General features: G+C 39.6%; 2 protein-coding genes and 1 pseudogene across 2 annotated transcripts in view; all 3 read right to left on the reverse strand.

The window, feature by feature from the left end:
- LOC132828100 (acidic mammalian chitinase-like) overlaps positions 1-13178 on the reverse strand; it is a 17307-nt gene extending 4129 nt beyond the window's left edge. Inside the window, exons 1-6 of the mRNA XM_060845011.1 lie at positions 13154-13178; positions 10673-10702; positions 10388-10589; positions 7886-7942; positions 7293-7443; positions 6651-6775 (exon numbers count right to left, since the gene is read on the reverse strand). Of these exons, the coding sequence (XP_060700994.1) occupies positions 6651-6775; positions 7293-7443; positions 7886-7942; positions 10388-10589; positions 10673-10702; positions 13154-13178 (590 nt within the window). The remainder of the gene's footprint in view (positions 1-6650; positions 6776-7292; positions 7444-7885; positions 7943-10387; positions 10590-10672; positions 10703-13153) is intronic.
- A 12528-nt stretch (positions 13179-25706) lies between these two features.
- Positions 25707-43495, reverse strand: LOC132828101 (acidic mammalian chitinase-like; annotated as a pseudogene).
- A 5833-nt stretch (positions 43496-49328) lies between these two features.
- On the reverse strand, positions 49329-59702 carry LOC132828164 (acidic mammalian chitinase-like). The gene is made up of 12 exons (XM_060845092.1): positions 59678-59702; positions 57821-57850; positions 57533-57734; positions 55818-55874; positions 55222-55387; positions 54439-54563; positions 53160-53286; positions 52862-53044; positions 51723-51839; positions 51280-51418; positions 50311-50574; positions 49329-49505 (listed from the first exon to the last, which is right to left on the reverse strand). The coding sequence occupies exons 1-11, from the start codon at positions 59700-59702 to the stop codon at positions 50318-50320; spliced, it is 1428 nt and encodes a 475-aa protein (XP_060701075.1). The 3' UTR covers positions 49329-49505; positions 50311-50317.
- Positions 59703-67967: the final 8265 nt, after the last annotated feature.

The following is a 67967-nucleotide window of genomic DNA, read 5'->3' on the forward strand; positions in this document are numbered from 1 at the left end:
ACTAATCTAAGCCCATCATCCTACACTATCCCATCATCATCCATATGCTTATCCAATGACTGTTTAAATGCTCCTAATGTGGCTGAGTTAACTACATTGGCAGGCAGGGCATTCCATGCCCGTACCACACTTTGAGTGAAGAACCTGCCTCTAACATCTGTCTTAAATCTATCATCCCTCTATTTGCAGCTATGCCCCCCTCATACAAGCAGATGTCATCATCCTAGGAAAAAGACTCTCGCTATCCACCCTTTCTGATCCTCTGATCATCTTGTATGTGTCTATTAAATTGCCTCTTAGCCTTCTTCTCCCCAATGAGAACAGACCAAGTCCTTCAGCCTTTCCTCATAAGCTTCAGACCAGGCAACATCCTGGTAAATCTCCTCTGCACCTTTTCCAATGCTTCCACATCCTTCCTGTAAGGGGGCAACCAGAACTGTACACAATATTCCAAGTGCGCCACACTAGCATTTTGTACAGTAGCAGCATAACATTACAGCTCTGGAATTCAATCCCTCTACCAAGAAAACCTAATACACTGTATGCCTTCTTAACAGCATTATCAACCTGGGTAGCAACTTTCAGGGATCTATGTACATGGACACCAAGATCCCTCTGCACATCCGCACTACCAAGAATCTTTTCATTGACCCAGTATTCTGCCTTCCTGTTATTCTTCCCAAAGTGAATCATCTCACATTTATCTGCATTGAAATCCATTTGCCATCTTTCAGCCCAGTTCTGCAGTTTATCCAAGTCTCCCTGCTGCAATATTCTTCCAAACTGTCCACCACTCCACCGACTTTAGTATCATCAGCACACTTACCAACCCATCCACCTATGCCGTCGTCCAAGTCATTTATAAAAATGACAAACAGCAATGGTCCCAAAACAGATCCTTGTGGCACACCACTAGTAACCATACTCCAAGCTGAATATTTTCCATCATTGCCATCTTACAGAAAACCAGTTTCTAATCCAAACTGCTAAATCACCTTCAATCCTATGCCTCCACATTTTCTCCAACAGCCTACCATGTTGAACCTTAACAAAGGCTTTGCTGAAGTCCTTGTACACCACGTCAACTGCCCTACCCTCATCCACAATGAGGTTTGTGAGACACGACCTGCCCTCGACGAATCTATGTTGACTATTTCCTATCAAATTGTTGCTTGCTTGATGATGACAAATCCCATCTCTTATAATCCTTTCCAAAACATTTCCCACAACAGACATAAGGTTCACTGGTCTATAATTACTTGGGTTATCTCTATTGCCCTTCTTGAACACGGGCACAACATTTGCAATCCTCCAGTCCTCTGGTACTAAACCTGCAAACAATGATGACTCAAAGATCAAGGCCATCTCTTTCCTAGCTTCCCAGAGAATTCTTGGAAAAATCCCATCCAGCTCAGGGAACTTACTACTTTCACACCTTCTAAAATTGATAACACCTCCTCCTTACTAACCTCAATCCTTTCAGGTCTAATAGCCCATATCTCAGTCTTCTCCTCTACAATATTCTCCTTTTCCTGAGTGAAAACTAATGAGAAATATTCATTTAGCACCTCTCCAATCTCCACACACAATTTCCCACTTCTGTCTTTGACAGGCCCAATTCCTACCCTCACCATCCTTTATTCCTCACATTTTTATAGAAAGCTTCAGAGTTCTCCTTTATTCTACCTGGTAAAGACTGCTCATGCCCCCTCATTGCTCTTCTTAACTTTCTCTTTGAATCCTTCCTCACTACTCCGAACCTCTCCACCGCCTCAACTGAACCATCTCATCTCCACGTCACATAAGCCTCCCTCTTCCATGTAATAAGAGACACAATTTTTTTCGTAAACCCGGCTCCCTTACCTTATCACGTCCTCTTTGACTGACACGAATGTACCCATCAAAGACATGCAATATCTGTTCCAGATTAATTCTCAGACTATGCCCCCTAGCTTTAGAATCCCTAACCAGTGTGAATAGTTTACATACCTGTATTTTTCTTGCTAATATCTTAAAGCTTTCAATCAGAACATCCTTAACCTTCTAAATTCTAGAGAAAACAGGCCTTCTTTTTATATTCTTCTCTCATACCTTAACTCGAGAAGTGCACCTATCGTTCTACTAGACTTATGTACTCCCCCCAAGGCCAATACATCCTACCTAAGATGTGGCACCCTGATCTGCTCACAACTATTAATTATTACTGATGACTTTATCTGTCAAGAATGGTAGACAAAACCAGAAATTGTTGGAGAGACTCAGCAAGTCTGGCAGCATGTGTGCAGAGAAATCAATACTGACTCTGCTTTCTCTCCACCGATGACGCAGCATCCAAGGAGCAGGAGAATCAATGTTTCGGGCATGAGCCCTTCATCAGGCTTAAGCCCGAAATGTCTATTCTCCTGCTCCTCAGATGCTGCCTGATCTCCTGTGCTTTTCCAGCACCACACTCTCAACTCAGATCTCCAGCATTTGCAGTCCTCACTTTCTACTACACTACAGTAGGCGGCACAGTGGTACAGTGGTTAGCACTGCTGCCTCACAGCGCCAGAGACCCAGGTTCAATTCAGGCGACTGACTGGAGTTTGCACGTTCTCCCCGTGTCTGCGTGGGTTTCCTCCGGGTGCACCGGTTTCCTCCCACAATCCAAAGATGTGCGGGTCAGGTGAATTGGCCATGCTAAATTGTCCGTAGTGTTAGGTAAGGGGTAAATGTAGGGGTATGGGTGGATTGAGCTTTGGCGGGTCGGTGTGGACTTGTTGGGCCGAAGGGCCTGTTTCCACATTGTAAGTAATCTAATTGCATTAAAAAAGATGATGCCAAACCAGCAGAGATTCTTCAGCAATTTCTGTTTTTGTTTCAGATTTTCAGCACCCGCAGGTCATTGCTTTTTGAACACTGATAGACAGTTAACTGTGTAGAGATTCAAAGCAGACCCCAAATATTTTTTCACATGCACATTCAGTTAGAGCTTTAGGACAGTCAACAGAAACAAAACCCGCAATGTCAGGGACAATCGCAGCACCTTGAACAATGACGTTTCTGTGGCCGGCAGAGAAAAAGCAGAATGGTGTGTTGTTTCCCTGGTGCCAGGATCAAGGATGTCTCGGAGAGGGTGCAGAATGTTTTCACGGGGAGAGGGGCTAGCAAGAGGTCATTGTCCACATTGGAACCAATGACATTAGAAGGGAAAACGTTGAGACTCTGAAGGGAGATTACAGAGAGTTAGGCAGAAATTTAAAAAGGAGGTCCTCAAGGGTAGTAATAAGTGGATTACTCCCAGTGCTACGAGCTAGTGAGGGCAGGAATAGGAGGATAGAGCAGATGAATGCATGGCTGAGGAGTGGTGTATGGGAGAAGGATTCACATTTTTGGATCATTGGAATCTCTTTTGGGGTAGAAGGTACAAGAAGGACGGATTGCACCTAAATTGGAAGGGGACTAATACACTGGCAGGGAAATTTGCTAGAACTGATTGGGAGGATTTAAACTAGTAAGATAGGGGGATGGGACCCAGGGAGATAGTGAGGAAAGAAATCGATCTGAGATGGGTACAGCTGAGAACAGAAGTGAGTCAAACAGTCAGGGTGGGCAGGGACATGGTCTGACTAATAAATTAAACTGCATTTATTTCAATGCAAGGGGCCTAACAGGGAAGGCAGATGAACTCAGGGCATGGTTAGGAACATGGGACTGGGATATCATAGCAATTACGGAAACAGGGCTCAGGGATGGGCAGGACTGGCAGCTGAATGTTCCAGGATACAAGTGCTACAGGAAGGATAGAAAGGGAGGCAAGAGAGGAGGGGGAGTGGAATTTCTGATGAGGGATAGCATTACAGCTGTGCTGAGGGAGGATATTCCCAGAAATACATCCAGGGAACTTATTTGGGTGGAATTGAGAAATAAGAAAGGGATGATAGCCTTATTGGGATTGTATTATAGACCTCCATTGTCAGAGGGAAATTGAGAAATAAACTTGTAAGGAGATCTCCGCTATCCGTAAGAATAATAGGGTAGTTATGGTAGGGGATTTTAACTTTCCAAACATCGACTGGGACTGCCATAGTGTTAAAGGTTTAGATGGAGAGGAATTTCTTAAGTGTGTACAAGACAATTTTCTGATTCAGTATGTGGATGTACCTATTAGAGAAGGTGCAAAACCTGACCTACTCTTGGGAAATAAGGCAGGGCAGGTGACTGAGGTGTCAGTGGAGGAGCACTTTGGGGCCAGCAACCATAATTCTATTTGTTTTAAAATAGTAATGGAAAAGCATAGACCAGATCTAAAAGTTGAAATTCTAAACTGGAGAGAGGCCAATTTTGACAGTATTAGGCAAGCTGATTGGGGACAGATGCTCGCAGGTAAAGGGACGGCTGGAAAATGGGAAGCCTTCAGAAATGAGATGACAAGAATCCAGAGAAAGTATATTCCTATCAAGGTGAAAGGGAAGGCTGGTAGATATAGGGAATGCTGGATGACTAAAGAAATTGAGGGTTTGGTTAAGAAAAAGAAGAAAGCATATGTCAGGTATAGACAGGATAGACCGAGTGAATCCTTAGAAGAGTATAAAGAAAGTAGGAGTATACTTAAGAGGGAAATCAGGAGGGCAAAACTTGGACATGAGATAGCTTTGGCAAATAGAATTAGGGAGAATCCAAAGGGATTTTACAAATATATTAACGACAAAAGGCTAACTAGGGAGAGAATAAGGCCCCATAAAGATCAGCAAGGCGGCCTTTGTGTGGAGCCACAGAAAATGGGGGAGATACTAAATGAATATTTTGCATCAATATTTACTGTGGAAAAGGATATGGAAGATATAGTCTGTAAGGAAATAGATGATAACATCTTGCAAAATATCCAGATTACAGAGGAGGAAGTGCTGGATGTCTTGAAATGGTTAAAAGTGGATAAATCCCCAGGATCTGATCAGGTGTACCCGAGAACTCTGTGGGAAACTAGAGAAGTGATTGCTGGACCTCTTGCTGAGATATTTGTATCATCGATAGTCACAGGAGAGGTGCTGGAAGACTGGAGGTTGGAAAACGTGGTGCCACAGTTTAAGAAGGGTGGTAAAGACAAGCCAGGGAACTATAAACTGGTGAGCCTGACCTCGGTGGTGGGCAAGTTGTTGGAGGGAATCCTGAGGGACAGGATGTACATATATTTGGAAAGGCAAGGGCTGATTCGGGATAGCCAACATGGCGTTGTGTGCGGGAAATCATGTCTCACAAACTTGATTGAGTTTTTTGAAGAAGTAACAAAGATGATTGATGAGGGCAGAGCAGTAGATGTGATCTATATGGACTTCAGTAAGGCGTTCGACAAAGTTCCCCATGGGAGACACATTTTACAAGGTTAGATCTCATGGAATACAGGGAGAACCAACCATTTGGATACAGAACTGGCTCAAAGATAGAAGACAGAGGGTGGTGGTGGAGGGTTGTTTTTCAGACTGGAGGCCTGTGACCAGTGGAGTGCCACAAGGATTGGTGCTGGACCCTCTACTTTTTGTCATTTACATGAATGATTTTGATGCGAGCATAAAAGGTACAGTTAGTAAGTTTGCAGATGACACCAAAATTGGAGGTGCAGTGCACAGCAAAGAGGATTACCTCAGACACAACGGGATCTGGACCAGATGGGCCAATGGGCTGAGAAGAGGCAGATGGAGTATAATTCAAATAAATGTGAGGTGCTGCATTTTGGGAAAGCAAATCTTAGCAGGACTTATACACTTAATGGTAAGTTCCTAGGGAGTGCTGCTGAACAAAGAGACCTTGGAGTGCAGGTTTATAGCTCCTTGAACGTGGAGTCACAGGTAGGTAGGATAGTGAAGAAAATGTTTGGTATGCTTTCCTTTATTGTTCAGAGTATTGAGTACAGTAGTTGGGAGGTCATGTTGCAGCTGTACAGGACATTGGTTAGGCCACTGTTGGAATATTGCGTGCAATTCTGGTCTCCTTCCTATCAGAAAGATGTTGTGAAACTTGAAAGGGTTCAGAAAAGATTTACAAGGACATTGCCAGGGTTGGAGGATCTGAGCTACAGGGAGAGGCTGAACAGGCTGGGGCTGTTTTCCCTGGATCGTCGGAGGCTGAGGGGTGACCTTATAGAGGTTTACAAAATTATGAGGGGCATGAATAAGATAAATAAGCAAAGTCTTTTCCCTGGGGTCGGGGAGTCCAGAACTAGAGGATATAGGTTTAGGGTGAGAGGGGAAAGATATAAAAGAGATCTAAGGGACAACTTTTTCACGCAGAGGATGGTACGTGTATGGACTGAGCTGCCAGAGGAAATGGTGGAGGTTTGTACAATTGCAACATTTAAGAGGCATTTGGATGGGTTTATGAATAGGAAGGGTTTGGAGGGATATGGGCTGGGTGCTGGCAGGTGGGGCTAGATTGGGTTGGGATATCTGGTTGGCATGGACGGGTTGGACCAAAGGGTCTGTTTCCATGCTGTACATCTCTATGACTCTATAACTGGATTCAGTCAGCTCCATGCTGATTGGAGAGTGAACCAAGTACTTTCCAAGTCTGGATTGTTCAGCTGTTAGATCATTAAATTTTCAGAAATGGAAGGAAGCACAAGAGAATAGATTTATTTCCACTATTAGCCCTATAAGAATATGATGAGCACGTACTTTCCAAGCTCGGGAACCTCATAGCTAGAATCAATGATAGCCAACCCAGCTGGAACTGCAGCAGAGAGCAGCAGTCTTGGTCTTCCTGTACTTTTTCCCTCAGCTTCAAAGGCAGCCACCATTTCCTGAAATTAAAAATGCAAAAAAGGTTCACTTAGTTACAGAACCACACAAACAGGAAGGTTTCATATTGAAATCAAAGAAACCTCTGGCTTCATAAACACGTATTTGTGGCCAAGCATTATGTAAGTATCCAGTTCAAGGGTATCATCAGAGGTAGGAACCGTCTCAAAGAAAGCTGTTACTGCACAGGGCCAGAACAAAAGTTGCTATTAAATGTTATTGATACGATAATTCAAATATTCTAATTTTGAACATTTCTGTTTCATAATTTGCAAAGGTTGCAAACTAATATTTTAAAACTTTCTGTGTAAAATGCGCATATAGTTGGTTAGGGTGCAGATCCTCCAAGATCTCAGTGAATGGCACAGCATGCCAGATTACCACAATGACCTACTCCTACTCCTACTTTCTTATACCTTTGGCAAGTACTTGCGAGAAATTGTAAATTTGCAACAATGTTTGGAAGCTCTTACATTTTAGTTAGTAAACTAGCATTCAGTTAAATGCATTTGGTCCTACCTGAGCCAACAGAGTGAACAGATGTTTGACTTGTGAGCCAGGATATTCCCAGTCAATATCCAAACCATCAAACCCATAACCACGCAGGAAGTTAATTACAGACTTTATGAAAATTTGTCGAGTTTCTGCTGAGGAAACCATAGCGGTGAATCTAGAGTAGAGGAGAATGTTAAACATAATCAAAATAAGTGTATTTTGCATTCTGCAATTTCCTCTCAACATTTAAGAGCTTCATCTCTTTTACAATTTTAAATATATCACAATTTACAATGTAGAACAATACAGTTCTAACATGGAATTGCACTTTGTCCTTTCAACAAGCATTCAATCAATCTTCACTACTGTGTTAATTTAAAACAAGTCTTTGTCAAAATTGCTTTATATTTCCTTTCTGACTGAGATTGTCTCGTAAATATTGTTTGAATTATAATTTAGTGAGAGCTGAATAAAGTGACAGCATTCTCATTAATGGCAACTTGAGTCCATGTCTAAAACTACACAGTTGACATTTCAAAAAGAATTGATTTGACCCCAGCTTGATTTACATTGCTACAACTTGCTGCAAATATTAAAACAGAATAGGTTAATCTTACTTCTGAGTTCCAAAGTTCCAGCCTCCAATGGATAGAAGTGTCTTCAGGTTTGCATTTCTGTTGTAAAAATTAACAAATTGCCGTTTTAGAATAAGGAATATAAGCAGATGTAATTATTAATACTTCAACAACTGCTGCAAGTCAATATTGTCAAGATCTTTGTATCGCTTACTCCTTTTGGTAATAAATGTTAATGGAGCAGAAATACCTTAGGAGTGTACAAATATGTAATATGATGTCCCACAGGTTTGAGGATGTTCAATTCATGTAGATTTATGGGCATCCCTGACAAGGTCAGTAATTTATTGTGCATTTATAATTGTGCTTGAGATGGTAACTTCTTAACTTGCTGCAATCTATCTGGTATGCTGCTAGGAACGGAATTCCAGGATTTTGATCCAGCAGTAGTGAAGGGGCGGTGATATGGTTCAAAGGCAGGACTAACTATGCCATGGAGAGCAATGTGCATATGGTGATGTTGCCATGCAACTGCTACCCTTGTCTTTCCTGTCAGCAGAAATCATGGGTTTAGAAGATACTTTCGAAGGAGCTTTTGTAACCTGCTACAATGCATATATGTGAAAGTATGGACGAAGTGATGGTTTAAGCCAATAGATGCAACAATAATCAAATGGACTGCTTTGTATTGGATGCTGTTGAGCATTGAAGCAGCATTCATCAAGGCAAATGGACAGTATTTCCATCATACCAGTAATATGCACCTTGTAGAAGGTGGACAGTCTTCAGGGAGTCAGGAGCTAAGTTACTTACCTCAAAATTCACAAGCTCTTGTATCTATGGTGTTTATATCTGGTATCTATTGATCTAGTTCAGTTTCAGGTCAAAGTTAATATCAGAAGATTGATAGTGGAGATTCAGCAATGCTAATGCCATTAAATATCAAGGGCAGATGGTTAGATTCCCTCTTGTTAGACATGATCATTGCCTGACACTTGCTTGGCACAAATACTTGCGCCATTTATCAGCCAAAAACCTGAATATTATCCAAGTCTAATAGCATGTGGATCCAGACTGCATCAGTATCTGTGGAGCTGAAGATCGCATTGGACATTATGATATTAAAAGAGAACATCCCGACTGCTGACCTTAGGATAGAAAGGTGGCCATTGAAGAAACACCTGAAGGTGGTGAGGCTTACAACACCACCCTGAGCTACTCCTGCAGCAATGTCCCAGGATTGAGATGAGTGGTCTCCAACAATCACAGGCATCTTGATTTGTGCTAGCAATGATTACAACTAATGAAGAGATATCCCACATACTACCATTGACTCCAATTTTGCTAGAATCCTTGATGCTAAATTCAATTAAATGTTGCCTTAATGTCAAAGACAGCCACTCTCACACCACACCTAGAATTCAGTTTTTTTTTGTCCATGTCAGGACCAAGGTTGCAATGAGGTCAGGAGCTGAGTAACGCTGGCAGAAACAAACAGAGCATCAGTGAGCAGGCAATTGACGCTCAGTGCCAGTTGATAATGAAGCTCATGTCCCTTCAATTTGCTGATACTTATGTGAAGGATGATGGGATGTTTATTGGTCGGATTGGATGCATCTAGATTATCAGATGCAAAGGGGAAATTTTGCATACTGTTGAGTAGGTCCCAGTGTTGCACCTGCACTGGAACAGCTTGGCTAGGGTGCTTGAGTCATTATTTTAAAAAATAAAACAGTTTTCTCAGAACTTTTGCTGGACAATATGCTGATTGCAGCTACTGCAAACATTGTTAAAATCACACAACACCAGGTTATAGTCCAACTGGTTTAATTGGAAGTACCTGATGTTGTGTGATTTTTAACTTTGCACACCGCAGTCCAACACTCGCATCTCCAAATCATGACTGCAAACATTGGCAGTGGAGCAGAAAACTGTAAATAATGCGAGAGAAAGCAAAATCAAGGGAATAAAATCACTTATGATCAGGTTATGAATATGGTCAGGTATTATTATGAAAATACTTCACATGTATCGATTGGCGATTCACTGGTTGGAACAGCCACAATGCAAAGGCCATAACACTCACCTGGTGTTGATGAACAGAGAGGAAACTCCAGTTCTTTCCAAAGGCCAGTGTTTCTGTGCATATGCATAAGTGTACACACTGCACTTTGCATGTGCAGCAATATATTCTGAGTACAAGTGCAATCTAGTTGCACACTAGATAAAATAGTTCATCAGCTTGAAGTACAAGCTCAAGGTTTATGAACTGCATGTAACTTTTTTTGTTTACATATTGGAACATAATAATGATTGTGTCTGGCATTGCCTCACCCATTGCCTTTCCCAACCTCAGCATTGGGATAGAAATCAATAAAGCCCAATTCCACCCACATATGACCAATCTGGTTGGATCTGTCAAATTATAATTAGATAGAATTTCACAGTTTTTTTTAGAATAGGACAACCTGTAAAACTATAAAAATAACTCAAACTATACTAAGAATTACCAATACACTCTTAATATTGATAGTACAGTTATACTTGTTTTTAAGGGAGTTGAAAGTGTGGTAGAGAGTCCTGTCATTCCATTCAAAGGTGGTGATTTGATTGTCCTTCATTCCAGCGAAAGCGTAGATCAGATGTGTGCACAAGCAAGGGTCCACATTGTCTACTGTGTACTTCCCCGCTCCTGGTCTGTACTGAGCCCAGTTTGTAAAGTAACAAACCAGTCTGTAGGCAGAGCCTGCCAGAGATATAAGACAATCAGCACAGAGTCTCTACTCATTGCATAAAGTTTACAAAAGCTTTAAAAACACAAAGACTTACCCAGTTCCAGGCATGCCAACAAGACCAATGCTATAATAAAGAAACATAGAATAAGTATCAATATTATGATTGCAATATGCTTAAAGGTTCAAGGGTTCACAGAACTGGTGTTATATGACTGACTGACATTCTCTAACAATTTATTTTTGATCAGACTCGTTTCCTCAAGTATATGCTTAAGTGAAATCTTCAACATATATGGAGTTAGGATCTCCACGTGCTTGGATTTACCTCAGTATCATCTTCCTGTCCACTGCTTCCATTCTGTTAGATTTGTTGCACAATAGCCTGTCTTGGGTGAAATGCATCTTTTAACAGTTAATCAATGGGAAGACTGCATTCACCACCTACAGCCCCAACCACAATCATCCCACTGACAGCTTGCAGCTGCAGAATTAACCAGATTTTTCACTATACGTAGTCTATTCAATTCTCTATAAACTTTCCAAGCCTATATTCTCTACACCTCAAAGACAGACTAATTCTGCCTGTCTAGTATTGAACAGCTTCTCTTCTATTTCAAACCATCATCCATCACCATCACCTTCACCATCTTTAGTCTCACTGGAGTAGAAAGCAGACCTGGGCCACCTAGGAACCGAACCTTAACTACATATTTGGTGTGAGCTGTCAAGACTAGTCCTGCCTTTTCAGCTAGTTTGCCTTACAAGAGAAATACAGTTTAGTCAAAAGGGCTGAAGGTTGGAAAGTCTGAGGTGTCAGGAACATATTGCCTGCCCCTCCCAGCTCCACAAAATTGGAGTGATTTTCTGTAACAAAGGTACGATATTAATACAATTTATTCTTTGTTTTAGATTATATTTTGAGTGATGGGATGTATTAGTTTAATAACAGGAGACAGTTAATCTCTGACTTGACCTGGACCTTTACTTTGAGATACAAATTAAAATACAAGACCTTCCATTGATTGTATGTGGCCATAATTTAGCTAAATGTTAATTATAAGATCTTTTCCAGTTGATTTAGAAGTTCACAATTTAGGTTAAGGAAATAGCTGTATCAAACTACAGATAGATAACCTCAGGTAGATAGAATAGTGAAGAAAGTGTTTAGCATGCTTTCCTTTATTGGTCAGACTAATGAGTACGGGAGTTGGAAGGTCATGTTGTGGCTGTACAGGACATTGGTTAGGCCACTTTTAGAATATTGTGTACAATTCTGGTCTCCATCCTACAGAAAGGATGTTGTGAAACTTGAAAAGGTTTAGAAAAGATTTACAAGGATGTCGCTATTGTTGGAGAGTTTGAGCTATAGGGAGAGGCTGAATAGGCTGGGGCTGTTTTACCTGGAACTTCAGAGGTTAAGGAGTGACATTATAGAAGTTTATGAAATCATTAGGCGCATGGATAGGGTAAATAGACAATGTCTTTTCTCAGGTTTTGGAGAGTCCAGAACTAGAGGGCATAGTTTAGAGTGAGAGGGAAAAGATTTAAGAGGGACACAATGGGCAACGTTTTCACACAGAGGGTGATGCATGTATGGAATAGGCTTCCAGGGGAAGTGGTGGAGGCTGGTACAATTACAACACTTAAAAGACTCCTGGATGAGTATATGAATAGAAAGGGTTTAGAGGGATATGCGCCAAGTGCTGGCAAATGGAACTAGATTAATTTAGGATATCTAGTCAACATGGGCGAGTTGGACTGATGGGTCTGTTTCCGTACTGTACATCTCTATGACTCTATGACTTTAATTGCACCTGAATATATTAGAAAGATAGTGCAAATTCCATGAACTTGAATAGTCAAGAAGTATAATTGGCTTTGACTGATAATACTCCAAAAAGGGAAAAAAACCACAAGCAATCTGAGCAACAAAGCAAACAACTATTATCCATAGCCCAAAAAATTATTTTATCTAGTTGGTCATGGACAAATTTCAAGTAAATGAACATAAATTGAAGTACGAAACTTTCTGACTCCACCCTTACAAATAAGTTTTTGTTTGGGAAATCATACTGCATTTGTGGTTGTATGGTATTCCTTTGCTAATTTAACCAGTTAGTTCTCACTAGGTTAATGCTTTTGCTAAAATAACAAGCATAATGATTTCCTGCAGGTATGCAGCTGTTGCCCGATATAACTTAACTGTATTTGCATTAACTTCACCAGTACTTAATAATGGAAGAAGGTTGACCTAAAAACTAACGTGGATCAATGGTTGCTGTCCAGCATGACTGTAGTTTAATATTACTTCGCAACTCAATTCAAACATTCAGATTCACTGTACAGTCACAAAGCACAAAGTGAAGGGACAGGAGGTGGATAATCTAGTGGGGTAAATGCAGTGTCCTGGGAGCAAATTACCATAATTAAGTGTCTTTAGTTAATTCAGCAAAGAATCAATTCCTTTATAGTTGGGGTTGGATTTGGGAAAAGTTCTATGCGCTCTTCAAAACGAACAAATTTACAAAGAGAAGTCTCAGAGCATTAGAGATAACAAATGGTGATATTAGCTTACCTGTTCCAAGTAGAAGCTTTGCCATCTTGTAGAAGGTGTGTTGTCAGCATCAACTCTCACTTTTATACACTGAACTTATCTTCCATGTTAAATAATTACAGACATTATTAGTCTTATCACTGGAAAGCCTTAATGGAAATATAATAGTTCTTGTCTCATGTTCATATTGTTATCTTCACTTGAATAACAACTTGTCCCCTGTGCAATGTCATCTAGATTGTCGACTTTCACTGTCATCACAGTTTTGGGTTTGTACTATAAACAGAGGCCAGACATCTGGAGGGGAGGGACAATGCTGTTTTAACCTGGAATCAAGGAGAATGCCAAAGCTCCTCAGATAGGTTTAGATCTTCCTGTTAGGTAGTGTCTTGTTGGGATTTGAAACCCAGCAAATGGCGAATGAAACTACAAGGCAATCTTAAAGTCAAACGTTGCTCATGTAAGATGAGAAGGGGCTTAACTTAAATGAATTGTTTCCTACATTCAAAATTATTAATGTGCACTTCTGACAATAGTGCAGCTTATGTAGCAAATAATGTACATTTATCCAGATTGCCCTACATTGACGGGAGACAGTGGCAAAGCGGTAATATCACGGAACTAATAATCTACAAACACCCTGCCCCCAAGGAAATGTTCTGGAGAGATGGCAGCTATTAATAAAAATATTGATAATTCTATTAATAAGTATGGAAAATACAGTAATAGCAACCACGATGAATATCATTGATTTTTGTAGAAATCCATCTGGTTCACTAGTGCACTTTAGGGAGAGAAATAAAGAATGGGCAACAAATGGACAAGAAATGTCCAAATCCCATTAAAAAGTAGAAAAGAACATATCCTGCCTCAGATGTTCGGGGCAATTAGGCTCTTGTCTATCAAATTGTTGCTGAGCACTTAATACTGAACCCGAGTGTCCTGGAAACTTTAAAAAATCCCTCATTATCCATACGAATTACCACCATTCCAATCAGGATGCACAAAAAATTATACAAAGCTAACGATACATGCCAAGAGCATAATGGATGAATTAAATGAATGATGCTGAACAAATGCAAGGGGATGCATTTCCTGATTCTGTTCATTTGTTTTCTACTCCTCACGTTAAGGAAATATCCAAAATGCTCAAGTGGTAATGGTCAAAAGGATTTTAGCAGATATTTTCCTAATCATCTTGTTCAAAGACATTATTACGTACCTCTCAAGCAGGTGGGACTTGAACCTAGGCCAGAGGTTCCACTGTGACCACTGTGTCACAAGACCCAAAGATTACCAGGCTTTCTTATCATAGACCACACCTGTGCCCAGCTGTTTAAAAGAGCTATCTAACTAACCCCACTCCACTGCTTCTCCCTCAAAGCCATGTAAATATTTTCCTTTGAAAATTCCATCCATTCTCTTTTGAATGTTCCCATTGCAGCTGCACTTGTACCCTTTCAGGCAATGCACCCAAGTGTACATAAACATGTTTCTTCATTTTACCTTTATTTCTTTAAGTGATAGTTGCCCTTTACTTAGTGACCTTCTGCGTTTAAATTGTTCCACTATCACAGCGCATCGCCGTTCCTTTAAATACTTGTCTAACCAAAGCGACTTAATTGGCTTTGCAATGTACCTTTGTGTTCACGGGTATTTTACTCTGGTCGGAGGATTCCAATCAAGGAGGATCTTGGAATTTGAATTGCTCAGTTGTTCCGTGAAGCCTGGACCAGAAGACCATAAGAAGTCAGAGCAGAAGTAGACCATTCAACACCCCCAATCTGCTCTGCCATTCAATGAGATCATGGTTGATCTGATAATCCTCAACTTCATTTTCCTATCTTTTCCACCTAATCCTTGATTCCCTTATGGATTAAAAATCTATCCATGGTGGAGCCAATAAAATTGAGTTGTTCAAGGCGACAGAATTGTAGGAACGCAAGTTGCTCAGAGGATCGTGGAGGAGATGACAGGGACAGCGATGGATTTGAAAATCAAGATAAGACTTTTGAAATGAAGACACTGTTTGACTGGGCATCAGTAATCATCGGTGAACACAGTGGTGAAAGGGGATTAGGAGTTAACTGAGTTAATACAATAGAACTTTGGATGATCTCAAGTTAGAGTCATAAAGTCAGACAGCACGGAAACAGGCCCTTCAGCCCAACTCGCCATGCTGACCATTCCCTAAACTGAATTAATCCCACTGGCTGGCATTTGGCCCATATCCCTCTAAATGTTTCTTGACAATGTATCTGTCCAATAGTCTTTTAAATGTTATAACTGCACCCACCTCTACAACTTTCTTTGGCAGCTCATTCCTGACATACATTGCCCGTTGTGTGAAAAAGTCATCCCTAAGGTACCTTTTAAATCTTTCCCCTTTCACCTTAAACCTGTCCTCTCTAGGTTTTGACTCCCCTACCTTGGGGAGAAGACCTTAACTATTCACTTTAGTTATGCCCCTCATGATTTTATAAATCTTGATAACCACTCAGCCTCCTATGCTCCAGGGAGAATGATCACAGCCTCTCCTTATAATTCTTACCTTCTGGTCATGGTAACATCCTGGTAAATCATGTTTTGCACCCTTTCCATTTTAATAACATCCTTTCTAAAGCAGTGTGGCCAGGATTATATGCATGACTCCAAATACGTCTTGACCTACATCTTGCAACAGCTGGAACAACAGTTACAGGTTTACGGAGAGTAGGATATGGAGAGAGGAACGTTGTTCCTAACACCAGGTAAATACCACCAGCAGATGGGTACGGTACAGGAGCCGCCCACGATTGGTTCGGGTTGCATTGGAATTCCTGTCTGGAGCTAGATCATTTTGTGGAATGAGGGTGGACACCCCACTTCATGCCTCTGGCCATGTGGTTTCAGCCAAGAGTTCTGACTGCACTGCTGGTTGTCCTCCAAAATTTCAAAATATTAAGAAAGCTTTGCATTTAAATCAATGACAAGCTAATACCTTAATTCATTAACTAAGCAAAATTCTATCAGTTGAAAGTGCTTTTGCTTTGTTAGCTTTGGTTACTTTGTTCCTAAGTTTATTTTAGTATCCCAGAGCCATTAACCTTCCCTAACCAAGATAATAAATACTGATTATTCATCAATTAGATTAGAACTTCAGGGATCACTGAGTCTAATTTAATAGTACTTTGAATTCCAGAAATTCTAGATAAATCGCATGGCTCCACTTCATAAGTTTCGAGTTAACAGTTTATGCATGCAGTCACTGAAACAAGTTCTGAAATTGCTGTCCTTCAGCGGGCCAGCTTTCAGAAACAGCTAGCTTACTCTATTGCTAACACTGAACAATTGAATGAAAGCTATTTTCGTCAGCATAAATGACAGCATAGACCTAATAACTTGTTAATGTTATGTTAATTCTATGTTGCTCTCTTATGTATGTTATGGACCAGACCAGACCCCCTCAAAATATTTTAAGAAGATAGCCTAGACCTTAAATTTTTCTTACTTTCAAGCCTGTGTTCCAGATGCAACTCGATTGGTCAAACTACTCAACATTAAGCAAAACACAACTGATTTAAACTCTATACCTAAAATACAACAAAATGAAAGAAGAACTTTACTCTCCTGGAAAGCCTAACTGAATAATAGATACAGTAACTATTACTAATTTGCTGCTACAACATAGTAACAGCCAAAAAACATACCCCTTGGCAAAAAGGCAAATTCAGAAAAATCGATTTGTCTCACAGGTAACCCAACAGCAGAGAAAAACCCCTGTATCTGTAACTGAGAGAGGGAAATGATAAGTTCTAATTTTTCAAAACTCCAGCAGTTTCTGCTTTGTTAACACTCCAACAGCAACTGCTTAAAGTTAAACCTAAAAATTAAAACAAAACTAGGAATCCTGGTCTGTGACAGCTGGCCACACCCATCCAGGCTACTTCTATTGTTTTTTTTTTGATAAAATCCCTAAGATCTCCTAAGCTGCTTACTTTAAAAATCTTCATTGGTCAGCTTAGTATCTCTGCCTTAAAACCTCTCTTCAAAAAAAAGGAAAATATAATCTCTTAAAGCTACATCTTCATCACATGTATGAAATAGTTAGGAGAAACAGGGGTCACCACAAGGTGGAGACCCCATCTTTCAAACCTTTCAAAATTGAAAATAATAAACAGACTGAGCAGCCACACTTCCATTGCAGAGGATAAGGGATAGAGTAGCGTCTATTACAAGGGAAGTAAGGAATTTCATAAAACTATGTAGACCTACAGCTGGCAATCGGTAACTTTGTAATGTGCTTTTCTAAACATCTAATTTCATCTTTGCTTTTCAATTTTAAGTAAACCTGAATTGAATTATTACTCTGTGAACCTTGATTTAATTATTAATACTGTGTTTTAATTAAGCCAAAATTAATCAATTATGGAACCAATAGAAAACCAACCCTACAACAATTCTGAAAAAGAGTCAAATCTGCTCTGAAACATTAACTTTAATTCTCTCTTCACAGATGCTGACCAACCTGCTGAATTTCTCCAGCATTTTGGTTTTGGGTTTCAGATTTCCAGCATCTGCAATTCTGTGCTTTCACTGTCTTGGGCTTTTTTTCTCCCAAAGCTTTTCATTTTGGGTGCATCACAGTTGATGCTGTGACTGAATTATTGCTTTTTCTTTCCTTAATTAGTACATCACAGAAAAATTAAGGGCTGAATCTCATTTTTCTATTTGGCAAGGCATCAATTTTGTCAAGTTTGATGGACGGGCTCTCTCCTCAAGACCTATCAAATTCTCTTGCTGCATTTTACCAAAGTCTGTGGTAAAGTCTGTGGCACTGATGGTCTCACACAGGGCAGCTCACACCTAAATGCATTCCCTGGGCCGACATGACACCAATTGTTAAAGTTCACTTGAGAATGTAACTTTTAAAAAAGTTTTCAATTTACGTATAAAAGAACTGAAACCAACATGGTCATGTTCAAAGATGAGAGACTTAACAAGCAATCCAGATCTTTTTCAATAAATCATTTCAGTTGCACCACACTGTAAACTTTTACTATAAATTTTGTGTCTTACAATCTTATAATCCACAACCACCTGATGAAGGAGCAGCGCTTCGAAAGCTAGTGCTTCGAAATAAACCTGTTGGATTATAACCTGGTGTTGTGTGATTTTTAACTATAACCACACAGACCGTCGCCAAAGGGTGGAATCAAACCCAGGTACCTGGTGCTGTGAGGCTGCAGTGTGAAATACTGAACCACTGTGCTGCCCAATGATGCACTGAAGATTCATGCAAGTCTGCCTTTACCTTTACTGAACAACAATACAATGGAATATGTCTCTCACAGAATTTTCACAAAAGACCAGCACCCTGTGAAAGCAGGGTTCATGGATCAAACCGCTACTAGATGTTGTCTCGTCTTTAATGTTTCACTCCAGTAATAACCGTGTTGGAGTAGTAATGGGGTTGGTGGGGGATGGAGGGAATGGATGACAGTCTGAATAATCTGCAAGATGGCTGTACAATCTTGAAGGTGATCTCATGTCGAGAAGGGATTGCATCAATACTGCATCAAGATGCCACGACTGAGCACTACCTTTTTCCTGACCGATCATTCCCACTGAGGTAGCAAGACTGACATATGAAGAAAGATTGGATCAGTGAAGATTATAATCAATCAAGGTATGGGAAATGAACTGAGGCTTTCAGTCAACCAGAGTGCAAGACTTGATTCGTTGCTATTCATAGAAAGTGAGAGGAAGAAATGTCCATTAGGCAGAAGTTTTACAACCACTACAGCAGAGTGGGACTCAAAGTGAACTCTAAATGCAAGTTTCTGAATCAAACGCAGAATCTGCTGGTGAAACTCAGCAGGTCTGGCAGCGTCCGTGAAGAGAAATCAGAGTTAAGCTTTTGAGTCCAGTGACCGATACTTTCTCCTCACAGATACTGCCAGACCCGCTGGGTTGCACCAGTAAGTTCCGTTATTGTTTCGGATCTCCAGCGTCAGCAGTTCTTTGTTTTATTTTAATGTAAGTTCCTGAGGTTGTGTCTTAGACTAGGAGAAGAGTATTAAGCAATGGAAAATAGAGACAGTAGTTAAACTAAATGGCCCAACATCAGTACGTATGTGACGATCTTTCCTTGGACCGATGAGTCACTGGAGAGAGCAATCTGGAGGAATGGGAGCAGACGTCTTCACCCCATAAGCCTGGTGAAGCGATGGGATTGGTCACCCCAGAGCGAGGAACTGAAAAAGGATGTTCATGATTCGCTAGTATTGGGAGTGATCAGTCAGGAAAAAAGTAGTGGTCAACCATGGCATATTGGTGCAGTACCTTCTCGACATGAGAACACCACTCAATGGTCACCTTCAAGATTGTACAGCATCTTGCAGATTACTCAGACTGTCATCAGTTCCCTCCATCCCCCACCAACCCCATTACTACCCCAACACGGCTGTTACTGGAGTAAAACATTGAAGACAAGACAGCATCCATGGCTTTCACAGGGCACAATCCTAAAAGTGTCAGAGTTGCAAGATTCCAAGCTGCAAATCTGCTATACAAAAGACAAGTACAGGAACGTACAGTTGAATATATTTGGGAACTGGAAAGTTTTAAAGCAGGAATGCACATGGACAAGGCATTAATGTAGATGGCACAAGTTTGGTAGTAACAGGAGAATGCCAAATGTTTGTGGGATTTATGATCCAGGTGTGGTTAAATCTGCAATTTCCAAACCACTGAAGTGTTTAGCAAATGAAATTACTAACAGCAGAACTATGGGGTAAAAATCCAGAAAAGTTTCCACAAATTTATACCACTTATGTGGATTTAATTTTGACATGGAATGCCTTGACTGAGTTTACAGGACTGAGGTGGCAAGACTGACATATGAATAAAGATTGGATCAGTTAAGATTATATTCACCAGCATTTAGGAGAATGAGTGGATTCTCATAAAAACCTATAAAATTCTAACACGACTAAAGGTAAATACGGGAAGGATGTTCCGTTTATGTGGAAGCCAGGGAAGATTTTGTAGGCTAACTGGGTTTACATCTCATTTCTTTTTGGTATACTTGGTGCTGCTCCTGGCATGCCCTCCTGCACTATTCATGATACCAAGATTGATTCCCCGGCTTGATGGTAATGAGTGGTGGGGTATGCTGTGTATGAGGTTACAGATTGTTTTAGAATGCAATTCTGCAGTTGCTGAAAACACAGTGCTTCATGGATGCACAGTCTTGAGTTGCTAGATCTGTTTGAAGTTTATCTCATTTAGCACCATATATTGAGAGTAAGATGAGGTTAGAATCAGGTAAGAGGGGCATCATAATGGTGGATAGAGTAGTTAATGAGGTGAATTTAGTAAGATGCAGTGACAACTCCAAGGCTATGATATTGAAACATGTAAATGATTAGTATAGTGAATAAACTCAAGATAACTCACTCAACAAGAACCCAGTCATAATGTTATTATTACATGCTGATGTATAAAAGTCCACAATGTGCATGCACTTTCTGTGTACAATATCCCATTTCCTCTTGTTTCTTTGTGCCAATATTTTTCAATCAGAATTCTAGTATCAACATTTAGAATGGAAACTGCCTTTATAACCTTCTCATGCTATATTCACACACTCCTGTCACTCATGGTGTTGTCATGCCTCAGTACCACAACTCTCAATGCATTAAACTGTATTCCAGGAAAATTCTTAAGCATCAACCATCTATGTCCCAAATTGTCACTAGTTTTATTATTTTCTTATCAATAACATGGAGGATGTGAACATTCTAAATTGGGGAAAGGACAATTTTACTAAGCTGTGATGTCTTTTAACAAAAGTGCATTGAACCTGCTGCTTGAACTTTGAATCAGTGTCCAAAAAGTGGGAGGCATTCAAAGAAAACTAGTGAATGGTCAGAACAAATACATTCCCATAAAGGAAAAGGGTTGGACTCCCACATGTGGAGCCCCTTGGATTTCAAGAAATGCCTCATGTAGGATGAAACATAAAAGGGAAACTTATATCAGGTGCAAACATTTGATACTGCAAAAAGACTAGAGAAGGATAGAAAGTACATAAAGAAGTGACATAAAGAAGAAAATTAGGAATGCAAAGAGAGGACATAGAAATGTTTGACATGTAAAGTTAAGGAAAATACATAAATGTTTGCCACTACATAATAAACAAAAGGAAATCTAAGCCTTTTAAAAATCAGAAATGTAACTTGTGTGTGGAAGATGTGTGCTCTGAACCTGAATGAATTCTTGGCTTCTATTCACTCAAAGAGAGGAATGCTGAGACATTGTTGTTAAGGAGGAGGTATGAAAAAATAATGGATGGAGTTAATCTACTGGGAAAGGATATCAAGATGTTTAACAATACTTAAAGTGAGTAAACCACCAAGTCCAGGTGAGGTCTATCCCACTTTATTAAGAGAAGCAAGTGATAAAATTAGCCTATTTTAATTTGAATGTTTAATTTCCTTAGTCCCATGTTTTTCTGTACTCACAGAAAAACATTCAGGTGCAGAGATGGATAAATAATTCAAGAACAATGATCTGTAGATTAGACCTACATCCTACACAGTGTTATGGACCAGGCCAGACCCCCTCAAATATTTCAAAAATGTAGCCCAGACCCTATATTTGCTTGTTGGTTTAAGCGGGTGTAGAGTGGATAATCCAGGAGTGATACAGCTGGCCCAACCACATAGTTTTATACTAAACAGAATTTATTTGCAAGATCACCAAATGAAACACAAACAAAAGAGACCAGAACGCAAAATAACTTAACCAATCCAAAAACCAAACTGATTATCCCAATTTAGTCATGCTATTCCAAATACTTGCAACTATCCCCAGAAACACCCCTTTGCGAAAAAAGGAAAAATCCAACACAGGGTCTTACAGAAGAGATGTCAGAGAGGGAGAGGATCAGCATGGACCTGCTTCTTTGAGGGCAGCAGCTTCACAACTGACTGCTTACTAAAACCAGAGAAAAGCTGAGCTGAGAGAACTGGCCACCCTCCTTTCATTGTACAATGTTCTTTTTTAAAACTTGAAAGCCTTTTGCTTGAAACAGTATTTTATAGCTATAATCAAATTGGTTCTAAAACCCTTCAAATCTAGCCACCATGGAACCTGGGTAAAAACGTGTCTTTATGACCATTCTAAAAAAAACCAAGGACAATATAATCTTGTTAAAGGAGCAGCATCATCTCAACAGACAAGAGGAAAGAGCAACAAAAACTGTTGCAGCTCAATAACACTTAAAACGCCTGACATAATCCATGTAAAAGGAACACGTTTGATCAGCACTCTGTTTACCATCTTAGATATTCACTCCCTCCATCACTAGTGCACAGTGGATCTGACGTTGTTATTGATGAAGAAACTATTAATGAAGAGACTCAGCACTACCTCCAGCATGCTAGTGCAGCCTTCAGTTGCCTGAGGGCAACAACATCAGGTCCAGCATCAAGATCATGGTTTACAGAGCTGTGGTGGTTCTCACCCTCCTAAAAGGCTCTGAGTTGTGGACTGAGACAGCAGACACCTCAGCTGCACAAGATCCTGTGATTCACTGGGAAGATAGATGCACTAACACCAGTGTCCTTGACTAGGCCAACATCCCCAGCATCAAGGCACTGAAAACCCTTGACCGACTACTATGGGCTGGGCACATTGTCTGCATGACCAACACAAGACTCCCCAAGCAGGTGCTCTAGTCCCAGCTCCAAAACAGCAGGTGAACCCAAGGTGGAGAGGTGAAGAGCAGCATTCCCACAGACACCTGGGAATCATTGGCCTCGGACCATCGAAAATAGAGGAGGAGCATCGGGGAAGACATCAAGCTCCTTGAGACTTCTGTCAGGAAAGCCAGGTGGAAATGGCATAAGGAGTGTGACCGTCCCATGACTACCAACTGCCTTAGTATAACAGAGCCTGTGGCAGCTACATCGGTCTGTACAACCACCTACAGACTCACCTTGAGAGTGGATGAGAGTTATCATCATCTGTGAGGGACCCGTGAACGAATAAGTGCACAGTGGCAGCTACATGTAACATTAACAAGATACACCACAGCAATTCTCCAAACCTTTATTGACAGTGTTTTCCAAACTCACATGCCCTAACAACCAAAGGAACAAGGTGAGCAGTCATGGGGTTAGCATCCCCTCTATGATCCTCTCCAAATCAAGCAATACTCTGACTTAGAACTGTATCTCCATTCCTTCACAATCACTTTGAATATAGGAGTTGGGAAGTTATGTTGAGATTGTACAGGACATTGGTGAGACCTCATCTGGAGTACTGTGTCCAGTTCTGGTCATCCTGTTCCAGGAAATATATTATTAAGCTGAAGAGGGTTCAGACAACAAATTACCAGGTTTTTGCCAGGAATGGAGGCTTTGAGGTATTAGGAGAGGCTGGATAAGCTGAGACATTTTTCACTGGAGTGTAGATAGTTGAAAGCTGACCTTATAGAGTTTTATAAAGTAATGAGGGGTATAGATAAGGTGAATGGCAGATGCCTTTTCCCTAGGTATGGGATTTCAAGACTAGCGGGCATATTTTAAGATGAGAGGAGAAAGGCAATTATCTTAGACACAGAAATCATTCATGTGTGGAATGAGCTTTTAGAGGAAGTGGTTGATGTGGCTACAGTTACCGAGTTTAAAAGACATTTAGCTAAGTACATGGGTAAGATATGTTTGGCGGGACATGGACTGAGTTCAGGCAGTTGGGAATAATTTAATTTGGGACATGGTTGGTATGGACTGGTTGAACCCAAATTGTCTGTTTCCGTGCTCTATGACTATACCACTCTATGACTAAGTTAAAATCCTGGAATTCCTGTAGCAGTACTATGGATGTACACACTCTAGAGGGACTGCTGAAGTTAAACGAAACAGCTCACTGCCACCTTTAAGGACAACTGGGGAAGAACAATAAAAGCTGGCCTTGAAGGATCTACTCAAATGTCAAGAATGAGTAAAAATGAATCCTGACACTCAGGTGGGAATCTAACAGAAAGCAATGTTTCCCACCAAAAAAGGTCTGTCAATAAATAAAAAGTTCTACCCTGCCCCATTCCCGTCTCACAAACCATTACTACTTTTCTACATAAAATTATTTTTCTTGTGAAAACAAATGCTTGCACAATGTGTAATATCAAAAGTGAAAAAAAGTCATATTTGACTCGAAACATTAACACGGTCTTTCTCCACAGGTGCTGCCAGACTTGTTAAGGTTCTCTTGCATTCCCTGTCCTGGGATCAGGAATGAGTTTGTTCTAGATTCTCTCTTGTGCTGAACCAAAAGTGTTTTCTCTGAGAAGATTAGAATGCTTGAAGACATAGAAATGCAGTGCTTTGAACTTGTGTCAAACTTTCAAACATCAGTTTCTGCTTTGAACTGTGTCAGATGGAATCCATGAAACTGAATTCTTTTCAACTGATATTGTACATCATTCATTCAAAAAAAAGTACCAAGCAAACTGTTTTCTGTATAAATCAATTATTTTATTTACTGTTTAAACTGCCATTCAAATCTTCATCTGAGACAAATTCATAATGGTCTTTATCCAAAAATTAATGTCACTTTGGTAATTACATCGAAGAGTAGTTGAAGCTGCATTTGTGCCCAATGAAGTTTGATTGCAGACCTGAAAAATAAGGATTATTTTAGTATTTTCCCTCAAAAGATAATACTCAAAGTCACATCACTAACCCATGGGGTGGCATGGAGCCTCAGTGTTTAGCACTGCTGCCTCACGGCTTCAGGGATCCAGATTTGATTCCACACTCGGGTGAATGTCTGTGAGAGTTTGCACATTCTCCCTGTATCTGTGTGGGTTTCCTCCAGATGCTCTGGCTTCCTCCCACAGACCAACGATGTGCAGGTTAGGTGGATTGACCATGCTAAAATGCCCACAGTGTCCAGAGATGTGCAGGCTAAATGGGTTATCCATGGAAAATGCAGGGTTACAGGTAGGGAGGCGGGGGGGGGGGGGTCTGAATGAGATGCTTTTGGAGAGTTGATATGGACTCAGTGGACTGAATGGCCTGTTTCCTCACTGTAGGGATTCTATGACATCAGTGGTATAACCAGCATATATATTCAATCTACTTTTTCATTATAATTATTTTCTTGCTCCTTCAAATAACTATGATATCAGAATACTGCAATGAGTGGTGCAACAGTTTAAGAAGGTGGCTAATTGTCAAAGGTAATTAATGGGTGGAAAGTTAAGGTTAGCCTTGCAAACAATACAGCATCTGATAACAAAAGGAAAATAACACCATCCGTGGGAGTATACCATTCAATTCAGCCAAAAGAAGATGAAAATATGTTCATTTGGTATACACCTTGTCAGGATTTGCTGAGATTGTACAACCAGCAAGCCATGTTTGGATTAAAATTTATCAGTCTGTCCATGTTGAGGTTCTGACAGGTTCCATTGTACTCCCACTAAAGACTTCATTGATATTTTACACCAAATGAATATTACTGATTTACACAGAATGTCTGCTTTCAGTTGTTACTTAGATGAGCAAGAATCCTTACCTTCTACTTATGTCCAGCTGCAACAGTCACAGCAAGGGTCAAAGACTAGACTAGTAGCACAGTGCTTGAGGTAGGTCACTCCATTTACACACTGGTAAAATTTGTTCTTGGCTTTTGAATCAGCATAGACACCATGAGCTTTGCCAACACAGAATCCACTTCCACCGCTGCCACTACCATTGGGAGCCTGCACAGGAGAAACAGCTGGTCGCAGTGCTGTTTTAGATGGGACGCAAACTAGAAAGAAACAAAATTCATAGATTCATCACTTGTTTCAAAATTGATCACAAACAAAGATAAGCATGGCCAGTCAAGGACAGATGGTACATTGAAACGTTTCAGGAAGAACTGTGGTATTACAAATAAGAGCAACTGAGAAAATCTTGTGACCTCGTTGCAGTGTGTTTGCTGCAGTGCAAAATTTGAGGTGTGTTTTAATTATAGATTTATTTTGAATTAATTTACACAATATGTGTGGTAGCTCCCATGGAACGCGCTCTGAAAAACCTGATAAAATTGCATCATGACATGTTATCCCTTTAAATTTCAACGCAATAGTGCAATGACCATCTTTGACTTTTTAGAGTGCCCATACACACTGGATGCAACACCCAGTACAAATTCTTGCCTTACCCTGTTAACAGTGTGATGAAGATTTATGACATTGAATTATTACCATTACTTGAAAATTTGAATTCTAGCATAGTTAGAACCGTGTTTTGCTTGGAGTTTGATTTGTATTCCTGTATTGCATGTGTTAAGAAAGGAGATAATATAGTTTTAGCTTTATTTTCATTTTTTGAGTTCTTTGAATGGTGAGTGGTTGTTTAGAATGTTGTTCACACAGATTTAATTGGGGTTTTTAAAAAAGTCTCTTGAGGAGAATAGATAGTGCTTCAGAAAACTAAGAGTAGAAGAGAAAAAAAGGATCATTGCCATTTTTCTCTGACACAGTGAGATAGAAACTAAGAAAAAAATATTTTCGAAAGGCAGAACAATCCAGAAGGTCAATAGGGAGATGGATTTCTGTCAATGGGAACAGGTCTATGGCAGCAATAATGTTATTAGTTTAACTGTCTCTAAAACAGTCAATGCAGAAGACCAGAAATTCTAAGTGGCTTAAAAAACTAATAAGAGAAAAACTCCAAAAACAGATGGCTTAAGATGTCAGCGGCAGGGCTGATAAATACGTGAACTTAGGAACACATTGAGAAATAAGTGATCTGCATTAGCGGGTTTGCATAAGAGTATCAAGAAAAGACATTATCTGAAGAAAATAGCGTAAAGTGAATACAGACATTTATCAGGAATAGACCAAGTTTAGCCATGTCAGATGAAAGACCAACTTTAAACTAGAAACAGGGTGACTCTTTACTGAGGTTTCACTATCTGTAAGGTTGCTGCTGAGAGTGAAAGAGCTGAATCTTTTTTTTTATTTAATTGTGACAGTTTCAACTATTTGTTACATGGTGTAAAATAGTTTGTGCTTTTTTTTCTTTTGTGTGTAACAAACTTTAAATACTTCTGTTAAAGGTATATTGGCAGATTCTAACAACTATGATCCATACTGGCCACCTTGGTAAACAAATAGAGAAAAAAATAAAAGTTATGGTCTGTGAAGCCACATTTTCACTTTGGGATCTGACTTGCCCAATATTACCATAAACAATGGATAAGAATGTTTCAGTATTTTACTGCCTGATTCATCCCTTGTACGGATTTTATGATCATAAACACTCAGCAATCTTGTATTATTCAGATTGTTGTATTTCCAACAACTTTGAAATTGAATTTTATTTAGTTAATCCAAATAATTGCTAAGTTATTTTACTCATTAATGATTGCTGACTTTGTGACAGCAACAATTAACAAGATCCAAGAGTAAAGAACCGTAACAATTATCCGCAGAGATTCCAAGCCCTGTGTGGAGGGTGTTGATGAGAGGGTAAGGTCCCTGTTTGCAGAAAGCACCAGAAACGTCATCCAGAGTAAGATCCCAGACCATAACTCCTCCATAATTATTGTTTCTCAGCCATTCAACCTGGAAGACATTGTTCACAAATTCACTTCATAAATTCTTGTTTGCAAGCAATTTTTGCCCCAAATACAAAGTAATGTTTACAATACACTGCAACTAAATACAAAAAAAACTCTTCTCAAATTGTGGAAATGCCCAAAGGTACCACTGCTATCTTCTTATAAGTACAGATACATTCTACTTTTATCATATACTGGAAGAAAATGAAACTTTTACTTTTATGATTTTCTCTCTCTTCCCTCCATTACAGACATTTACACCACACGCTGCATCCGAAAGGCTAAGAGCAATGTGGAAGACCCCATACACTCCTCATTCAAACTCTTCTCTCTCCTGCCATATAGCAGAAGATACTGGGGCTTTTAGTCTCTCAGGGCCAGACTGTGCAACAGTTTGTTCCTCCAGGCCATCAGGCTCCTTAACACATTATAATCGGGCTCTTTCCCATCTGAAATTACTTCATATTACTGCTAGAAAAATGTTTATTATTCATCATTCTTCAATTACACTGTAACGTGCGTGTTTTTCACTTCTTATGCACTTTATGCCATGTACGATTGTGTAGTTTGTGCTGTCCATGTAGCACCCTCAGTCCTGGAGGAACACTGTCTCGTTTTTACTGTATCTGTTGTATATGGTAGAAATTACAAATAAAAACTACTCTACTCTACTCTATTAAAACAGATATTCCATTTTCTTTATTCATTGACAGAATGTGGGCACACTGCATGTCCAGCATTTGCTGTTGATGCTGAATTAACCAGATGGCAATTAGGTCCTGGACCATATGTAGTCCAGAAGAAAGAACAAAGAAAATTGCAGCACAGGAACAGGCCCTTCAGCCCTCCAAGCCTGAGCTGATCCAGACCCTCTATATAAACCTACCACCTAATTTCTAAGGATCTGTATCCTCTGCTCCCTGCCTATTCATGTATCTGTCGAGATTCATCTTAAATGACGCTAGCGTGCCCGCCTCTACCACCTCCGCTGGCAATGCATTCCAGGCCCCCATCATGCTCTGTGTAAAGAACTTTTCATGTATATCTCCCCTAAACTTTTCTCCTCTCACTTTGGACTCATGAACCATAGTAAATTGAGTCACCTTCTCTGGGAAAAAAGCTTCTTGCTATCCACCCTGTCTATACCTCATGATTTTGTAGACCTCAGACAGGTCACTCCTCAACCTCGGTCTTTCTAATGAAAATAATCCTAATCTACTCAACCTCTCTTCAGAGTTAGTACCTTCCATACCAGGCAACATCCTGGTGATTCTCCTCTGCACCCTCTCCAAAGCATCCACATCCTTTTGGTAATGTCGCAACCAGAACTTGTACACAGTATTCCAAATATGGCAGAACCAAAGTCTTATAGAATTGTAACATGACCTGCCAACTCCTGTACTCAATACCCTGTCCAATGAAAGAAAGCATGCCATATGCCTTCTTGATGACTCTATTGACTTGCATTGTTGCTTTCAGAGAACAATGATCCTGAACACCTAGATCTCTCTGTATGCCAATTTTTCCCAGGACTTTTCCATTTCCAAACAGGTAAAGAGACAGATTTCCTTCCCTCAAGGACATTAGGGAATCTTTGTGCAGCAATCAACAGTGATTGCACAGTTGTGATTAAATGGATTTAGTTTTTTTTTGCTAAATTCACATTTCACCGTCTGCCATAGAATCCAGTGAATTTATCAGTGTACCACCACCTCCCCAATCATTGAAGTTGCTGTATTAGGGTATCTGTGAAATGAGATAGTTCAGAAACTGTCTCTGTTTCTTCCATACATTCATTTGTATCTTTGATACAAAGAGCTGAAATGACAGAAATATGAACTTCTCCCAATACTCTCCTGTCAGCGACTAAATCAGAAATAAAACCAGTGGTTAAAATGCATTTTAAAAATCCATCTTAAATTCAGAGTCACCCAACGAGCAAACTCAGCAGGAAAGGACAAACCATTTTCATGCTGTCACCCTGTTGGCAGTTTTCTGTTTTTCTCTTTCATTAAGGCTTAGAGTCAGGATTCAAGGCCAGCAATAAACACACTTTGTTTCACTAGGTGCCCGCTCCAAGTACCCAAGTCTAATGGTGTAATGAGACACGTCAAACATATTGCAACAAAGCAACAAGTAAAAAAAAACAGTTAATTAAAGATACCTTCTTTCCAAAACACTTTACATTGTCATATCCAAGCCATTCATTTTCTTTATATGCATATGGAACCATCTGTGGGGCATTCCATTTCATAGTGGCACTTTTCAAAAATGTACAGATCTGTCAAAAAGAGAGACCTTAATATTCAAGTCATCAATAGTTTCAAATGCTCGGTGGGTTGCAATGTTTTAAATGTACACTATTGGAAATTTTTACTTCACTTTTCCTTGTTAGTTTCATTCAGCTATTGACTTTGCTCCATTAAAGATCTCAAACATGGAAGAACTGTTGCTTGATAAGTTGGAAACTTATTTTTATTGGTAAATATGAAATGCTGAACCAATCCCATTGTGGAAAGTTGATATGATTTCTCACACTGATCTGGGGCATTGAATGCGTCAAAGATGCCTCTGGACTTTATACGTATATACAAGAAAGCAATTGATTTAAGAATTGACATCAAGACCAGCTTCCTTACCTTCCCAAAGATGTGGAACTGGTGAATGAAGTTGGCATGCAAACTATTAAGAATTAACTGCAATTGTTGTGTGAAACATCCAGGAATCAAGGTTGAGATTACAAAGGGATAAATCCTCCCCTTTATCTCTTTGTGCATTGACCAAGACTAACAACAATTGCTAGAGCAAAGCAATCAGACATATTTTTAATGGTGGAGAGTGTGCCATTATGTCTTTGTTGTCAGATGACATGTGTCTGAGCTCCTGTTCCTCTGACATTGAAGTTGGGTCATGATGTACATTGACAGATGATGGGATTGCGTGTCTTTGCTAAGAGCAGACTGCCTATCTTTTTAAAAGGGCCATCCCAGACACTTGCAGTAATCAAACTGCATAAGGGTAACATGATACATTATCAGATATTATGTAATCTATGTTGGAGGTTTGTATGATGGAGTAAATCTCACAGTAATCTTTGATCCTTATGGAGAGTAGAATTCAGTCCTTGCTTAGAGAACTTAGTTAGCAGTTGTAAATATAAATCGTATGGAATAAGGAAGGTCAATCAGTATCAATACTTCATAATATTCCAAGAATCCAGCTTGTCTGGTGTACTGCCCAGCTGGTCCAGCACCTGATGCTGGGGCTCCAAATCCGGTGTCAGATGAGGTCAGTCTGAAGATGTGGCCATATGTAGGGAATCCAACATTCAGTTTCTCTGCAGGTGCTCCATTGTCTTTCCAATAATTCATTGCATAGTTCTGCAGGGGAAAAAAACATGAAATGAGTACTGGAAGCACTTTGCAAGCAATCTGATTAAGGGTAGTTACCTAATTTTCAACAGTAATGATAAAACAATTGGATTTGATTTTCATGAATACGTACCACATTTTACTCCAAGTTGAGAGCACTTTGGGAATTTGGGAGAGGATAAAGAGGGCTATTTTCTACAGTGAAATGACTCCAGGGCCCAAAGAAATCATACGCCATCACATTTAAAAAGTCAGAACTCTGTATGGGAAGAAATGTAAGTTATACTGGATGTTTGTTTCCTAAAATAAATGTTTATAATCTGCATCATTAAATAAATGAGCTCTGACATTAAAACTACAGAAAATAAACAAAGTGTAGTATTTATATTGGACTTTTCACATTCTCACCATGTGACAAAGCAATTCATGGCTGATGTGACGCAATTCACGGCTGATGTGACACTTTCAACATACATTCACTGCTGCATTGGCATAAGTGTCCAATAGGACACCCTTCAACTCCTGGTAACTCCAATGACACTCAAGATATTGTCCAGGATAAAGCACTTTCCTTGATTGGCTCTGCACTCTCTGTTTACACCACAACATACACACAGCTAAATATGTACTATATATCAGGTGCATGTAGCAACTCTTTCAACAGCAAGCTCCAAGTGTTTGTGACCTCTGGCACCTTGAAGGATAAAGGTATTAGATGCATCTGAAGAGCACCGCATGCAGATACCCTGCCAAACCACACCCAAGCCTTCAATAGAACTATATTGCCAATCCTTCACTGGTACTGGGCCAAAATCCTTGAATTCCTTTCCTCTCATCACTCTGGGTCTACCAGCAACAAACGGACCACGGCAGTTCAAAATAGGGACTCACCCCTACATTTTCAAAGGCAGTCGGGGATTGGCAATAAATGCTGACCCAGCCAATGACACCCATACCTCTTGAAAGAAGGAAAAAAAAGAGTGAGCTGATGAATGAATGTTTGCCAGAGTACTAGAAGAGTACTTCCTTCAATATTGCTTTGAAAGATTTTCCACAATTTAACTGGGCAGGCCATATTTCATTATATCATCACAACTGGAAGGTGAATATGCAGCATTCCCTGAGCACTGCATTGGAGTTTCAGCTGGGAACAGATGTTTTTGTCCTGGATTTTGAACCTTGGACTGTCATACATAGAATGTTGCATTGTTGAGCCACCACTGAAACCCTTGCGCATTGCGGCTGTAAAGAACATTTGAGAATTTTTTAAATATTTAGCATCTGGACTATTCTGGAAATCGGAGTGGCAAATAAAAGAAACATTCTGCATAATGGCTGCCAGAGGATTGCTCCACTCAATTTCCTCACAAGCTTTGAAGCAAGTGGCTTAGATTTGTCTGAAACTTCCTGAGAAAGTGGTCGATGTGGCAACAAATGCAGTGTTTAAAAGACATTTGGACAAGTACATGAACAGGAAAAGTTTGGAGGGATATGGGCCAGGAGCAAGTAAGTGGGACTAGTTCAGTTTGGCATGGACTGGTCAGACTGAAGGGTCTATTTCTGGGCTGTATGAATCTACGACTCTATGAGACCTATTTAAATTCTTAAATGAACTCACACACCTTAATATAATGGATGGATCAAGGGGGGTAGCAATGATACCTGAGTTCAACCACATTTCTATGTACCAATATTCAAAATAGCCTGCAAAATGTGCCTCAAAAGTGGCCAGATACCCTACAATGATTCACTCAACAGGGAAACAATCAGAGAAAAGTCACTCCTATTAGTTGAATGGAAGGAAATGGGGAGGAACTGACCACAGGATGGAGGATCAGACATGGACCATGAGCCTATCAGTGGCAAACATGGGAGGGATTCTGAAATAACTCCACAGACCCCGATTTCCTGACACCAAGTCACCTTTTATTGACATGTGGAGAATCATTGAGATTGATCCAGCTGCCTCAGAGCCAGAGTAAATAGAATTTCTAACACTCCGGCTGATATCAGACAGACAGGGCTCCCTGATTGGACCAGATTAACAGCCCTAATCATGGAACTCATATTCTATGAAATCCATCTGACTGACCTTGTTACCATCACTACAGATTCAATCTGTGAATGAAGGAACAGCCAGAAGTTAGGAAGTAAGTGGTAGTTGTGATTAGGTCACTGCAGAAGCAAGTAGCAAAGGAGACCATCAGAGATGGCGGTCTTTTGAGGAAGCTGCAATCTGGGGTCACAATTGGCCAAGTCTGAGATAAAGAACCACATTTTGTCGTGGTTGTGATCTCAGACTGCCAGGTGAGGAGTGTAGGGGATCAGAAGCAAGTGCAATAGGGTTATCTGAGGTGATGGCAGAGCAAGGTGAAGAGGAGAAGAAGGAGCCAACTGGAGTGTGAGAGAAATAGAGACCAGAAAGAAAAGGGATGGGAGATGGAGGTTGCAACAGAAGGATAGAGGGTTATGCATGGTGGTCTAGGTAAAAAGATGCAAGGGGATTCTGGGGGAGAAGGGGAGCTACAAGGGTAGGAGAATTAGTCTCTAAATGGTGGGTGTAAAAGAAAGAGGCTGCAAGGTGATTGCAAGGAGTCTGCAATACTCAGCTAATTCAGATCCAAGAATTAATTAATTCCAAGGCAATATCTGTGCTACAAAGACCCAAACATTCAAGGAGCTCAGGCTTCATGAAGCTTTAATATGTAGACAAATACATCTGGTCGGAGAAAGTGAGGACTGCAGATGCTGGAGGTCAAAGTCGGACTGTGGTGCTGGAAAAGCACAGCAGGTCAGTCAGCATCCGAGAAACAGGAGAATTGACATTTCAGGCAAAACCCTTCATCAGGAATAGGCTCCATCCCTCGTCTCCATCCCTGTTCTCAAGACCTCTTTCCTTTACCTTATCATCACTGTTCCTCTCTCTCTCTCTCTCTACTTTTCCTGCTTCCTACCCCCCTCTATATCGCCTTGCTTCAAAATCTGACAGAATTAGATGATTTGTTTTTTGGATGACTTTCTATTTTCTTGCCAGACCATAGTTCTGCTGGCATCGCCTGACCAATGCATTCATGTCTCAGCATAGACAGCAGAGACTCAAAGCAATGCCCGGTACTATCTTCACCTGATGACCAGGAACAGTAAGAGGTGTCAGGATAGTGCAGAACAAGAATGGCAATACTAGAAACAATCTGAGCATCTTGAATAATGCTTCAATTAGAATCATTCAACTCAGCAACATCTGGGGTTTGAACAAAGTACTTATGAGTTCTTCATTTTCAGCTGAAAACTTATCAAATTTGCTGGAATGGAAAGAAAATAGAGAAAAACAATTTCTCTGCATAAAACGCCTGCAGGAATAATGTGGATACTTACTGTCCGACCTGAGCAATCTCATAGCCAGGATCAATGTTACTCTTCCCACCAGCAACTGCAGCAGAGAGCAGCAGTCTTGGTCTGCCAGGGCTTTTCCCCTCAGCTTCAAAGGCTGCCATCATTTCCTAGAAGTTAACAGTGAAAGAAGTCTCTCTTAGCAAAAAGTCACAAAAAATGGAGAAATATGAACTTCAGCCGAAAGAGTTTTCTAGTTTTGTAAAATGAATCCAAGTGTTTGACAATAATCTACTTAATCTAAGTCTGTAGTCAGAGTTAGGTTTCAGCAGAACCTAAATTAAAAGGTGTCAGAGCAGACATGCTTTTATTACAGTGGTTCATGAGGCTACAACCGAACTACTTTGCTCTCCAAATTCATATATTTTCACATATTAACATTCCACTTTTATGTTTCACCAAATCACCAAAACTGTATTTTACACCTGCTGCTATAAGCATAAGGCTAAAGGTCACGAATGACCTTCTTGATTGGCACAGAACAGGCTGTAGAAGCTCAAAGGCCTATCCTTGTACCTCTGTCCTCAGTGAGGACCTTGAAAGGAAATCTACATTCCAAACAAAGACTGAAAGATACTTTGGTTTAGCTAGTGAAATAAGCATCACGTTAAATACATGTGGCACTACCTGCAGTAACAGAGTGTAGGGGTGTTTGTCTAGTGTGGGGGGCTGCCTCTTGATCCAGGATATTCCCAATCAATATCCAAACCATCAAACCCATAACTGTGCAGGAAGCTAATCACAGACTTAATGAAAACTTGGCGAGTTCCTGATGAAGAAACCATTGCAGTGAATCTAGAGGAGGGTAGAATGAAACAATGTTGAATAAGTGCATTTTGTTTTCAGCAATTGTCCCAAGAATATTGAAGAGCTTCATATCTACTAAACTTGCAAACTGTATCGAAACACTAATTATATTACAGAAAAATATAATCGTAGATTATTGCATTGTTGCTAATAAATAGTTTAATCAATCTTTTGTAGGTGTTTTAACTTAAGTCTGTAAAAAGCAATCTTTCCTTTCAGACAAAGAGTATCCCACAAATCTCATTTGATTAACAATTGAGAAAAATTTAAAGATAGTCACAGCACACTCATTCACAGACAATCTGTGTAAACCTACATGGTCATTATTTCCAAACATATCTTTAAGACCAGCCTATTTAATATTATGCACAATTGGAAAAGGATTGACTTGTCACCCAGTACTAAAAAATTCATTCATCTTACTTCTGGGTTCCAAAGTTCTATCCTCCAATGGACAGGAGTGTCTTAAAGTTTCCCTTTCTGTAATAAAAATGAACAATTGCTCTTTTAGAATAAAGAACATGTACAAATGCATTAATGAACAATTTTGCTATGACTTAAAATCATTAGTGTCGGAAACTTTTACTGTTTTGTCCTTTCATTGTTAAATTGCAATTCAGCAGAAACACCTCTTGGTGGTAAAGGTCACCTGTTGGGAAGGTGACATTGAAGAAGAAAGGTGCTACAATTGTATCTCAGTGATGGAAGACAGAGGTTCCTCTGAGTAAAAAGCAGAAATCGGCGATTTGGCTCCGCAAGCCGTTTAATTAGACTATACCTGATCTGTTTGTGTTCTGAACTCCACATTCCCATCTACTGCAGATAACCTTTGATTCCATTGTCTCATAAGAATTTATGTAGCTCAGACTTAAAAATATTCAATGTTCTAGACTCCACAGCCTTCTAAGGCAGTGAGCTCCAAAGCTGTACAAACCTCTTAGAGAAATAGATCCCGTCATCTCTACCCTAAAAGGGCCACCCCCTTATTTTGCCCTGGCTCTGGATTCACCTACAAGAGAAAACATCATTTCCTCATCCAAGACCATAGAAGATCTTCAAAGTTTCAAGGAGTATATGTTTAAGTTGGTGGATGGCTGTCCTGCAAACCAGGAGAGATATAGTGGGCCATTGAGAAACATTTTGCTTTGTAACAATTCTGTGATTCTGTATATAAAGCACATTGCATTATCCTACATGGTCCCTTTTTTAAAATTCAATCACTGGTGTTGACATCAGAGGCCAGGCCAGTATTAATTTTCTAACCCTAATTGTCCTTGAGATGTTTGCGATCAGCAATCCTCTTGAAGCACTATAAGCTCATCACCAAAAATACATCGTTGTCCTCTAGAATTGGATAAATGGTGAGAGAGCAGCTTTAAAGCAAGAAAACAAAATTACTTACTATCAAATTAAAATACTGGGTGCAATGTTGATATTGTTAACAGGTATTGGCCATTGGTATGCTGATAGAAACAGTCAAAATGCAAAGGCCATCTCACTCACCCTTTTTTGGTAAACATCAGAAATTCCAGCTCCTGCCAAAGCCCAGCATTTCTATACATATACTCCACTTTATATAACTTATGTCAGCAGCAAGCACCTGCACACGATAAATTTCAATTTCAAGTGCAACATTTGGTGCATGTGGTAAGTATATTCTAGTTGCACACTAATTAAAATAACTCATTAGCTTGATTTATAGACTCGAGAGCAATGAATCGCATTGTTGAATGAATATTGCATGTTTTGATTTTGTGCATTTGGCACATGTTAATGCTGTCATGATTGTTCAGGCCATTGCCAGACCTATTATGTATTGACTAATGTCTGCCCAGAGAAAACAAATCAACGAAACTCAACTCCAACTATAAATGACCAATTTGGCTGGTCAGTCATATTGTGATTGTACATAACTGGGCAAAAGTTTTGAATATACAGCAAAATATAATAAGAATATCAAACTACACTAAATATTGCTAATACAATCACAATTTTTAGAGTCCAATTATACTTGTTTTTAAGGCCATTGAAAGTGTGGTAGAGAATCACATCATTCCATTCATAAGTGGTGATTTGATTATCCTTCATTCCAGTGAAAGCGTAGATCAGATGTGTGCACAAGCAAGGATCTATGTTCTCTGGCATATACTTCCCTGCTCCTGGTCTGTACTGAGCCCAGTTTGTAAAGTAACAAACCAGTCTGTAGGCAGAGCCTGCCAGAGATAACAAATGTCAATCAGCGCAGAGTCTCTACTCATTACATGGAGTTTACAAAAGCTTGAAAAGCACAAAGACTTACCCAGTTCCAGGCATGCCAACAAGACAATGCTGTAATGAAGAACATAGAATAAGTATCAACATTATGGTAGAAATGTGCTTAAAGTTTCAAGGGCTCATAATATTCAGAGTACTAAACAAGTAAATGGAATCCACTGATGCTCTATATTTGATCAAACTTTTTCTCAATTATTTGCTGCCCTTTATACACAGATATGAGGTCAGATCTATATGTGCATTGACTTGGATCGATCTCAAGAGCAATATCTCCTGCTCTACTTCTATCAGATTATGTATCAACAGCCAATTTTGGATGAACCTCAGCTATCTTCAATTGGAAAGACTGAATATGTCATCCAGAGTCCTCAATCCTAATTTACTCCTATCTCCTGACTACTGCCTCAGCCCAAACCAGCTTGCTGGCTTACTTGTGTCTTAGTCAATTCCCAGTTTCTCTTCATCTCAAAAACAGTTCTATTTACTCTGTCTCTGAGGGAGCTGGATCAATCTCAAGGACTCTCCACCTCTTCACCATTGCTCAATTTTTCTCCTATCTTACCCTATCTTCTGCTAATACCCTCATCAGCACTAATATATGCTTGCCACCTTCAAGCTCAATGGGGTGAAAATTAGGATCAGATTACTGCAGATGCTGGATTCTGTATTGAAAACAAAATGTGTTGGAAATCACAGAAGGTCAGCAGCATCTATGGAGAGAGAGCAAGCTAATGCTTCGAGCCTAGCTGACTCATCATCAGAGCTGAAACATTGCCCTGTTCTCTCTCTCCATCGATGTTGCCGTGATTTCTAGCATTTTTTGTTTTCAGGGGTGGAAATTAGATTAGTCCATCCCAAAACTGGATTTTGGGCCTTTGGTGCAGGTTGTCAGTGTCTGGTCTGTTCTGTTCCTATAAGCTCATCTTATAGGAGAAATACATTTTGATCAATGAGGGAGAGAAGAGTACACATTGCCATATCTGTGTTTCCAAGGGTAGCGTTCCTGCTCCTCCTGGCTCGGCAAAAATCGAGTGTTTTCTATATTTAAGGTGTTACAGAAATGTGAACTATTCTTTATTTGCATTATGCATTGAGATTAATACGATGCATTAATTCCCTAACACGGAGTCTTAATTTTCTGAACTGAATTGGACCTAATAGAAAGGGACTGAAAATGCAAGACCTTGTATTGATTGCATGTGGCTATAGAACGTACTAATTCTAATAACTTTTCTGTTTGATCTACCAGCCCAAAGTTTTGAATTGCATATTTACATTATAAAACAGCAGAAAACCATTGCAACATATGACATTCGGATTAGGAGCAGAATTGGGTAACTTAGCTCCTCATGTCTGTTCTGCCATTCAATGATCTGAATCTTCCAAATTCCTACTTACTCAAAGCCTTTCACCTCTTTGCTTATCAAGTAGTCATGGAAGGAGCAGGTGGTGGGGTCCATTTGGAGGTGGCAGAAATGTTGGCGGATGATGCGGTTTGTGTGAAGGTGAGGACTAAGGGGCTCTGCCCTTGTTGTGGTTGGAGGGTTTGAGGATGGAGGCGCAGGGTATGGATGAGATGCATTGGAGGGTGTCATCAACCACATGGGAGGGGAAGTTGCAGTCTTTGAAGAAGGAGGCCATATGGTGTGTTCTGCAGTGGAACTGGTCCTCCTGGAAGTAAATTAGGTGGAGGTGGAGGAATTGGGAATACGGGATAGCATTTTTGCAGGAGGTAGGATGGGAGGAGGTGTAGTCCAGATAGCTGTGGGAGTTGCTGGGTTTTTAGAAGATGTCAGTGTTGAGTCAGTGTGAAGACCAGTTCAGCCAAACAAATGAAAGTGTCAGTGGAAGGGTACTGGTGGGGTCGCTGGGAGAGGAAGAACGGAGGGATTGGAGGCCCTAGTAATGGTGGATGGAGGTGTATAGGAACTGGTTGTCCAAGGTAAAGATGAGGGGGGCAACGGAAATTAAAGTTTTGGAGGAGATGGAGGGTGAGGGTGGTGTCCTGAACGCATGTAAGGAGTTCCTGGATCAGGGGGATAGAACAGTATCAAGGTATGTGGAGATGAGTTCGATGCCGACTTGGCACCACCCTCATGACCTTCCTCCCTGTCCATCTTCCTTCACATCATTCTGCTCCACCCTCCTCTCCAACCTATCACTATGACCCCCCCCCACCTCCATCTACCTATCACACCCTCAGCTACCTTTCCCCTAGCCCCCTCTCCCCCCTTTATCTCACCACTTCCTTGATTCACAGCCTCATTCCTGATGAAGGGCTTTTGCCTGAAATGTTGATTCTCCTGCTCCTCGGATGTTGCCTGACTTGCTGTGCTTTTCCAGCACCACACTCTTGACACAAATACTCCATAAGTCAATTCAAATACAGAAGGGATGCTTACTGTGTTACAGCATTGCCTTATTAATGAGTTAGTAGGAATGAAGAATAGAGTCAGAAAACTGAAACGTGTCTCATGAAAATCAAGAAGTAGCGCTTGAGAAAATCTCAAGAGAAGTTGATGATTTAAAACAAAAATGGCTCTTTGTGGTATTGTCACAGAGCATTTAGTGGAGGAAGAGCAGGTGTATAATTCACCTGGACTGTTTGGAGTGCCTTTGACAACCTTGTACTGAGAGACGCTCGCTTCAGGCAGCCCAGCAAAGAATCAATTCCTTTATCGTTAAACTTGAATCTTAAGAAAAGCATCTTCACATTGTTTATTTCCCTCTTTAAATCCTATAAGTAAACTTACAAAATAAAATCTTAATAAATAATAATATTGGCTTAATGTTCCAAGAGGAAGCTTTGCCATCTTGCACCTCATGTGTTAAGGATATCAACTGTCACTTTTATACATAGTGTTTATCATTCATAGGAAATAAATCCACATATAGTTATCTATATCAGTGGAAAAAGATCAGTCATGGTAGGAAACAATAGTTATCTTAATTTCGTAATATTTACTACATCATCTCATGAATAACAACATATCTGCAAAGTCACCCAGGGTTTTGACCTTCATTACAATTCCGAGCTTGCTTTTATACCATAAATGGGGAAGCTCAAGCTTCCCACGTTATTGTAACACAAGAACAGCAGGAATACTCTGTGCTTTGTCTTCAGGTAAGTGTGGGCCATCCTATTGGTTAGTGTCATGGTGTGCTGGAAGGGTTTAGCAGACTGTGAGTGAACTGCTAGGCAATTCAAAAATCATTTTACAATATGAGCAGGACCCCAATTTAAATAAATTACTTTAGACTTCGAATGCTCCCAATGCGTATGTCTGAAAATAGCACAATTATTTTAACCTGCAGAACAAAGTTACATAATTAGCCTGAAAATGGGAGGTAATGGTGTAGTGACAATGTCACTGGACTAATATTGCAGAGATATGGGCTAATGCTCTTGGCGGGAGCGGGGGGGATGGGGTCACTCGAGGTGAGGTGGAGGGGGGGAACAGGGAAGTATCTGGTGAAATTCAAGTTTAATTCATAAATCTGGATTTTCCCAGATTCATTTATCTCTAAATAAAATTGCTTTAGTTGGCTTTTTCAACATTAACAAATATGGAATAACAAATCTACATGCACGGCATGGTGGGTCACTGGTTAGCATTGTTGCATCGTAATGTCAGGGACCCAGGTTCAATTGCAGCCTTGAGTGGCTGTGTGGAGTTTGCACATTCTCCTGTGTCTGAGTTGGTTTCATCTGGATGCTTCAGTTTCCTGGAGGTGAATTGACCATGCTAAATTGCCCATGGTGTCCAGGGATGTGCAGACTGGATGGATTAGCCATGGGAAATGTAGGGCTACAGGTGGACCTAAGTGGGACATTATTCGGAAGGGTGGTTTGGACTCATGAGCTGAACAGTCTACTTCCACACTGTAGGCATTGTATGATTCTAAAAGTGTTATTTTTATTTTAAAATGTTTTTCTTTTTTAAAAATATGTTAAAAGCTAATACTGAGAAAAGCTCTCCCTTCTCTGCTTGACACCGGGTAAAGGTAAATTAATGAAAGGCATGTATTGCACTTTATAATTCTACTTGCAAATATTAAAGATTTGTGTTCAAAGACATTGTATAGTGTTTATTTCTTTCATCATTAAAACACATTAAAAATGAAGAGAACAGATATCAGATCAAAAAAGCAGTAACTGAAAGGGCTGTTAAAACAAATATAAAATGTGGCAGATAATGTTATTGCTATAAAGAAGGCAATTAATAGTCAATAGTGTCAGCCAGCGCCAAAGTAACCACAAGCATCCACCTCTTCCACTAGGATTAATGAGACAGATGTGACTGTGGCTACCATACCTGGAAATGTTACAGAGCCTGAAATCCTAGATGAAGAAAATAGATCAGTCAATCCAGTAATTTCAGTCTCTGGGGAATCTTGACTAACAATGATACATAATTTGGATGCAGGAAGGAACTCTGGAATGTCAACAATGAAATAACATTTTTTAGAAATCAATGCAGTAATTCAAAAAACAATCAAATTACTATTCATAAAGTCTATTTCCTTCCTGGTGGTGGGGTGCAGGTGGTCTGGGGGGTAGGGGAGGGTGGTGGTGGGGTGTGGGGGATGTGGGGGTGGGGGAAGAGCGTGGTGGGGTGTGGGGGTGCAGGGGGTGTGGGGGAGGATAGTGGTGGGATGCAGGGGTGCGACAGAGGGGAAGGGGTGGTGGTGGTGTGTGGTGTGTACAGGTTGGGTGAGTGGGGTCATGTTGGTGGTGGGGTGCAGGGGTGTCAGGGTGATGGTGGTTGGGCTCGGGAAAGGTGGTGAGTTGTTCTTTGATGGTTTAACTTTCCATTTTATTGCATTGTGAAGAAAGATGTAGAAAGGCTGATTTGGTTTAGCTGTTTATTGCTGTGTCATAACACTAGTAGTGGGTTTAGCGATTGGTGAAATCTTGTACGAAATCAAAATCATGAAAATTCTGAGGATCCCAGAAAAGCTTTTCTTACATATTTGAAGAGGCAATGTGCGTTAATGTTGGATTGACAGCTGGAAGAACACATGAGTTGGGCCAAATGTACTTGTGGCATGGTCTTGAACAGGTTATAGCAGTTCTGTGCGCATAAACAGAACAGACGTTAGATGAGCTTTTAGGGGAGGATATGAAACTGTGGATTGTCATATAACAGGAACATTTTTGATGTGACAGAACCCATTGCTGTTTGGTCTGCCAGCCATATGAAACAGCCTGGAAGCTGTGGATCTGGGAAACCATCATACCTGCCGATACTAAAAGGTGATGAACTCATCTAGCTCATTGCTATAAAGAAGGATCTACTTCTTTATGACTTGAGAAAGCGATATATTTCAGTTTATCTCTCAACTCTGCAGCAGGTCCTCCAGATTTTGGTCAGTTAAGTGTTGTTGCTTATTATTGATATGGGTCACTTGATGGTGATTATCTCAGTGAAAAGGTTGCAACTTCTTTTGAATTCAAAGAGCATGGTGATGAAAGTACAGCCCACAAGGTGCTACAATATCCAGGCTATGACTAAAATGTTGACTTCAGTGACTGCAGTTATACAATAATGCAACAGGCACGGAAGGATAGCATGCAGCTGAAAGCTCAAGAGAAAAATAAGTATTTTATATATATTTCATCTGGTGAACATTCATTGAATCTTGTTGGCTGTGCTACAGTTGATTATTTCCAAATGCAGTGAATTATTTGTTGCTGTGCAACAGGTATACATACTCATCTCTGTTGTTACAAACCTTTACAGGTCTTGATTCCACCATACCAGAACATCTCTGTGACAATAGGTGGGACTCTTACTGCGTAAGAGAGTTCTGGTTCAATCCGTTGATGCTCTTGCCCATTTCTATGCTGATGGTAATACAAGGAAAGAAGCAGGCATTCTACAGAAGAACCTGGAAGTTGGGAATTTGTGTTCATGTTAGAACATTGTCATCGTTTGTTAGGTCAGTAACCTAACATTCTATAGGATGCAAAGAAAGCTCTTAGCAGATGTGCAAAGCTTGACACAACATTCTCTAACTCCTTAAAAGAAACCCAAGAAAGTTTTGATGAAGTTGAACTCAGGCCTGATGTTGACAACAGAGATAAGACCACAGGAAAAATAAGAAAAGAAAATGTCAATAATGGGGATACATGTAATGGTTTTGAAACACTTTCTCCACCAGAGAGAGGTTTCAAGTGACATTTTCCATTCCTATGATGGGTGCACTTGAAGCCAACTTGAAGGAAAAGCAATAAATTGTTGCAAATAATTTTTCAGTTTTGGTTAATTTAGATGACTCAAAAAAGGAGTTGTCCGTAGGTGTAAAGCTGACAATGCTGGTATTAACCTCATTGGGGAAAAAAAACATTTCAAAGTTTATATCATGGAAAATTATTCAGATAAAGGATATTTTATGCCACTAGGTCTTGTATTAACTTATCATCCAAGATAAGGTACAATTGGCTTTCCCATATATAGAAGTAATATTTCAGTTTTTTGAGTCAAGTAATAACAAACAGCTCAGAAGGAAGGTCATTTTCACTGCTGGAAAACATTGAGGTTCGATTGTGGATAACAACACTGCAAGAAAAGCAGTGCAGCACCAACCATATGCATTGAAACTTTATAGGTTATCATTTGAGAACATTACCATTGCCTTTGCTGTCAAAAATCATGAAAGAAAATTGTTCACTTTCATGTAGATTGTATTGCTGCTTCCCTTTAGTAAGTTGTGATGTGCATAATCGTTCTTGTTTGCTGTACATTAAAAACTTTCATTAGAGGGCATCCTGAATGGGGAGGATGAGCAGCCAAAGACTGGTGCTCATTGGTACCAATGACATAGAGAAAAATAGGGATGAGGTCCTAAAAGCAGAATATAGAGAGTTAGGAAGTAAGCTGAAAAATAGGACCTCAAAGATGGAGATTTTGAAATTATTACCAGTACCACATGCTAATTAGGATATCTTGAATGAACATGTGACTAAAGAGATCACATGAAGGGAGAGTTTCAGATTCCTGGGGCATTGGGACCAGTTCTGGGGGAGGTGGGACCCATACAAACGCGATGGGTTACATCTGGGCAAGACTGGGACTGATGCTGTAGGGGGAGTATTTGCTCGAGTGGTAGGGGAGGATTTGAACTAAATTGACAAGGAATGGGAAGCTATGCAATGGGGTAAGGGGAATCAAGGACAAGAACAAAAGACAGAAGGGGAAAAAAGAGAAGTGATAGGCAGAGGGATCAAAGGCCTGATTCAAACAGGGCCACAATAAAAATAGCAGGAATGGAGGAAGGGACAGTATAATGATGAGCCTCAAGACTTTTTGACTGAATGAAATTGGATCAACAAATCATACAAATAGATGTGAATGACTGTGATATACTGGGATTATAGTGACATGGCTATAGGGTGAGAAGGGATGGGAACTGAACATCCAGTTTTTCAGAAAAGACAGACAAGAAGGAAAAAGAGATGGGGTTGCATTACTAGTTAAAGAGAATATAAACATAATATTGAGGAATTATATTAACTCAATCAATGGAGAATCTATCTTGGCATAACTGAGAAATATCAAGGGACAAAAAACATTTGTGGAGGAGAGGTGTTAGTATACACCACCTGGTGATGTTGGGATTGACATTAAACAGGAAATCAGAGATGCATGCGGTAAAGAAATACCTGTGATTATGGATGACATTAATCTGCAGGATGATTAGGTAAATCAAATCGGTCACAATACCACAGAGCAGGAAATTCTATAATGCATACAGGCTGGTTTTCTGGGTAAATGTGTTGAGGAACTAACTGGAGAACATGCCATCTTAGATTGGGTATTATGCAATGAGAGAGGATTAATTGGTAATCTAGCTATGAGAGACACCTTGATGATGAGTGACCACAAGATGATAGAATTCTTCGTCAAGGTGGAGAGTAAAGTAGTTGATCCTGAGACAAAATTCTTGAAACTTAATGGAGGGAACTGCGATAGTGTGAGGCATGAGTTGGCTCTGACGGGTTGAGAAATGTTACTGAAAAGAATGACAATGGATATGTGGTGGCAAATGTTTAAAAAGCAAATGGGTGAACTACAAAATTGTTTGTTCCAGTCTGGCATAAGAGTGCAAAGAGAACAGTGGCCAGGCTTTGGCATACGAGGGAGGTTTCAGATAGAATAAGATGGAAAAAACAGGCAAGCAAATTGGCATTTAAAAAGTGACCTGAGGATTGGGAACAATTAAGAAATTTGGAATATTTCATTATACAAGGTATATGTTTAACTTGGATTGTGAGATTTTTCTGTGCATTCTCCTATGTGAAAATAATTATAGAAAGATTTAATATTTTTATTTTCGCTATTTGTTACAATAATACATTTTTTTGGTAATGCTCCCAGGCCACATAAACTTATCATAGCTTAGAGTATCAGCATACTATGATCTGTTATATCATCTGTATGAGGTGGATTTTAGATATGATGATCCAGAGGAACTATATGCAGTCAAGGAGCTTAACAATTGATCAACATATTGAGCATATTTATTAAAACAAATGGTTTGTATGAATTATTAAATGTAACCCAATTTAATGTGAATTACAACCTAGTGCTACAAAATGATGCATTAACAAATATTGCATATGAAAGTCATTTCTGCATCTGAAACTTCATTTCTTTTTGCACTTCTTGTACCTATAGTTTCCTTCAAAATTCTCATGTCAAAATTTGTCATGAAAAACTACGTCCACCAGTTTCTCACACTATAATCATACATTCCCATCTATAATAGTGCTGTCTTATCTCAATTATTCACTTCTGGATGCCTTACCCATACAGTAGAGAAATGTTTATGCATCAACCAACTCTACATCCCAAATGTGGACCTGCTTATTAATACTACATCATATTAAATAATATAAAACAAAGTAAAAAGGACATGAACATTCTAAACTGTGGAAAAGGCTATTTTGAAAAGTGATGATAAGGTTTAACAAAAGTACATTAGAAACAACTACTTGAAGGTATATCAGTGACAGAGCAATGGTGGGGGAGCATTCAAAGTGGAAAGAGTGAAAGAGTAGAACAAACACATTCCCATAGATAAAAGGGTGAGTCCCAAACCTAGATACACTTCACATCAAGAAGCATTTCAAAAAGGATAAGATTGAACAGAAGGGAAGCCTATAACAGATACTGTGAGCTTAATGCTGAAAAAGACCCAAAGAAATGTAGAAAGTGCAACCACAACATTAAAAAGGGAACAGGAAATCAGTAAGAAGGTATCAAAATGCTTGGTGAGTAAAATTAGGGAAAACCCAAATTGCTTTGTCATTATTTAAAAACAAACAAGAGATCTACGCTCATTTGAGATCAAAAGGTACCTTTTGTGGAGAGGTTGAAGATGTGGTGTTTTATGTGGTGTTTGTAAAAAAAGGGAGCCAAAGCAATCTTTCCTATTTAGGAGGAAGTGCATGAAATAATAAACACAGTAACAAAGGAAATATGAAGGAATTTGAATATGGATAAGGCCCAAGTGAGATGTCTCCCAATCTGTGAAGAGAAACAAGAGTAGAAATAGTAAGTCAGTTTGCCAATCCTCTTTGGCTATAGGTGTATTACTATAGGATTCAAAGCCTGCTAATTTTGCATTGTTGTCTGAAAGGGAGGATTGTATACACTGGGTAACTGCAGATAGGTCAGCCTAATCTAATTTGTGGACAGGGCCTCATGTGACAGATTAGTCAGAAACGTAAGGGCCCATGGAACTAAAGGTAAGTAACAAGTTAGATCCAAACTTATAAAAATTGGCTGTGATTATTATTGATGCAGAAAACTGTGTTCTGAGGGAAGTTTTCAATGGGACATTAAAGTGTACAGAAAATAAAAAGCACAGAAAGGTGGAGATTATGGTCTAAACCAAGATGCTTTCTGGCTTGGAGTGGAAGTTGGAGCTGGTGCTATACACTTGCACCTATTCCCTTGGCTCCTTGCTTGATAGAGCTCATGGGTTTGGAAATTACTTGCGAAGACGACTTGGTGTGTTTCTGTGGTATGTTTTGTAGTTGAAACCCACAGTAGCTACAGTGTACTGATGAAGAACACTGTGGGCAGGCTACTAAGAAGTCTAGATGCACATGGGCTGCATGTCACCAATCTCTGAAGAGAGAAGGACAACAAGGAATGCAGGAAACTTTATTAATTGAAATGTGGAATGACAAGAGCACAGAGCTTCTCAAACGATATAACTGAAAACAATGACTGTTTGAGTTGTTCAAGCTGCCTCATTTCCTTGTATTTCATTGTCTATTTTCTTTCAGTACAAAATGCCAAACATAAAAGATACCATGAACCTGTCAGTACAGTTTGAAATAAAAGCAATAAGTGCTGGAGAAACGCAGCAGGTCCGACAGCATCTGTGAGAGTGAAACAGAGTTAACATTTCGAGTCTAGAGAGGCTTCATGACCAATTTCTTCACAATTTCATCCATTCCATTCTGCCCTCTCCTCCTACCAAGAAGGGCTGTCTTAGTAAGGCTGAGTAAGTTGGGCCTGTACTCATTGGAATGTAGAAGAATGAGAAGGACCATATTGAAACAAAGAAGATCTTTAGAGGTCGTGAAAGGTAGATGCCAAAAAGTTGCTTCCCTTTGTGGGAGAGCATAGAATAAGAGGGCATATTCTCAGAATAAAGGTTTGCATATTTTAAATGTGATGTGGAGGAATTTCTTCTTTTTGAGGTTAGTGAATGGTGAAATTCAATACCACAGAGGGCTGCTGAGGCTGAGTCATTAAGTACACTAAAAGCTGAGAATTTTTAACTTTTAATCAGTCAGGAAATCAAGGGTTATAGGAAAATGAAGTTGAGGATTATCAGATTAGCCATGATCTCATTGAATGGTGGAACAGACTTGGTGGGCTGAATTGCTCACTTCTGCTCTTCTGTCTTAAGGCCTTATATGCAATAACTTTGGAGAAAACAATTTTGTATTTTGTTTCAGATTTTTAATTCTATTTGTCTCATTTTTTTTGCACCCACAGAGAAGCATTCAGATTTAGGGGTAGATAAATACCATTAGAACAACAATCTATAATCTGGTCCTATATTCTATCCAGGCAAGAAGAAACACCACCAAAATCCTGCTGCAGATCCACAACATCTGAAAAGTTCAATACAGTTCAGAACATAGCAAACCCACAAGATGCAACCTGCCAAGTAATTACAAAGCTACAACTTTGACACAAATTTACAAACCACAAGCTTATCAACCAGAGGGACAGGGAGAGTAAGTGTAAATGAATAGCATTTCCTTCAAGTTTGTATCCAAGCAACAAAATATCCTGGGACAGAACTCGATATCCATTCCTTCACAATGATTGTGTTGAAGTCCTGGACCTATCTAGCTAACAGTACTGGGGATGTACCTCCACTACATGGGCAGCAACTATCGAAGAAGGCAGCACACCACCATCCTTTCAAGGACAATTAGGGAAAGGAAACAAGTGCTGGCCTTGATTAATCCACTAACATCCCATGAATAAATAAAAATATTCCCCATGGGCAGGTGGGAATCAAGCTGACCACAGCTTGCTCAGTGAAGTGTGAGGATGCCTGCAGATATGGAAATATTATACAGTGAGTTTGTGTCAAAATTTCAAATGAATATTTCTGCCTTGAAGTGTTATATCAAAACTAAATTTATGAAGCTGATTCCTTACACCTGAAATTGTTGTATGCCTTTAATTTTAAAAAATGCACCAAGCGAAGTGTTTTATGTATGACTTAATGATTTTATTTTGCTGTTTAAACTGCAATTTATATCTTCAGTTGAGACAAGTTAGATGTGGTACATTAGTTGGCATTATTTACAAAGCTGTGTCACTCCAGTAATTAAATTGAAGACCCGTTACAGCTTCACTGGTGCTCAACGAAGATAAATGGCAAACCTGAAAAATAAAAAATATATTAGTATTCACCCATTCAACAATAATATTTCAATATCATGTCAGTGGCATAAACAGTATATATAAGGAGACTTTTTCTAATTATAATTATTTTCTTGCTTTATCATTTCTCTCCCTCCCAGGAACACAATTTCACCCAAAACCTCATTTCCAACAACTCCCCACTTCCACAACCAGCTTCTGAAACATATGTAAAAGCAGGTTGGGCTAAATTACAAGCTACAACTTTGTTGTGTGAAAATAGAATTACAGACATCCCTGATAGCAGAGCACTGCCTCAGAGACCAAAGCAGTTCAAGACAGTGACCACACCACCACCTCCTCAATGGTAATGATGGGCTATAAAAGTTGGCCTTCCTAACAGCAGAGTCTATGAGTTTGTCTCTGGCAAAAGCACAGCAGGTCAGGCAGCATCCAAGGAGAAGGGGAGTCAATGTTTCTGGCTGATGAAGGGCTTATATCCAAAACTCTCCAGCATCTGCAGTCCTCACTTTTTCCTACTTCCTCATAACACTCACATCTCATAAACAAATGGAAATAACACTAGCTTTTAGAACATATCATTCATTTTAACCCAAAGGAAAATATTGTCATTTGTGTTGCACCTTTTCAGATTTCTTGACATTGTAGATCCAAAAAGTCGTGTCAAATTTTGCCCATGTATTTTGATCTGCTTTTGATTTTTTTTTTAGGGCTCCCAAATGAGGCATTTTACACCAATTGCACTTGAATGAATTACACAGAATGGGTGATTTCAACTGTTGCTTAGATGAGTAAAAACCCCTACCTTCTACTTAAGCCCAGTTGCAACAGTCACAAGAAGGATCAAAGACTAATCCAACAGCACAATTCTTCAGGTAGGTCACTCCATTCACACACTGGTAAAATTTGTTCTTGTCTTTTGGATCAGCGTAGATGCCATTTGCTTTGCCAGCACAGAACCCACTTCCACCACTACCACTGCTGCCACCACTACCACTGCTGCCACCACCACTAGGAGCATGGGTGGGAGGAACAGCTGGTCGCAGTGTTGTTTTAGATGGGACACAGGCTAGAAAGAAACAAAATTCATTGATTCATCACTTCCTTCAAAATTGATAACAAATGAAGATAAGCATGGCCATTCAAAGACTGATTGTGCATTTAAACTCTTTTGGAAGAACACAATTCCTGGTGGTATCAGGAAGAAACTGCATGCACGATCAATTTACTCAGAGCCGCTGAGAAAGTCTGTGACATTGCTGATTATGTGCATAGAGTGCGTTTGTTAGAGTGCAAACTTTGAAATGTGATTTAACTATAGTTTGATTTTACATTAAATTGCACAAAATGAATGACAAATGTTATTGAGATCCCTGTAATATAAATAAACTTGATAAACTGGCATGACAGTATATTGCCCATTTAATTGATAATTAGTCGTTGCACATCTTTAAATTAATTAAGTGCTAATACATACTAGAAAATATAACCTGTAAAAATGAACAACTTAGCCTGTTAACATGTGTGAAAATGTTTTTATGAAAATATACAAGTTTCAATATTTTATTGCAAAGGTAGTGCTGCTTTGGGAACTCCATACGTGTAAATGTTTAGCAACATGCTAGTCGTCAGATTGTTGTTCCCCAAACAATGTCAAAAGTGAAATACGTTTAGGTGTCCAAATAATTTCTCTGTTATTTTAGTCATTGATGACCGCTGATTCTGTGATAGCAGTAAGTAAAAAAATCCAAGTATAAAGAACCGTGACAATTACCCGCAGAGATTCCAAGCCCTGTATGCAGGGTGTTGATAAGAGGATAAGGTCCCTGGTTGCAGAAAGCACCGGAGAAGTCATCCAGAGCGAGATCCCAGACCATAACTCCTCCATAATTGTTCTTTTTCAGCCACTCAATCTGGAAAACATTGTTCGCAAATTCACTTCACAAGTTCTTGTTTGCAAGACAAATTGTTTACAATTTTTCCTTGGCTTCATCATTTAGGCTGAGACTCAGGAGTCAAGTTCAGTATTAGATATACTTTGTCTCATAAAGTGCATCCTCTAAGCTTCCTTTGTCAAATGGTGTGATGTTCAGCTTATACCATTGTTTAACATCACAACGTGATTCTAACGCTAGTTATAATGAACTGGTTGCAGACTATAAATCACACATTGCAAAAAGTATTAAATGAAAAGTTTATAACATTTATCAAAGATACCTTGTCCTTAAAGCTTTGCACGTTGTCATATCCAACCCATTCATTTCCTTTATAAGCATATGGAACCATCTGTGAAGCATCCCATTTCATGGTGGCACTTTGCAAAAATGTGCAGATCTAACAGAAGAGTGAGATATTAGCACAAAAATCCTGAGTGGCAATCCTTTTATTTTCACATTGCTTTGTTGGTTTTATCTTCTCTCAATTACAACACACAAATTGGAGGCACTCTTCTTTTTTGTTGTTGAAAACATCTTAATTCATAGTAATTTCATTAAAAGATAATTAATGATTCAGTATACTTCCTGTTCCAAAGCTGGGGCACTGGAGAAGCCAAAGGCATATCTGCACTTTATTCACACATATATGTTTATTTAGGAGCTGACATCAATAGCAGCTTCCTTGCCTTTCCAATACAAACATGCTCACATACAGTGCACAGACTGTGAAGGATTGACCCAAACTATTGTGTAAGGTAAACTAGAATTTGCTGTGGAGGGTAAGATTTTAATATTCATTCACAAGATGTGGGCTTCATTGGCTAAACTAGCTTTCACTACCCATCCTTAATGGCTCTGGTGCTGGTAGTGAAAAGCCTTGTTGAATTGGTTCACTCCATCTGATGTGGATGCACCCATAGCGCTGTGAGGATGGCAGTTCCAGGATTATCACCTAGCAATATTGAAGGAATGGCAATACTGTTGCAAGTCAGTATTGTGTGTGCTTTGGAGGGGAATTTATTTGTGTTATTGCACCCATGCATATGCTGTCCTTGTCCCTCTAGATGGTACGGATTATGATTTAGGAAAGTGTTTTTTGAAAACTAAGGAGCCTTGCTGAGTAAGATAGTTGGGCAATTTCTGATGATGGCGAGTGAGCCATCATGTCTGTTATGTCCGTGGATGATAACAGGTGTCTGAGCTCTTGTTCCCCTGGCATCAAGCTGAGCATTGATATTTTGGCAGCAATTGCTTGTAAGGTACATCATAAGATGTTACTTAATCCACCTCAAGACCTTTATATGGTGCGAATAATGTAGACGTTCTTGATCCTTTTGAAGGGTATATTTCGGTCCTTGTGTAGTTAGTATTTGTGAATGTAAATTTTAAAGAATAAAGAAGCTCAAATACTATTCATACCTCATAATATGCCAAGAATCCAGCTTGTCTGGTGTACGGCCCAGCTGGTCCAGCACCTGATGCTGGGGCTCCAACTCCAGTGGCAGATGAGGTCAGTCTGAAGGTGTGGCCATATGTAGGGAATCCAACATTCAGTTTCTCTGCAGGAGCTCCTTTTTCTTTCCAGTAATTCATTGCATAGTTCTGCAGGGAAAAAAAAATACATCAAAGTACTTTGCAAGCAATCTGATTGAAGGTAGTTACCTATTTATCAATAAAAATAATGAAACAATTGAATTTGATTTTCATGAGTACGTACCACATTAAACTCCAAGTTTAGAGCACTTTGGGAATTAGAGAGAGCATAAAGAGGGCTGTTTTCTCCAGTGGTATGGCTCCAGGGTCCAAAGAAATCGTATGTCATCACATTGAAAAAGTCAATAACTCTGTATGAGAGGAAATGTGAGTTATACTGAGAGCGTGTTTACTGAACTAAATGGTTGAAGTGTAGGTCAATAAATAAATGTGCTCTGACTACAGAAAAAGAGCAAAATGTAACATTTATAATGGATGTTTCATGATCTCATGATACCCCAAAGTGGTTCATGATTGATAGATAATTTCTGACATGCACTCACTATTGTATTGGGATAAATGCCCAATGGAACACCCTTCACCTCCCTGGGAGGTGGGTGAGGGAGTCCAGTCAGACCTTACATGTAGGGAGGTGGGATGGTGGTGTGGAGTTGCAGCTGGGGGGAATTGATGGGGAGGTCCATAAGCAGTCAGGTTGGCTTGGGTTGGGTTTTCTAGTGAAGAAAGGGATCTGGTGCCGTTGGGCTGATGAATGAATGTTGGACAGAGTAAAAGGGAAGCTCTTCTTTCATATTTCTTTAAGAGACCTTCCATTATTTAACAATGCAGGCTAGATTCCAATTTATCCTCTCAACTGGAAGATAGATATGCAGCATTCCCTGAATATTGGCATAGGAGTTTCAAGTTGAAAACAGATGTTTACATCCTTGAGTAGATTTTTAACTTGTAAAGTCTGACTCAAAATGTTACAGTGCTGAGCTCCTTTTGTGTATTGCCATAATATTTAAATAATTTCAGAGGTTTTTTTTTGCAATGCCCCAAGATTGCTTTGAAAAACAGATTGGGAAATTAATGAAACACACTAGCCACTGATTATTACAACGTGATCAGCAAAATTCTCAGGCAGGTTTTGAAGCAATAGGTCTATATTCATCTGAGATAGTCTCAAAGATAGTTCTTCTGTAGCATGATGGTTGCATTCTTGGGCAATCCTGTATCCTAGGGAAATCCTGCTTTAGATAAAGTGCTTAAAGTGTAGGCGATGTAACACATGTTTTAAAAGTTCGTGCTTTAGAAACCGTGTCCCCAATTCATTAATTGCGTTACAGCAAACTTGTGTTAAAGAAACGCATGTTAAAGCAAAATTACCTGTATTTAGATTCTTAACTGAGTTCTGTTTAGCTTGTCTGCTAAGTAATTACTTTTCCTGAACTAGCAAGTAAGTGCAAGGATAAAGGATTTCGCCACATAGAGAGTCCTGTATGACAAACATAGGTACTTACTTTCCAAGCTGAGCAATCTCATAGCCAGAATCAATGTTACTCTTCCCACCAGCAACTGCAGCAGAGAGCAGCAGTCTTGGTCTGCCTGTGCTTTTCCCCTCAGCTTCAAAGGCTGCCATCAATTCCTGGAAGTCAAAAGTAAACAAAGATTCACTTTGCAACATATCCACACAAACTGGACAGTTTCAAACAGAGCCTAATAAATTTGCTGCTTTTATAAAATGAATCCAAACGTCAGATAATATTCTTCATAACCATTCGGTATGGCCAGAAGTTCAACTACATAAATGGAACTTTTAAAAAATTCATTCACAGGATTTGAGAGACAATGGCTACGTTAGTGTTAATTACTTACAGGGCAGTTGATGGCTGTGGATCTGAACTCACATATAGGCCAGACCGAGTAAGAATGGCAGATTTACTTTCCTGGAATAGCTATTAGGACTCAAGAGCCAGAGGACAGAATTCTATCACAGTGAGTAAGGAGATTGCAATCAAAATACTTTTCTGTCTAAATTGATATTTCTCATGGTTGAATATTACACTTCCATGCTCAAGAAAGTCTGTGAAACTGCAATTTACATCAGCTTCTATAATCGTTAGTTAAGTCATAGGTCAGCAATGATTGCATTGAATGGCATGGAGCAGGCAGTAGAAGCTCAAATGCCTATCCTTGTACCTCTATCCTTGGTGGACACCCTGAAAGGTAATCTACATTTGAAACAAAGACTGAAAGATACTTTGTTTTAGCTAGTGAAATAAGCATAAATACATGTGGTCTACCTGCACTAACACGGTGTAGAGATGTTTGTCTTGTGGGGGGCTGCCTCTTGATCCAGGATATTCCCAATCAATATCCAAACCATCAAACCCATAACCGCGCAGGAAGCTAATCACAGACTTAATGAAAACTTGGCGAGTTCCTGATGAGGAAACCATGGCAGTGAATCTAGAGGGGGGTAGAATGAAGCAATGTTGAAATAAGTGCATTTTGGTTTCTGCAATTGTCCCAAGAATATTCAAGAACTCCACATCTATTAAACTTGCAAACTGGATCAGGAGACTAATTACAATGTAGAAAAATATAATTTTAGAGTGTTGCATTGCTGCTGATAATCAATTCAATCAATCTTCATTAGGTGTATTAACTTAAAATAAGTCTATAAAAATGAAGCGATCTTTTCGTTTGGATAGACATCACATCATAACTACTTATAATTTAGACAGCAGAACATCGTCACAATACTTTCACGAACTAATAATATGTGTAAAACTACATGGTCATCACTTCAAAAAGCATCTCTTGCCCCTTTTTTTTAACATTACACACTATTGGAAAAGAATGACTTGTCACCCAAAGCCGAAATATTTTATCTTACTTCTGAGTTCCAAAGTTCCAGCCTCCAATGGACAGGAGTGTCTTAAGGTTTCCATTTCTGTCATAAAAATAAATAAGTTGTTCTGTTAGAATAAGGAACATAGATAAATGCATTAATAAACACTTTAGCAACTACTAAACAAAGTACTATTTGTGGTCCTAAACAAAGTACTATTTCACGAGGTCAGTTCCTGGAATGGCGGGACTGGAGCGACTGGGCTTGTATACCCTTGAGTTTAGAAAACTGAGTGGGGATCTGATTGAGGCATATAAGATTATTAAAGGATTGGACACTCTGGAGGCAGAAAACATGTTTCCGGTGATGGGTGGGTGCTGAATCAGAGGACACAGCTTAAAAATACGGGGTAGACCATTTAGGACAGAGATGTGGAGAAACTTCTTCACCCAGAGAGTGGTGGCTGTATGGAATGCAGAGGGCAGTGGAGGCCCAGTCTCTGGATTTTTTTAAGAAAGAGTTGGATAGAACTCTCAAGGATAGTGGAATCAAGGGTTATGGAGATAAGGCAGGGATTGAGGATGATCAGCCATGATCATATTAAATGGTGGTGCAGGTTCGAAGGGCAGAATGGCCTACTCCTGCATCTATTGTCTACTGTCTATTTTCTTCTTTTGGTGCTAAATTTTAATTGAGCAGGAATGCAGCTCAGTAGTGGAGGCCACAAGTTTGGAAAGTACCATTGAAGAAGATGATGCATTGCAGCAGTATATCTTGAATATCAAAGTCCTGCCACTCTAGAGGCAAGATTGAGGGTGATTTTTGTGCCATTGAGATTTAGGATGTTAATGGTGTTGATGAAGGTGGAAAATGGGTTGAAGCATTAGACAAGCTGGTCAATATGACAAAGGTGGAAGGAGGCCACTTTTGAGATGGAGAGAATATGGACTTGGAAGCTCAACTGAATAAAACATGAGTAACTGAGTAACTTGGCTCATTCTGAAACAGCAGCCATTACGTAGTTGGTGGGAAAGTCAGGAATGAAGGCTGTAGATGATAAATTCAACCTTCTCAATGATAAGCACTAACAAAATTTGTTTCACCCAAAACCAATTGCTAGCCCTTCATACACCTCAATTCTGTCCGATCGTTGTTGTGACTATGTATTAATGGTGAATGTGTTTATGGAAAGGGGTGGATCAAGCAGATTGCTTTGTCCATGATGGAGACAAGCACCTTCTGTCTTTATTTGATTAGGAATGAGGGTGTTGCTGGCCAGGCCAGCAGGGGCGGCCCATTCATAAATGCCCTTGAGAAAATCATGGTGAGCCACCAGCTCAAACCAATGCGAGCAAGTCACCAGGCTTTCTCAGGGACAGACTAGCCTAAGTGGCAACTGAGCAGTTTAAAAACAGGGGATCAAAATCGCTCTTTGTCCATTTGCAATATTAGTAAGCAGTATCAATATTGTGAAATATTTAAAAGGTGATGGTTGAAGCCTTGCTAGTTGGAATCCTTTAAATGCAAAGGCCATTTCAATCATTCTGTGTTGGTAAATGGTGTCGAATTCACATTTTTGTCCAAAGCCGAATGTTCTTCAACATGTACAGATGTGGGCACAATGTACTCTCTATGAAACATACATATCAGCATGTGCACCAGAGTAGTCCGAGACTCAATACACATCTAAATATAACAAGAACCTCGAGCTATTCTAAGTATTGGTGATGCATTAGCAATATTTAAGATAATGATTATACTTGTTTTTAAGGCCATTGAATGAGTGGTAAAGGGTTGCATCATTCCATTCATAGGTGGAGATTTGATTGTCCTTCATTCCAGCGAAAGCGTAGATCAGATGTGTGCACAAGCAAGGGTCCACATTCTCTGGCTTGTATTTCCCTGCTCCTGGTCTGTACTGAGCCCAGTTTGTAAAGTAACAAACCAGTCTGTAGGCAGAGCCTGCCAGTGATAACAAATGACAGTCAGCACAGAGTCTCTACTCATTGCATGGAGTTTACAAAAGCTTGAAAAGCACAAAGACTTACCCAGTTCCAGGCATGCCAACAAGACCAATGCTGTAATGAAGAACATAGAATGAGGACAATATTATGATTGAAATATGCTTAAAGGTTCAAGGATTCACAACATTGGCCTTATATGAATGACTGCGGACTGCTAACAACTTTCCTGGATTGAACTCTGTTCCTTACTCTATACTGCCTTTTGCTGAGACCATATACAGATACTGAAAGTCATCATCTAGAGCCCTCATCTCATAATTTCCCACCAACTCCTTCCTGATCATTGCTTCAGAGTTAACTAGATTTCCAAACTATTTATGTTGCATTCAGTGCATCATTGAAATTTTAAGCCAATAGTTTCTCCATTGCAAAGGCAGACATCTTCCACCTCTATAAACCCTACGAGCTTCTCAGATACTTCAATCCATCCTACACCCTCATTGACATCTGTATTCTCACGGAGCAGAAATTAGACTCAGTCCTGTCTCAATAGTTAATTTATCTTACAAGAGAAATACATTTTGGACAATGGGAGAGGGATTTGTGTAATTCCCAATCCTGTGTTATCAGGGAGCACTCCTGCTTGTCCTGACTATAGAAATTGAATGTTTTTCTAAGTCAAGTGTGCTACGTAAATGTGCAATATTCTTAAAACTGAAGTGTTAGATGTAAGTACAAGAGCTTGCATTGATTGCATGTGACCATAATCTCGCTGTACATTTATTAAAATAGCTTGTCCATTTGATCCACAAGCTCAAGGAGTTTAAAGAGATAGTTTAAAATTAGTTTATAGTTTAAAGTTTAAAGTGAATAATTTTATATAACAGCAGAATATTTCATTATGACTAGCTTCAAATTATTACTTTTATCTGATATACTAAGTTTTCAATTTGTGCATTTACCTGAGCTGCTGAAACTATCGGCATATCAAGTTTAAATGACAATTACTGTAAAACCTTCTTTCAAGTTGTCACGCAATTGATTTAGTTTAGGTAACCAACAATATCAAGCTACAGACAGATCATGTGATGTTTAGGATCCCTATTAACTTGCCATGTAAAGCACTGCAATTGATACGTAATGGACTCTTACTACACAAAAAGGGGCCTTTTAGCTCATTGTGACCATTCAAAGAGTGGACTTTGTCCTACTGACTCTGATGTTTCCTCAGATTCCTGCAACTTTCTCTTTGAACGGTAACAGTCCAAACAGGATTAAGCATTTTAGAAAAGAAAGAACAGGTCACAATAACTATTACCAATGAGCAATTGGATTATTCTATTCAATTAATTGTGGACATAATCCAGCGAAGTGAACAGAAATTGAAATGCCCAATGACTTTCTGACTGCATTCCTGCAAATGAAAACTTCTTCAGGAAATCACACTGCCCTTGACCAATGCAGTTGCATGGTATTCCTTTGCCACTTTAACCAGTTAATCTCATGAGGTTCATGAGATTACAAATGTGCCACGCAAAGTGATTTCTTCCAGTGTTGCGGCTATCACTCAAGGTAATCTAACTCTACTTACTTGTATTAATTTCACCACTAGGAGCAGGTAGATCTGAGAATTAACGATGGTTGTTCAATCTGTACAACTATACATTGATGTCATTTTGCATCACAGGTGAAGCAATCGGATGCACAGCACTGTCACAGAGGATTTAGTGGAGGAATAGGGGATGGATAATCAAATGAGTCATTTGAAGTGCACTTGACAGTATGCTTCCCACAATAAGCTAACAATCAATTTCTTCGCAATTAGCCTCGATTTTGAAGAAGGAATCTTTAGTTTTATCTATTTCTTCTTTGAATCCTAAGGTTGAATTTATAAAGAAAGTCTGACAGCATCAGAGGTAATAACTGATAATGCTGGCTTACCTGTTCCAAGTAAAAGCTTTGCCATTTTGCAGCTGGTGAGTTGTCAGCATCAACTCTCACTTTTATACACTGAGCTTATCTTCCACGGTAAATAATTCCATTCGTCATTAGTCTTATCACTGGATGAGTGTCAGTCACAATGGAAAAGTAATATTCCTTATCTTACCTTCATAATATTATTTTCACTTTCTCATGAATAACAACTTATCCCCTGTGTAATGTCATCTAGATAGTTGACCTTCATTATAACCCCAATCTCTCTGTCATACTAGGAATGGAGGCCAGGAGGAAGGTTGAGCAGCACATAGTCTTTTACTCTGGAATCAAGAAGAATGACAAATCTCCATGTTTCATGATCAAGTAAGCCTAAATCTTTCTGTTGGTTAGGGTCAAATTGGGATATGCAAGTCCACACATTGACCGTTGGGCAATTTGAAAATCAAGCATTGATCATGCAAGATGAGCAGGGTCCTAATTAAAATGAACTATTTCCTACCTTTCGATGTTTCCAATGTGTGAGATGTAGCACAACTATTTATAACCAATTTGCAAAGGATGCACTTTTGGCCAGAATGGTGTAATTTCTTGCCTCACATATTACCTGTATTATTTGAAAAATGATTGCTGAGCAACTTAATTACATGGTCAGAAAATCCTGGAAGCCTTTGATTAATATTATCAATTATTAGTATTTCAATCAAGGTGCACACAACTATATGTAAAGCTAAAGATAAGGTAAATGTGTGTGCCAAAACACAGTGGATGAACAAAATGAAGGATGTTGCACAAATACAAGAATGCCAAATTCCAAATGATCACAACATAAGACACCCAAGCTCCAGGGTAAGTCAGAAAATGTACAAGGCTACAATGTACTCTTCCTGTTTGCAGAGAATGGTTCACACATGAAAATGTCCATTGCTTCTAGAAACTATAAACCAGCCATGTTATAAGCTGCAATGTTTATCGGAAGGTGTTTAGTGTAGCTATTAGCACACCCAGGATTGTTTAGCAAATTCTGTCCAATTTCAGAATAGTGTCTAATGGTAGATATTTATATTGGATTTTGCAAATTCATGCTGCAATTGAGAATGTGTTGGTTAATCCATGCTAACTTGACAACCAAGCAGTATTCTTTTGTGATTGCTTGAAATTTGACATTCTTGCATTTGTGCTCAGCGCAAAATGAAAAACTTCAGTAACATTTATCTCTTTTTAACAATAATTAAATCTGAACCATCAAGCAATGACAAGTTCAAGGGATTCATTTCCTAATTCTGCCAGTACTTCTTATGCTTCTTGTGTAAGGGGAGTAATGAAGCTCTGATCATGGTGATAACTGGTACGACATGGGGTAAACTCTCTTGCTTAATTTAAAACCAGCACCACAGAAAAGATTTAACTTGTGCAGTAATCTGTAAAACTTCAAGTGACCAAGAACTATGTAAAGTAAAAATTAACAGTTTTATTTCTTAAAGTATAACAGAGAATAATTAACTAACCACTATTTACAACTTCTTTCTCTAACCTATCTTTTACCTTCCTTTCTATAATACAAGTCCAATAAAACTCTCAGTTAAGATTTAAAAACAACACGTATCTCCAAACCAGGCAGCTGTAGGTTCTTGTCTTTGGATCTTCCTGTGTCTTCTTTTCTCCTTGTTAGCAATTCCTGTGTCACAGGTTACTGATCGAGAAGGTACTTTTAAGAGAGATTTTTTTTCAAGCAGTCTGTTTACATGCTAGGACCTGGCAGTTCTCCTCTCAACTGTTCAACTTTTCCCTGGTCTTATACCCCAGAGCACTGGATTGTGTCATTGGCTTTTAAGATTGCCAATTTTCTAAATTCAAACTTGATTGGAAAATGGTATTTTTGGGGGGTATAATTTAAACCGATTGGCCAAATTTGAATTTGTTTTTGTCTCCAGGCAACAAACTAACCGAGTTTTTTGACCCAGTGTTACACTGTTACCTTATTGAAAAACTTGGTGCTGTGTCCAGCTGTTCTACGGCTTTTAACGCTCTTAAAAGTACACCTGCATCTTCATAACTCCTGCCCTCTTAAGAAAAAATGAACGATCATAATGAAAAGATAGCTTCACACATTACCCTAATATTCTGATAACTTTCATACAAGTTCATCTTAATTTCTTCCCATATACATATATATATATATATATACACACACATATAAAACATTAAATAAAGACAAATTTCATCCAAACTCTATCAGTTAAATCCATGATATTTGTGATTACATTCTTCTGACCTGCAACATGTATGATTATTAAAAGTCTGTAACATAAAACTCCAATGAAGTAGTCTCATGTTCCTGTCTTTAAAACATTCTAAGAATGTAAGTGGATTGTGTTCTGTGTACACAACCATCTCTGATACATTGCTTGTGACATACACGTTAAAATGCTGTAAGGCCAGTATTAAACTCAATAGTTCCTTTTCGATTGTGGAGTATTTCCTTTGGTGGATGTTTATCTTCAACAAAAAGTAACCAACCGGCAGTTCAATCCCATCCTCATCTACCTGTAGGAGCACAGCTCCAACTCCAATGTCACTAGCATTGATGGTGACTTTAAGAGGTTTTGAAAAGTTTGCTTTAGCTAAAACTGGTTTGGTGGCTAATATTGATTTCAAATGATTGAATGCCTCCCGGCATTGTCCTGTCCACGGAAACTTTGTGTTCTTCTTCAGCAAATCAGTTAACGGTGCCGGTACACTGCTGAAGTTTGGAACAAACTTCTGATAGAATCTGCTGAGTCCTAAGAATTGAAGCACGTCTTTCTTCGAGGTTCGTCGTGGAAATTCCTTGATGGCCTTCATCTTTGCATTCTGTGGGGTCAACCTTCCGTGACCAATGTTATGTCCCAAGAACGTCAACTCTGCTTTCACAAATTCCATTTTATTAAAGTTTATCACTAGTTTTGCTTCTCATAGTTGTCCAAAGACCTCTGCCAACTATACCATGTGATCTTTCCAGGACTTACTAAAGATCACTACATCATCCAAACAAACTGCACAGTTTGTTTTCCCTGCCACAACTCTGTTCATGAGTCTTTGGAATGTGGCGGGTGCGTCCTTCATTTCAAAGGGCATCACTTTAAACTGATATAGCCCATTTGGGGTTACAAACACAGAAATTTCTTTCGCTGTCTCTGATATATGTACCTGTTAGTAACCAAATTGATGATGTAACTGGTTTGTCTGACTTTCTCAATACAGTCCTCCAATCTCAGAATTGGATATAAGTCCAATTTTGTAACGGCGTTGACCTTCTGATAATCTACGCAGTATCGTTGAGTCCATCCGGTTTGGGAATTAAGATGATCGGTGAACTCTGCTTGTTCTGGCTTGGTTCGATGATGTCCTTGTCAAGCATAGCCGTCACCTCCATCTGGACCTGTCTGGCTTTGAGAGGATTAAGCCGATAGTGGTGTTTTATTAGAGCAGTATTCCCTCTATCTACTTCAAATACAATAGCATTAGTCCTCCCCATCTGATTCTTACATAGGTCCTTATACTGTAATTATAAATCTTTCAACTCCATTCTATGCTCCTAAGACAGATAGCTTACTAACCTGTCCTGCTCCCCAAGGACTTCTTCACTTTTGAATCTATTTTGAGGCACCTCAAAATCCACATCATCTGGATTGATTCCTCACTCTGCAGGGCAGTAACTAACACCTGTTTCTCCAGTTCTTTCTCTCTAGTGTAATATGGTTTCAACATGTTCACATAACATACCCAGTACCTTTTTTTTTCTCTCTACTTTACTAAATAGTTTACCTGACTCAACTTGTTCTCAATTTGATAGGGACCACTAAACCCGGTTTTGAAGGGATCTCCTATTATTGGTAACAGTACTAACACATTATCCCTTTGGGAAAATGTCCAAGTCTCAGAGTTTTATCTGCCATCTACTTTCTATGCTGTGCCCTCTTTAGGTGCTGTTTAGCTAACTCACCTACTCAAGTTAATCTCTCCCTCAACTCTGATACATAATCTAATTGTGAGATCTTTAACTTTGGTCTGTCAATTTTTCTTTAATTAACTTTAAAGGGCCTCTCATATCATGACCGAATATTGACTCTAAGGGAGTGAACTGAGTAGATTCATTTGGAGCATCCAATGGCAAACATTAGAAATGGGATACCAATCATTCGGGTAATCCTGACAGTATGCTCTCAACATGGTCTTCAAGGTCTGATGCCTCCTTTCTAAAGCTCCCTGGGATTCAGGATGATACACACTGGATTTAAAGTGCTGTATACCTCAGCTATCCATTACCTCCTCCTAGCTGTAAAATTTGATGCTTGGTCCAACTGAATCTCTCTGGGTAGCTCTTACCGTGAAGAAATCTACCACCCTTTTGCCTTGATACTCCATAATGGAATTGTCTCCGGAAATCTGGCAGACACATCCATTATGGTTAACAAGTACTGGTTCCCACTTCTAATTCTCCGGAGGGGACCTACACAATCAACTATAACCCGCTTGAAAGGTTCTTCACATACAGGAATTGGTAACAAAGGTGTTGGTTTTATTACCATCTGTGGCTTACCTACCACTTGGCATGTATGACAAGTACAGCAAAAGTTAACCACATCCTTGTGCATTCCAGGCCAATAACAATGTTTTTGTACCATAACCTGAGTCTTTCGTAACCTTAGGCGACCTCCTACAGGTAGTTCATATGCTAACCATAACACTTCCTGTCTGTATGCTACCAACAACACAACCTGGTGCACTTAAGTCTATTTCTCCTCTGCATTAACCTGCTGGGGTCTCCATTTCCATCTGAGGATTCTATCTTTCAGATAATAACTCTCCGGAATATTCTCTGCTTCCTTTTCAAAGTTCGCATTCACATATATATGTTTTATCACCTTATCTTGCGGATGCAAGTCTCTTAACCTTTCAGGACTAAACACTTCTGTCTGACCCTCTGCCTGTTCAGGTTTTTCCTGCACCATTACATCAAACAAGGTATCTGCTAAATGAACCTCAACTCCTTCATCTTTCTCTTTACTTTTCACTTCATCCTGTGACTTATGATAGTGAGATATGGTTATCACACAGTCTGGGAAAATATCAGGATATTTCTATTTTAACTCCTCAGTTTCTTGGTCTTCCTTGGGCTTCTCCACAACAAGGGGTGTCACTTTCACCTTGGATCCTGCCAAATCATTCCAATTCCTGGAACTGTCACTCTGTCAATCATTCCCACTGTAACTTCCCCAGGCTTAAGTTGACACTCCAACCTGATCTTACATAGAGAAACACTAAATTTCTGTCCATCTATCCCACAAATTACCACACTCTCAGGTAACAGATCAGAAAGAATGCATATTCACTTATCCCTTACAATCAGCAACTGGTTAGATCCTGTATCTCACAAAATTATAACTTCTTGTCTTTCTCCCCTTGTTCTTTCTGAGTAAACTCTACCCACAGAGACAAATTCTTTGCAGAGATCAGATACTAACTCCATACTCAGTCCCTGCCGAGGCTGTGCACTCTCCTGCAGCTCCTCTTCTTGGGCTCTCCTTTCCTACCATCACTAATGCCAATGGCTTAGCTTCTTTTACCATATCTTTTCCCACATTTCCTTTCTTGAACGACCAGTGCTGTGTCTTTACGTGTCCCACTTCACCACAGTGGAAACACCTGAGACCTTTCACCTTCTTTCCATCCTCTTGGGCTTCTTTTTTATCCTATGGTAAAATCTTACCAGTGCTCTCTAGTCTTGGTTTAGTAGTGTAGGATCTCCCTTTCTCCCAACTTCTATTCCTCGTAGGACACAATTCTGGCCAGAAGCTTGACTTCTGCACCATAATGTACTCATCTGCTAATTCTGCTGCCCTTCTCACTTCCTGAAATTTCTGTTCCTCCACGTGAATTCTTACTATCTCTAGAAGTGAGTTTTTAAACTCCTCCAGTAGAATAATCTCTCAGAGCCTCAAATGTCCTGTCTATTTTCAAAGCATGCAACCATCAATCAAAATGACTATATTTAATTCTTTCGAACTCAATGTAAGTCTGACCTAGTTCCTTCTGTGTTTCTGAACCTTTGAACTGCAAAGTAGTGACTTTTAGAGAGTTCCAAGCATAGAGAAGTTGCTCAATGGAGTTTTCAATTTCTGCGGAAATTCCTTTAGAATCTGCTATGATCAGGATTCTGCTGGATCCCCATGCACATCTCTGATTTAGGCTGGAATAATGAATGTCTGAACATCAGAAAATCTCGGTCATTATCTTCATCAGAAATGTGAACATTATTTACATTGAATAGATAAACCAATGGACTCTATTTAAATACCCTTGAATTTTGAATGCTGTAATGTTAGTGGATTATAATCAGTACAGGCTAATGTTTCATTAATGTTATCATACCAAACATAGACTCATTGTGTTAAACAGCCAGCAATAATTTCAAAGTTTCTTTTCCATGGTAGAGTACTTGCTCGGACATTGGTTTAATTTTTTGGAAAACTTTCCTGTTGAGTTTTCCACTCCTGGCTCATCATCTTGCAAAAGAGCTGCACCTACACCAAAGTCAACAGCTTCAACTGCCATTTTAAAATGTTTAGTAAAAGCAGAGGGAGCTCACAGTGCTTCAATGTGACCTTGTCATTTAGGGCAGACCCATGATTGTCATGGTTGTCATGGTTGCAAGCAGTGATCTGTCAAGAGTGTGCACGTGTTGACGAATGATTCCGTACTATTTCAATGTCACACTGATAAAATGTGTCAGCAGAATACATAGGAAGCACACTGCATGAATGACAACCAAATGGCTATGTTTCCAACCCTCAGGGAAAAAGTCCTTAACCAAGTTAAGGGGCAATTCCATTAGTCAGGATCACGCCACAGTTAGTCAATGTCATTATCTGATCTCAGATCAGAGACTTGGATGCTGTCAGTTGTTCCCTTTGCGTACTCAGGATCAAGGACTATATATCACTGCAGTCTGGGGAGTTGGCCACAGACAATCCTCAAAGTCCAGTAGACTCAGTCAGTGAACTCAAGACACCTCAGTTGGCAAGCAACACAGAGATCAGTTAGCAGTCTGGACACTGTTCATCCAAGTCAGTAAGGGAGTGACTTGTCCTTGTACTCATATCAATGCAAGTCAAAGGAAATTTTCAGGAATTACTGCTGTTTTAGGGGAAGTTTTGCTTTATTCATACACAGGATGTGGGCTTCACTGGCTAGGGCAGCATTTGGCACCCATCCCTAATTGCCCTGATGGCAGCTTAGTGTCAACCACATTGCTGTGGCCTAGAGGCACATGAAAGTCAAACCAGACGAGGATGGCAGAATTCCTCCCTGAAGGACATTAGTGAGCCAGATTGTTTTATTTTGACAATCATCAACGGGTTTCATTGTTATCAGTAGATTCTGCTATGCCAGGATCTGAACCTGGGTTTCCAGCATATTAGCTGAGCTTCAGATCTAATAGTCTAGTGATAATACCACTAGACCATTGTCGTCCCTTTTAATAGTGGAAATTGGAGGCAGCAGGCTGGGATGCACAGGAAACAATAATTATGATAGAAGGCAACTTGTCATATAAAGGTAAGGGTTGATAGTGCATTGGACAGTACAGGTTATTATGGGAGGGGGTCCTTGATGGTGACAACCACCTTGAGTTCAGGAGACAAAGGAGCATGATAGTTGGCATGACTAAACCAAATGGCAGTTATATGACTCAGGGAGTAATATTGGGAGATGAAGATAAATCATTGAGTGGGAATATGTGGATAGGATTGACAGAGTTTACAAGGTTCAGGAGTCCTCTTGATTACTTGGTTGAGGCTGAGCCTTACTCTGTCAAACACAACCTCCGTTGCCTTCCATCCTTATCCCCCAGATGTCAGTGGAAATGGAAAATGGCTGTGAGCACACACAGAGTAGGCAAAGCAATTGTTTTTCTTCTGACTGAGTATGACACATCATCACAGAACTATGTCAATAGTTAGAGCGGGACCTCTGAACTGAAGATGTGGATGGCCATCCTACCTCATTGCCCTTCAACCTTTTATATTCAAAGGGATACATGCCAGATTAATGCAAAGTTTTAATCTTTAATTAAACACCAGTATCATTCTGCTGAATCTGTCCTGCGACCCAAGTCAAGTACCCCTTCTTGAGTGCACTGCCCAGAATTGAACACAGCAGCTCAGATGGAATCGAATCATTAGTTCGACTCCAGCGTAATGAACCTGAGAATGATGAGTAGGGGGTTTCAAGCTGGCAGGTCAGGTCACAGACT

Source organism: Hemiscyllium ocellatum, chromosome 26 (genome assembly GCF_020745735.1).
Source record: "Hemiscyllium ocellatum isolate sHemOce1 chromosome 26, sHemOce1.pat.X.cur, whole genome shotgun sequence".
In the NCBI taxonomy this organism is placed as follows: domain Eukaryota; kingdom Metazoa; phylum Chordata; class Chondrichthyes; order Orectolobiformes; family Hemiscylliidae; genus Hemiscyllium; species Hemiscyllium ocellatum.

Coding starts and splice junctions, on each gene's coding strand:
- LOC132828164 (XM_060845092.1), bottom strand. CDS start 59,702: ATGGCAAAGCTTTTACTTGGAACAG. Junction 54,564..55,221: donor TCTACACCGTGTTAGTGCAG/GTAGACCACATG, acceptor TTTGACTTCCAG/GAATTGATGGCAGCCTTTGA. Junction 51,419..51,722: donor TGCAAAGCTTTAAGGACAAG/GTATCTTTGATA, acceptor AATGTTTTCCAG/ATTGAGTGGCTGAAAAAGAA.